The following is a 72,089-nucleotide window of genomic DNA, read 5'->3' on the forward strand; positions in this document are numbered from 1 at the left end:
CTGAGATCATGACGAAGCTTTGGGTTAAGACCTTTCCTGAACCTAGCTTGCTTCTTGGCATCCGTGGATACTTTTTCTGGTGCATAACGCGCAAGGCGTCTAAATTCACGACTATAAGCATTTATATCGAACTTGTCTTGAGTCAAACTGCAAAACTCTTCTTGCTTATGATCTATCAGGGCCTGCGGAATATGATGTTCACGAAAAGCTTCACCGAACTCCTTGCATGGAGTAACTTGGCCCGAAGGACGCATAGCCTCAAAGTTCTCCCACCATAGACTAGCAGAACCTTCGAGGTGATATGTGGTATAGGTAACCTTGTCTCCTTCAGCCACGTTTGCATAACGCAGCTTGTTATTGATACTTCAGAGCCAATCATCTGCATCTAGTGGCTCAATGGAATGATGGAAGGTGGGTGGATTCAATTTGATGAAGTCTCTGATGGATACTAGCTCATTGCACTGATAGGCTGTATTCCGCTCAATGTGCTCCAACAGACGGTTGGTGACATGCTTATTTCTCTCAATTCTAGCATAACCTCTGTCAACAAAGGCGGATTAAGAGAATCTTCTCCATCCCAACCATCTCCATGGTTTTGATCATGGCCAGCAGAACTCCGGGTTACTCGCGACATCCTGTTGAAACAATCTAGGGTTCAGAGACAAAGAACACTAAATACCACAATCCTAGAGAAAATCGGACAGCATAACGGCTGCATAGGCATGAAATATGAGGCATCCTTCAAGAGATCTAGGCAACATAACTACTCAACATTATGGATTCGAGGTGCAGCAAGAACAAAGTCATCTCTTCTCACAAATTTGTTGAAAGCAGGAATGACACACAGAATCCATTCTATAAGTCCATGGTTCAGTAACTCGTCCTCCTAGTAGACAGATAAGAAAACCTAGTCCTTAATCACCATAGAAAAGAAAAGGTGACTCAGAATAGAGTGACTCGAGGAAAAGAGTAAAAAGAGCTTTACGTTCCTTTCCACAATCAATTCCCTGATATAACTATAGATTTTCTAGACTCAATATCGACCATTTTGGCTTCGTAATCCTACAAACAGTCAAGCTCTGATACCAATGCTGTCGGGACCCCGATCCTAAGCCACACAACTCCAGCATGTACACATCATATCACTTTGTGGCCTCACGCACGGTAATCACCCCAGTTGCCACCTTACCTTGGCCGGGACCGTTTGCGTCTTTTGGCTCACGTATATGACTATGTTGCCAGCAATTATATGTCAAAGAACCTGGGTCGACATGGCTAGTTATGAACCAAAGTGGCACATCCATACAGGGACAGGCATACATAACCCAGCAAGGCAGGTGTCGGTCATCAGCGAGTGTAGACGAGTCATAGCAATCTACAGGGACTCCATTACACCGCGTGACATTTCCCCGTGGGGACAGACACAGCAACCAATAAGGATACATGCCGGTCAATCAATGTGTCCGGAGCAGTAGCAAGCTACCAAGGCTCGGTGGAAGCACAAAGAGGCATTTCCCGGTATGGAGTACTACTCAAGGCACACAACTAGGTGTCGAATCCCACAAATACTAATGCATTGCAAGCATACACACAATATGCACAATATGTGTAGATACAACATGGCATCAAAAAATAACTCTACAACACTTCATTTATTTAATGGACTCCGAAGAACCAACATAGTTTAATGTTACAAACAGAAGGGGTCACATGACCCAACATTCAGAGCATACAAGCATCAAGCGGAAGTTACATGTCTGGGTACAGACATCTACTAAAAGCGGCTGGAAGAGCCTAAAAGCTACAACGACCCTACCATAGGAGCCAGATCACTGTCTGGGTTCCCAAGCTAAACCATCGATGTTAACGTCAAGAGATAACGTAGAAAGAGAGGCGTCTATTCTGCAAAAATGTAAATAAGCAACAGTGAGTACGAAGGTACTCAGCAAGTCTTACATCAGTGCTAACTATATATGCATCAAGTATCAATGAAGGGATTTGTGGGGTTTATTGCAGAGACTCCAGCTTTGACCTTTGGCTAACCTATTCTACAACAAAGTTTTATTATCTCTCTTGTCTCCTTACGAGAGAGTGCACACGAGTCCACATAACAGCCACATCAATACACCACCATGAATCCTCTCTCGTCATCCTACGAGAAGGCCATCCATAGCACTCACACTTATCTCGACCATTTTAGAGTAACCATTAAAGTTATCTATGAACCATGTAAGTATCCAAGCAGTCCATATCCGAGGACCCGGCTATTCGAATAGATAGATACTCTGCAGGGGTGTACTTCGTCACACATGCTTCCGCCACTTATCGCAAAGTGCACATAAAACCAGCACCTCGGCAACCTTCAAGCGGAAGCCCAGCGAGGGAGTTGGCCACGGACGTTAACCTACTAAGACTCACGCCCAAGACAATCGCCTATCTGAGTTGGAACCCATATTGGAAGTCCGGCCGAGGATTCCAACATGGCCTCAAACGATGTGAGCAGGGCCCCAAGCCGGTCCCGACTGGGCCGTTCATCCACTTAGCAGGCGGTGCCACAACCTATGAACGTTTCGAACTACTGCGACTTCTGGACTGAGAACAGAGTAGTTAATAGACCGAGAGGGGTCGAGTTACCGGAACCCAATGTGCGGTAGTAGCTAGTCTTGGAACACCAACACAAGATTTCAGGTCCTAAATGCGGTGGCAATGAGACAACCCACCATGTACTCCTACATGGCCTCTCATCGCTACCTTTACCAAAACAGTTTCACATCTTTAACTCTCATCAATAGGACATGATCATTCCAATACATCATTCCGATGCTCGGACCAAACTCAACCTAAGCTTAGCAAGCATAACAAGGTAAAGCACATATGACTCAAGCATATACAAGGTATGCTAGGTTGCATTGGTTTATTTACTGTGATCAAAATCAGGTCTTGCAAAGGAATAGGTGCAGCTATCGTAATACAACTATCAATTGAATCATTTTGTCCTAATGCATAGAAATTAGAGCAGGAGCGAGAGAATAGGATTTTGTCGGAATGTTCAAAGGGGTTTTCCTTGCCTGTTGATCGGAAGAACTGAGCTATTCTTCGATGCCGGTGATAATTACATCTCGCAAGGTCTATCGACAAATCAAACAAAAGAAATTAATCACGGCAAATGCTTCACAATGATGCATGAGCAAGGCAAGTTATCATGATGCTGATTTCATCTAATGCAAGTGATCACAGGTTGAAAGAGGTTTATTTGATCTATATAATTCATTTTCAACATCCAATTATATCCTTTATAAGCCTATTGTGAATTTGTCATATTCAGCAAGGTTAAAATGTCCAAACATGTGTATAGATGCTACCAATGGATTCCTTGCATTATTCTGATGCTTTTTCATATATAAATTATTTTCATCAGACTTATATTTTAATTTCTATGATTTTTACAAGTTTTAGCAATTTTCTGGAATTAAATTAAATCAGAAAACTATTACTGCATCAGGCTGATGTCATCCCAGCGTCAGCAGGTTAACCAGCCGGGTCCAAGTCAACCTGACCAGTGGGGTCCACTAGTCAGTGACCCAGGGGCTAACCCCGCGCTGACCAGCCCCTAATTGGGGTTTGAACAGGCTGGGGCCCTCTGGGAGTGACTGGAGGGAGGGGTTAATTAGCGCTAAGTTTCGGCCACGCCGACAGCTACCGGAGAGTGGTCGCCGGCGACTAAGCCGCGGTGGAGGGCTCGCCGGAGTTGTGCTATTTTGCGCTACCGAGGTCCAAACCGAGCGTGGTTGACGGCTACAGAGATCCAAGTTCTATGACAAACTCTACTTCTCTGTCCTGTGGGACACCTAGTAGTTCCTGTGGAAAGACATCCGGAAAATCATGGACTACTGGGATGTTTTCAAGGTCTGGAAGAGGATTGTCATTGAGGGCATATATCTGGCGTTTCGAAATACAAGATGAGACATTTACTAACCGGCCAAAAGTATGGGTGAGCTGAACAGATCTAGAGAAACAATCAATTTTGGCATGATGAGCTGTCAACCAGTCCATCCCCAAAATGATATTGATGTCTGAAGTCTTGAGAGGTATCAAGGAAGCAAGGAATACTAGACCATCAATAAGGATTTGGTTCCCATGACTTACTGCATTAGTTTGCCATTTGGAACCTGGAGCCTGAATTACTAATGGGGTGGGCATTTCTACGAAAGCAATGTTATGCAAGGAGGCATAACGTTCGGAGATGAAGGAGTGAGATGCTCCAAAGTAAAAAAGAACTGAGGTTGGATGAGAATTAACAAGGAGCGTCTTAAGCACGACATCATCATCATCTTGAGCTTCTTCTGCAGATACATGGTGCACACATCCAGCAGTTAGAGCAACTGACTTTTCCTTGAACTTCTTGGTTGGTGGCGTGCAACGAACAACACATATTCCTGAAGGAGGTGGAATAAAACCACGCGAGGGGCAATCCCTTGAATAGTGTCCTCGCTTGCTACACTTGAAGCACGATCCAAAATTAGGACGGGGGTCTGGGTTGAACGCTTGATTGATGAGATTATCCTGGGGGACACTTGGCATCGGCAGACGAGGCGCCACATAGGTTGGCCTTGGTGCATATCTCAGAGTGATAACAGCATTCGGGATCCATATCCTACGCTTCTGGGATATAGAAGTTGAAGATGATCCAACATCACGGTTGTGCTTGCGAGATTCCTCGTAGGTCATTCTGCTTGTTTCTGCTTGGATGGCTTTGTTCACAAGGACCTGAAAACTGATGAACTCATGCAAACTGAGATCATGACGAAGCTTTGGGTTAAGACCTTTCCTGAACCTAGCTTGCTTCTTGGCATCCGTGGATACTTTTTCTGGTGTATAACGCGCAAGGCGTCCAAATTCACGACTATAAGCATTTAGATCCAACTTGTCTTGAGTCAAACTGCAAAACTCTTCTTGCTTACGATCTATCAGGGCCTGCGGAATATGATGTTCACTAAAAGCTTCACCGAACTCCTTCCATGCAGTAACTTGGCCCGAAGGACGCATAGCCTCAAAGTTCTCCCACCATAGACTAGCAGAACCTTCGAGGTGATATGTGGCATAGGTAACCTTGTCTCCTTCAGCCACGTTTGCATAATGCAGCTTGTTATTGATACTTCGGAGCCAATCATCTACATCTAGTGGCTCAATGGAATGATGGAAGGTGGGTGGATTCAATTTGATGAAGTCTCTGATGGATACTAGCTCATTGCACTGATAGGCTGTATTCCTCTCAATGTGCTCCAACAGATGGTTGGTGGCATGCTTATTTCTATCAATTTCTAGCATAACCTCTGTCAACAAAGGCGGGTTAAGAGAATCTTCTCCATCCCTACCATCTCCATGGTTCCGATCATGGCCAGCAGAACTCCGGGTTACTCGTGACATCCTGTTGAAACAATCTAGGGTTCAGAGACAAAGAACACTAAATACCACAAACCTAGAGAAAATCGGACAGCATAATGGCTGCATAGGCATGAAATATGAGGCATCCTTCAAGAGATCTAGGCAACATAACTACTCAACATTATGGATTCGAGGTGCAGCAAGAACAAAGGCATCTCTTCTCACAAATCTGTTGAAAGCAGGAATGACACACAAAATCCATTCTATAAGTCCATGGTTCAGTAACTCGTCCTCCTAGTAGACAGATAAGAAAACCTAGTCCTTAATCACCGTAGAAAAGAAAAGGTGACTCAGAATAGAGTGACTCGAGGAAAAGAGTAAAAAGAGCTTTACGTTCCCTTCCACAATCAATTCCCTGATATAACTATAGATTTTCTAGACTCAACATCGACCATTTTGGCTTCATAATCCTACAGACAGTCAAGCTCTGATACCAATGCTGTCGGGACCCCGATCCTAAGCCATACAACTCCAGCATGTACACATCATATCACTTTGTGGCCTCACGCACGGTAATCACCCCAGTTGCCACCTTACCTTGGCCGGGACCGTTTGCGTCTTTTGGCTCACGTAGATGACTACGTTGCCAGCAATTATATGTCAAAGAACCTGGGTCGACATGGCTAGTTATGAACCCAAGTGGCACATCCATACAGGGACAGGCATACATAACCCAACAAGGCAGGTGTCGGTCATCAGCGAGTGTAGACGAGTCATAGCAATCTATAGGGACTCCATTACACCGCGTGACATTTCCCCGTGGGGACAGACACAACAACCAATAAGGATACATGCGGGTCAATCAATGTGTCCGGAGCAGTAGCAAGCTACCAAGGCTCGGTGGAAGCACAAAGAGGCATTTCCCGGTATGGAGTACTACTCAAGGCACACAACTAGGTGTCGAATCCCACACATACCAATGCATTGCAAGCATACACACAATATGCACAATATGTGTAGATACAACATGGCATCACAAAATAACTCTACAACACTTCATTTATTTAATGGACTCCGAAGAGCCAACATAGTTTAATGTTACCAACAGAAGGGGTCACATGACCCAACATTCAGAGCATACAAGCATCAAGCGGAAGTTACATGTCTGGGTACATACATCTACTAAAAGCGGCTGGAAGAGCCTAAAAGCTACAACGACCCTACCATAGGAGCCAGATCACTGTCTGGGTTCCCAAGCTAAACCGTTGATGTTAACGTCAAGAGATAACGTAGAAAGAGAGGCGTCTATTCTGCAAAAATGTAAATAAGCAACAGTGAGTACGAAGGTACTCAGCAAGTCTTACATCACTGCTAACTACATATGCATCAAGTATCAATGAAGGGATTTGTGGGGTTTATTGCAGAGACTCCAGCTTTGACCTTTGGCTAACCTATTCTACAACAAAGTTTTATTATCTCTCTCGTCTCCTTACGAGAGAGCGCACACGAGTCCACATAACCACCACATCAATACACCACCATGAATCCTCTCTCGTCGTCCTACGAGAAGGCCATCCATAGCACTCACACTTATCTCGACCATTTTAGAGTAACCATGAAAGTTATCTAAGAACCATGTAAGTATCCAAGTAGTCCATATCCGAGGACCCGACTATTCGAATAGATAGATACCCTGCAGGGGTGTACTTCGTCACACATGCTTCCACCACTTATCGCCAAGTGCACATAAAACCAGCACCTCGGCAACCTTCAAGCGGAAGCCCAACGAGGGAGTTGGCCACGGACGTTAACCTACTAAGATTCACGCTCAAGACAGTCGCCTATCTGAGTTGGAACCCATATTGGAAGTCCGGCCGAGGTTTCCAACATGGCCTCAAATGATGTGAGCAGGGCCCCAAGCCGGTCCCGACTGGGCCGTTCATCCACTTAGCAGGCCGTGCCACAACCTATGAATGTTTCGAACTACTGCGACTTCTGGACTAAGAACAGAGTAGTTAATAGGCCGAGAGGGGTCGAGTTACCGGAACCCAATGTGCGGTAGTAGCTAGTCTTGGAACACCAACACAAGATCTCAGGTCCTAAATGCGGCGGCAATGAGACAACCCACCATGTACTCCTACATGGCCTCTCATCGCTACCTTTACCAAAACAGTTTCACATCTTTAACTCTCATCAATAGGACATGATCATTCCAATACATCATTCCGATGCTCGGACCAAACTCAACCTAAGCTTAGCAAGCATAACAAGGTAAAGCACATATGACTCAAGCATCTACAAGGTATGCTAGGTTGCATTGGTTTATTTACTGTGATCAAAATCAGGTCTTGCAAAGGAGTAGGTGCAGCTATCGTAATACAACTATCAATTGAAACATTTTGTCCTAATGCATAGAAATTAGAGCACGAGCGAGAGAATAGGATTTTGTCGGAATGTTCAAAGGGGTTTTGCTTGCCTGTTGATCGGAAGAACTCAGCTATTCTTCGATGCCGGTGATAACTACATCTCGCAAGGTCTATCGACAAATCAAACAAAAGAAATTAATCACGGCAAATGCTTCACAATGATGCATGAGCAAGGCAAGTTATCATGATGCTGATTTCATCTAATGCAAGGGATCACAGGTTGAAAGAGGTTTATTTGATCTATATAATTCATTTTCAACATCCAATTGTATCCTTTATAAGCCTATTGTGAATTTGTCATATTCAGCAAGGTTAAAATGTCCAAACATGTGTATAGATGCTACCAATGGATTCCTTGTATTTTTCTGATGCTTTTTCATATATAAATTATTTTCATCAGACTTATATTTTAATTTCTATGATTTTTACAAGTTTTAGCAATTTTCTGGAATTAAATTAAATCAGAAAACTATTTCTACATCAGGCTGATGTCATCCCTGCGTCAGCAGGTCAACCAGCCGGGTCCAAGTCAACATGACTAGTGGGGTCCACTAGCCAGTGACCCAGGGGCTAACCCCGCGCTGACCAACCCCTAATTGGGGTTTGACCAGGCGTGGGGCCCTCGGCAGCGACTGGAGGGAGGGGTTAATTAGCGCTAAGGGTCGGCTACGTCGACAGCTACCGGAGAGTGGTCGCCGGCGACTGAGCCGCGGTGGAGGGCTCGCCGGAGTTGTGCTATTTTGCGCTACCGAGGTCCAAATCGAGCGTGATTGACGGCTACAGAGAGCTGATGAAGCGCGCGATCTGGCAGGGGCACTAAGAGAGGCTAGGTTGGCTGGGAGAAGTGCCGGCGACGAGCGGAGCAATCGCCGGAGTTCGTCCACGATGGGGAACGGCCTACGGGGCACGGCAGAACATGGGAGGAGAGGGGAAAGAGTCAGCGGCTCACGAGGATTCCATTCCTGGCATCGGCGAGATTGGAGGGGCTCTCTGGCCAACGATTTGACGGCGGTGAGATCCGGTGGCAGGAGGAAGAAACGGCGACGATGGCGACGTTACAGGGGCTCAGGTGCTCGGAGGAGTTGATGGTGGGATGCAGCTCATCGAGGAGGAGGAGTAGAGCTCTTCAGGGAGGCGAGGGGTGGGCGGTGTCGAGCTTGCGACGAGCTCGGGCAGACCTGCAATGGCGGCGAGATGAGAAGGGGAGAGAGAAGAGAGGAGGGAATGGTCCAGGGGAGGAGAGGATAAGGGGGGGGGGACGGCCTCGTGCGCTGGCGCGGTGGAGGGAGGAGGGGGCTCAACGCGAGCAGGAGGTGGCGAGGGGTGCCGTGCCTTCCTGCTCCTATGCCTTCTGGCACGAGGAGGAAGACGACAGGGGAGACCCCCCTCTGGTGGGCTGGGCCAGGAGGTGCGACAGGTAAGGTTCTTTCTGTTTTTTTCATTTCTCTTTTATTTCTTTCTGGTATTTACTTTTAGGATTTAAAATAAATAGTTTGACCAAATATAAAACCCAAAAATGTTATTATGTGACAGAGACAATAATGTCCAATGCCACATAAAAGTTTGAACATTTTTGAAACATTAAAATAGAAGGAATCAAAATAATTCCATTCCAAATAGCTATTTAGTCAACTCAAAAATCCTTTTCAAAAAGTCCTCTGACCTAGAATTTTGGTTTGACAAATTTATCTTATGTCACTATTTTGCCAAGAATTTCGAACATTTTCCTGGTTCCTTTTAAGGTATTAAATTTTTATTGCCTTCTTGTCAATTGATCAAAACATTTGGGGTTTTGATCACTTCCTATTAAAACATCAAAGTTTTTATAATGCATGCATGAATGTTGGCAAACAAAGAAAGCTAGGGTTGTGATAGCCATTGTCCCGTTGAATGACCCCTCAAGCGGTATCGCCTCCGATGAAGAATCTCTCAACATCCATGTATTCCTCTCTCCTCGCTTTAACTCAACTAGGTTTATGGTTTGGAATTGGGTATTTTAAAACAACAAGACGTTTTGAACCATTTTTCCTCTTGTACCTCCCTATGACAATCGCTTCCAAGGAATGGAGCGGGGTAGCTGAAGACCTGCCTGTTCATGGTCAACATTAATCTCCATCCTCAAGTAAGGTTCTTATGAATCTGGATATAGTAGGAGGAAGTTTCTGGGATGTGCAAAGAAGGTTAGCCCAACTCTTGTTGTTAGAAATCTTTTGTTATATTAGGTGTGATTCGGACACTTCCGTGCGCTACTTAATTCTAGATGTGATTAAGGCATTGTGATAGTTCTGTGATTATGATTGCCATTTTAATTGATATCAGTAGTAATATGCTACAAAATTTGTGCATGTACATATTAATACTTGTGCTCTGCCTTGGGTTGTCCCCGAAGAGGATGGGATGATGGAGCACAATATAGATAAGTATTTCCCTTAGTGAGAACCAAGGTTATTGAACCAATAGAACAACCATGCAATTTCCCATCTTTTGCGTGTACACACCAAAGAGAAAACACTTGCACCCAACGCGGGCAAGAGGGTTGTCAATCCCCTTGAACTCGTTACTTGCAAGAAAATGAGTAGTGTATATGATAGTTGATAACTATAAATTGTAAAAGAAAAGGCAAACAAATAATAGGCACCAACGTATTAAAATCGATTGTAAATATATTTGTGAATAGACCCCGAGGCCATAGTTTTCGTTAGAGGCTTCTCTCTCGTAGAAAGCATACGGTGGGTAAACAAATTATTGTTGGGAAATTGATAGAAAAGCACAAAGTTATGCAATATTGATTGATGGAAATGATCATTACATATAGGCATCACATCCGTAAGCAAGTATGCTGACTCCTTACTGCATCTACTACTATTTCTCCTCCCATCGACCTCTATACGACACACATCTAGAGTATTAAGTAAAATAGAGTAATGCCTGGGGAACAATGACATGATGTAGGCAAATAAAATCAATGTAATATGAATCAACCCCATCATTTTATCCTTGGTGGCAGCAATACAATACGTTTCATGTCCCTTTTAGTCACTGGGATTGAGCACCACAATATTAAACACACTACAACGCACCTCTCTCACTGAAGATGGATCAACCTAGTTGGCCGCACCAAATCAATAGATCGGATAAATCTATCATAATCATGCATACATATGAAAATACCAACAAGGAAGTCAATATAATCTCATGAATAAGCTGAACATAAACCCATAATTCATCAGATCCTAACAAATGCACCACACAAAGTGATTACATAAGATATATCACCGCAAGAATCACGATGCTCTTGGGATCGAAGAACATACAGAGAGAGTCATCTAGGTACTAACTATGGACCCGTAGGTCTATGGTGAGCTACTCACACATCACCATGGGAGCAACAAGGTTGATATAGGGGCCTACCGTGATTGATTCCCCCTCCAACAAGGCAACGGAACAGGGCTCCAGATGGGAAAATGGCAGAAGAGAGACATGCGACGGTGCTAAAAGTGTTTCGGGAGTCTCTCTAGGTGTTTCAGGATTAATGAGAATTTATAGGATAGTGAGGTTTACCAGTGTCCAATGGAGGTGGCCCCAAGCTAGCAGATCACAGACATCCACCTATGTGCGCCCTATTGTCTTGGCACCAACCCATGGGTCCTCTGCAACATTGAGGTCATTTTGTCTATAAAAACCATCAAAAAGTTCTAGGGTATTTGGACTTCATTTGGCACAGTATTCCTGAAAGCCAAAAACATGCAGAAAAAACAACTAGCACTTGGCACATGGTTAATAGGTTAGTGCTCAGGAATTATATAAAACATCAAGCAAGTGCTCAAAAAGCATCTTAGAATGAGAATATAATAGCAGGGAACAATCAAATATTATAGATAGGTTGGAGACGTATCAGCATCCCCAAACTACATTCTTGCTCGTCCTCGAGTAGGTAAATGACAAAACATTTTTTTATGTGACGTGCTACCTGACATGTAACCTTCTGCACGTATGATCATTGAGAAATGATGAATTAACAAACATAAACATAGTAATATCCATGAACATAAGTAACATAATCATCAATCTTCAAAATATACGATAACTTGAAGAATGATTACCCCCATTCATTTTCTCATATTAGCATGCTATGGCTCTGTCTTCACCACATATATACAAATATCAAGCACCACGGTGTTATGCCAGGCAATTGGATAGTACTTTTTAACGCACTGCAACATTTTATTACTCACTAAATATATGAGCGTGAACCAAGGTGTCGGGGAAATGACACCTATGGGAACCTCCAAGGATCCCTTGATCCTTCGGCGGGGAGAGGGGTGGTGCCAAGAGCAGAGCTAGCGATCAGCACCGGGAGCGTTTTTGCCTAGGTTTGGGCCGCTTAGTGCGTAAAACCCTACTCCTGCCTTGTTTGTTGTATTAGGTGCTTACTGTAGGATTACTTCCTATAGTGATTGCATGTTGGCAATGCCCGGAGTTTCTAACCCGTTTGAACTGAGACTTGGACCTCCTTTTATAGGCAAAGGGGTCACCAACAGTGCTCAACACAGCGATCACGATCTGTATAGTGAACGGGGTTCACCGCAACTATCTACCATTGTGTCAAGGGCAGTAAATACCTTGCCAGTGTCCTGACCCGCATCAGGATGGTATCGACACGTAGCCAGGTGTTTTGACACCTGGGTGTTGTGCTGTCGCATGAGGTATGCGCTAGCGCTATGGTAGTCGGCGGCACTATGGCAGGAGGGAACACCTCGCGGCGAATGGGGCTTGTCGGTCTGGTGTCCTCGCTAGTGGCCTATTCTACCTTCCCGGCAAGGAAACCTTGCCGGGGCCTTGTCTATATTCCCGACGAGGAGGAGTTGCTAGGGACTTGAATGCTTTTCCTAGCAAGGAAGGCCTGCTGAGGCGTTGGACGTCTTCCCGGCAAGAAGGGCTTGCCGGGGCCTTTGATGTCTTCCCAGCAACGGGGGCTTGCCGGGGCCTTGGAGCTTGGGCTTATTTCATACACCCTTGGAGGGGTGTGGCTTTGGTGAATTTGGAGGTTAGTCTTCCTGCCAGCCTTCATCGTGCCTTGCCGTCAAAGGGGTTGCCGGCGCCCGTGCACAAGTCAGGGGCACAGGAGACCCCAGTCTTCAGTGCACCGACACATGGACATATCATATAGGTGGAATAGAATATGGTGGTAAGTTTCGAAGGGGTAAAAGTGGAGAAGAAGAAAGTATCCCATCAACTAGGCAAATCAAGAGGCTATGGAGATGCCTATCAATCGATATCAATGCGAGGAGTAGGGATTTCCATGCAACGGATACACTAGACCTATAAAAAGTTGTTAGGTTTTATTTTTAATGTGTAAAAATTTGCAAAATTTTTTTTAACAGAAGGTTAAAATGCTTAAAAGAAGGTCTTAAAATAAAAACAGCGTCTAAAACCTTTTTCAAAATTGCATCAGTGGCACTATTAAAGAGGTTGTAATATTACTAATTTGTAGAAATTCGACTCAGTAGATTTGGATAAATATTTTGGCCATAGGAATTATTCAAAATAATTGCCAAAAAAGAAAAAAGAAAAAGGCTTGAAACCTCCCACTGAGGCATCCCAGGCAAGCCGCACACCTCCCACCCACGCCAGGCTTGAAACCTCACGAGCGAGGCCCACTGGTCAGCAAGAGGAGGGGAAGAAGGGAGGTGGGGCAGAGGCTGACGACCAGGCCTCACTGGCAGGTCATCTTCAACATATGCCGAGAGGGCAGCGAGGCTCACTAGCAGCGGAGGAAGGCACGGCGAGGTCAACCGGAGGCGAGAATGGAACCAGCGTGAAACCACCATTCCACTGGTGGTCGAGGAAGCAGCTAGGGTGGTCGGAGCCGCTGGCGACGAGGAGTTCATGGAAAAGATAATCAGGAGGTGGTCGTCGTTGACCCCTGGAGCTGCAAGGAGCAAGGATAGGATGGGAAAGGATCAGAGAGCTATTGTGGCTCCAGATCAGGAGAGGACGATGGCCGGGAAGGGCCTCACCGAGCAAATCAATTGTGAGCCTGAACGACGGAGCTTGACAAAGATCTTGAGCTCGGGCGGCTTTGAGGATGGAAAGGTGGTGCAGGGTCACGATTGGGAGGGATAGAAGACCAGCAGAGGTGAGAAGGATCCTCGTGTGTCTTTAAAAAGGAGGGGCATGGGATCACCATGGACCCGTGTGCTGGAGTTGGCTGCAGCGACATTCGGGGTCACGCGAGAAGGAGTGGGTAGCTCGGGGGTCTTTCTTGGGGTCGTCCACGACCAGAAACAGATAGAGAGGAGATAGGGGCGCTCGCACTTCGAAGGAGGGGATTGGCCGAGAGGGGCGGCCACGGCGCATGCTACAAATGCCACCAGAGGGGCAGAGAAGAGGGGGTCGAGGACTTGGCGCTAGGCGGTCATCGAGATGCAACTGCTGGCATGTGGGAGGGGCTCGAGGAGGCCAGAAGATGGTCAGTGGGCAAGGTTAGCTATTCGGCCATCCTGTAGCACGCTCTAGAGCGCGCGTATGGAAGGCAAGATGATGTTGCTGACGTGCTGTAGCGCGGCCACTAGTGTTAACAGGTTGCAGGAGGGATGAATAAAGGGGGAGGTAGTGTTGGATGTCGTGGGTGTTGGCCATGAAAGGGAGAGAAGAGACACAGGGGAGGAAAAGTACTGTCTAGAGGGGAGCAAGTGGACTTTCACCCCCTCAATCATGCATCTAGACGTCGGGGTGGCTCTTGGGGGTGCTCTGGGTCTGAAAGAAGTTGTGGTAAAATTTTGGTGGCAAGGGGAATACATTTGGGGGGCCAAAGGAGTAGTTTTAGGTTTCTGCCTAAAAGTGTTTGACGGGGTTCTAGGCAAGATACCCTTACCCTTTTGTCGTGAAACTTAATAGGATGGAGTTGTGGGTAAAAACAAGAGGGATCACCAAACTTGAGCTTATTTCAACAAAGTTGGTAATGCAAACTTGAAAACCCCTAGAAATGGATATAATTATATTTCTGAAGGCTAGACTAAGCTAATATAGCCCCACAAATGCATAACTTTGTGTAGCATCCGTATTTGTGGTCTAGATCACTCCAACAAAGTTTGAGATCAATTGGATAAATTTGACAATGTAAATTTACTCAAATTTGGTTCTAGACACACAGGGTTTTAGGATATTTTGGTGAACTAATTCAACTTGGATTGAGAGGAAATTTTGCAGGATCACCACATATATCATGTGTGACTTGCTAGAATTTTACTCGAATTTATTGAGAATATTTCCGACGGAAATATGTGAAAAGCTTGAAATGGGCAGAAAGGATTTTGAGGGGTTTTGTCCAATATTTTAAACATGACCATGTGTTGAAACTCTTATATATGGAAAATATATGCCCATTGAGTTTCCCTAAAATTTCTCAAATATTTTTGAAGTAAAAAAATATTTTTTCCCTACAAAATACCATTTGTACTCTTAAAAACATGCATTTAAATAAAATAGGAAAATAACTATTAAAATAATTATTTTGTGGTTTTGGGGAGAATTTTGATAATATGGTCCAAATAAAATCTTTGGGGTAAAACATCTCTCCCAAATTGAAGACTTGTAGTACAAATCTCAACTCGGGGGTTCTTGAAAGCTTAAATTAAATAAATGACTTTTGGTTGAAATAATATTTTATAAAGATATTTTATGATCCTGTATGCATGGCATGATCATTGGGCAAAGGATTGGGGTCAAGGAGATGAGTTCTTGAGAGAACATTTTCTTGTGATTTAAACCATATTCAATCACACAAGCAAGTAGCAATCAGATCAAACATCGTAAGCATGCAAAAAGTTTTAATTAGTTCTAAATGTTGGAAAAACATAATGTGGCGAAGTGGTACAAACACGAGGTGTGACAGACATACCCCCTTACAAGAATCTCATCCCTGAGGTTCCTAGGCTAAGTGCTAAAGAGATAAGAGAGCTCTGATCTAAGGTAGTCTTCATGCTCCCATGTTGCTTCTGCTTCGGAATGGTTGCACCACTCGACCTTGAAGTACTTGATGGTGCGGCTTCAGGTGCAACGCTCGTCTTCATCCAAGATGTGGGTCAGTCTGTCTTGATACGTGAGGTCTGTCTAAAGGTCAATGGCTTGATGATCGATGTCCTTGTAGAGATCGGGGCGATTGGCAACTTGAAGGCACTTTCAGAATTGTGACACGTGGAAAATGTTGTGCACAGCCAAGAGCTTGGAAGGTAGCTCGAGTTGGTTGGCAACTATTCCTCGTCTTCCAGTGATCTTGATTGGACCTATCTAACATGGTAAGAGATCTCCTTTCACATGTAAGCCCTTGGTTCCCTTGAGAGGCGTGACTCGAAGGTAGACATGACCTTCTGTGTTGTGGTTCGCTTCTCGGCTATGGGAGTCGGCGTAGCTCTTTTGTCTTGACTTGGCAGTTTCTAGATGTTCGCTCATGAGTTGAACGGGCTCTTTAGCTTCAGGGAGAATATATGTTCCAAAGATTAGTCCTTCTCTGGTTTCGACCAGTTGAGGGGAGTGTGGCACTTGCATCCATACAACACCTCAAATGGTGTCATGTGAAGGCTGGACTTATAGTTTTTGTTGTAGGAGAACTCGACAAAGGGCAAACAATCTTCCCACTTGGCTCCATATGACAAAACACATGCACGGAGCATGTCCTTGAGTATTTGATTTACTCGTTCCGCCTGTCCGCCTGTATGGGGGTGAAATGCAGTGTTGAAGGATAGCTAGGTTCCCATGGCTTCTTCGAACTGCTTCCAAAACCTCTAGGTAAACTGAGTACCTCGGTCTGACATGATTTCATTGGAACTCCATGGGGGCTATCAATACATTTGATGTAGAGACTGGCTAACTTGACTCCATCGTAAGAAGTCTTGACGGGAATGAGATGGGCTACCTTGGTCAGGTGATCGACAATGACCCTAATGGAATCATGTCCTTTGCTTGATCTGGGTAGACCGATGATGAAGTCCATCCCAAATTTATCCCACTTCCATTGAGGAACCTTGAGAGGTTCTCATAGTCCAGCAGGTCGCTGATGCTCAGCTTTGACCCTCTGGCATATGTCACACTTAGCGACATAAGAAGCTATCTCTTCCTTCATTCCATGCCACCAGAATCTTGCCTTGAGGTCTTGGTACATCTTGGTCCCTCCATGGTGGATGGAATATAGAGTTTCATGAGCTTCCTACAAGATCAAGTTACTTAGCTCAACCTTGTTGGGTACGCACATATGATTCCCAAACGACACACCTCCTTGTTCATCCGCTGAAAATCATGCGGCCTTGCCTTTCTTTATATTCTTCTTGATGACTTCGATGCTCTTGTGACCCTTCTAAGCTTCCTTGATATCATCCATCAATGTAGGCTTCGCTTCGAGGTTGGCCAGAAATCCTGGTGCGACTAGCTCCAATCCGAAGTCTTCAAGTTCTTCGTACAAGGCGGGTAACCTTTTCTTAATCATCACATTCAAGGAACAAGCCTTTCTGCTCAAAGCATCAGCTACCACATTGGCATTCCCAGTGTGGTATTGTGCATTGAGGTTGTAGTCTTTGATTAACTCCAACCATCTTCGCTGCCTCATGTTCATTTCCTTTTGACTGAAAATATACTTCAAACTCTTGTGGTTTGTGTATATTTCACATCGCTTCCCCACAAGGTAATGTCACAATGTCTTCAAGGCATGGACCACTGCTGCGAACTCAAGGTCATGAATGAAGTACTTCTTTTCATGAGGGCGTAGCTATGTGGAAAGATATGCTATGACTTTGCCTTCTTACATCAGAACACCTCCAAGCCTGGTTCTCTATGCATCCCAATATATCACAAACTCCTTGTGAATATCGGGAGTGGCGAAAAGTGGGGCCATTGTCCATCTCTTCTTGAGCTCCCGGAAACTTTCCTCACACCTTGGCGTCCATTCGAAATTCTTGTCCTTGTTCAAGAGCTGAGTCATTGCACGGGCGATGCTTGAGAACCCTTCAACAAACTTGCGGTAGTATCCTGCGAGCCCGAGGAAGCTTCTGACTTGCTTCACATTGGTTGGAGATTTCCATTCAGTCACGGCTTCAATCTTGGCATGATCCACTGACAATCCATCTGCCAACAACACATGACCCAAGAATCCAACTTATTGCAACCAAAATTCACACTTGCTGAATTTGGCATAAAGTTGTTGCTCTCGAAGCTTGTCCAGGACCGTCCTCAAGTGTTGCTCATGTTATTCTTCAGACTTGGTACGTCATCAATGAAGACAACGACAAACTTGTCTAAATACTCCATGAAGACTTTGTTCATTAGATACGTGAAGTAGGGTGGGGCATTGGTTAACCAAAATGACATGTCCGTGTATTCATACATGCGATACCTAGCCACAAATGCGGTCTTTGGAAAACCCTGGAGTCTGATCTTTAACTACTAGTACCTAGACCTAAGGTCGATCTTGGAAAACACCTTGGCACCATTCAACTGATCAAACAGGTATTCAATTTTGGGGAGTGGGTGTTTTTTCTTTATCATGACTTCATTGAGAGAACGGTAATCGACCCAAAGTCAGATTGTTCCGTCCCTTTTTGACACATAGAGAACAGGTGATCCCCAAGGAGAATAAATCCTTTTATGAGCTGCTCTACTAGTTTCTTCTTTAGTTCAGCCAACGCTTAGGATCCCATTCCATAGGGCTTCTTATAGATAGGCCCTGTTCCATGCATTATCTCAATAATGAACTCAATGTCACAGTCAGGAGTCATTCCAGGCAGCTCATCAGGAAAGACATCCGAGTATTCACATACCAATGGGACTTGGTCCAACTCAATTCCCAAGAGGCAATTAATCTAAGGGGCTTGAGCAGAGGTAGTGTTGGGAACATACATGACTTTGACTCCTTAGCTATTGGTCATGGTAATAGTCCTCTTGGTACAGTCTAGCAAGCCTTTGTTCTTCGTCAACCAATCCATGCCAAGGATCACATCCAAGCCTTGCGACTTGAGGATGATAAGATCTACTAGGAAGTCTACCGTGTTGATGCTAAACCCAACTTGTTTACATCGTATCTTGGTCCTTAATACTGCACCTGGGGTTTGTACCATCATGTGACTACCCAAAGGTGTAGGCTTCATACCACTCTCTATTGCAGACTTTTAGGTAACAAAATAATGAGAAGCACCACAATCAAAGAAAACTGTTGGTGGGGTTGAGTTGACAAGGAATGTACCCAGTATGAAATCCAGGTCTTCCTGGGCTTCTTCAGTGGTGACGTAATTCAAATGACCTTTTTCTTTGTTGGGAAGGTTACATGGAGCTTGGTTCCTGGGTGGCGCTCCACGGCCTTGTCCTTGGTTTGGCGCATTAGGGCACGGTGCATCGGGACTTTTGTTGGGGCACTACCTCGAGAAGTGCCCTTGCTGTCCACAATCAAAATAAGTGACTTGGTGTGAGATTTTGTTGTTGCCACCTGAGTTCTTGGGGTTGTTGTATGATGGCCTGGGGTTTGCATACTGCAGAGGCTAGTAGCCCGGACGAGGTGCACGAGTCCTCGCCTGGTGAGGCTGATAGTTTGGATTCGCTGGAGCTGGTTGCTAGGGGCAAGCTTTTTGGTTGCTGGAAGTACCGTTGTTAATCATCTTGCATTTGCGTGTGTCTTCCATGGCACGACGCTTGTCTTAAAGCATAAGGGCCTTATTCGCCAGGTCGAAGAAGGTCCGGCAGTTGCACACAACGAGTTGATATTGGAGTGCTTGCTGGAGTCCTTCCATGAAGCATTCTATCTTGTCTGTCTCAGTGGTGACTTCTTCAGGTGCATATCTAGATAGGACATTGAACTTCAACACATACTCCTTGACACAGCTACTCCCTTGTGTCAGCGCTCGAAGTTCCCGCTTCTTGATAGCCATAAACCCTGAAATGATGTGGACAGTGCATAATCTTTGCTTGAAGTCAACCCAGGTGATCACACGGTCCCTTTGCATTACCTTGAATCCATTCATCAGCATCCAAAGGTTCAATTGTCTCGGTGAAGGTCGGGGGAGAATTCTTCATGAACTCCAACACAGTGGAACGTCCATTTCTGTTTGTGCCTTGTTGCTGCTTGTTCACAAGATACTGAGCCATCTACTGCATAGCAGCAGAGTTGGCTTGGCGTTCCTCCCAGAGAACTTGGAGAAACTGGGCTATGGTCATGTTCTCCGGTGGAGACGGTGGTGGGGGAATGTCGCCTTCTGGCCGCTCCTTGTGATCTACAGCTTGAGCAGACCCATTATAGTGAGCAACTCCTGGAACATAGAACATATTCACAAGTTCTACCCATGACGCGCGGTTGCCGGGCGTCCCCGGCAACCACCTTTTGTACTATTCTCGCCTTTGTACAAAGCCAGGAGGAGAACATGTGCGTAGTTTGCATAAACTTTAGCGTTTCACAGTTCTTGTCAATTTCCATGGCTGTTATTTTGCATGTTTGTCGAAGTATTGTGTTGCGCCTGTTTTAAATTTAAGATTAACGGATCAACAAGATTCATATCCTCTGTATCTCTTCTTTCTTAATAAAAAGACAGGAGGTTCCCTCCCATACAAGTTTGCCATGGGGATGAGGGTATGGACACCAACAAGTCGTCAACAAGCAACGATACAGATCCGCCTGTAACAGTTCGAATGAGAAAGGGGTGTCGCGGCAAAAATCTAAGTTGCAAATATTCTAAGTAAGTTTCAAACTGTTATAAGTTGCTTTCGTTAGATGTTTTCGACTTTAATATGGAAAAATTGCACGCGAGGAACCTTGCCGCCATCGGTTGTGCCCTCATTCTTGTTTCGAGTCTTCTCAACAACATTAGTGGCCGCGCCGACCGTGCCAAGACACGTTTCCGGAAACCACTCCCCAGGCGAGCTGCTGAGGCCCCGATCCTCGGAGCGCTTACGGCGGGGTTATGTGAGCCGGCAGGCCCCCAGCATAGCATAGTTTGTATGATATAGAAGTGAATTAGATAAAGGATGTGACAAATATTCATCTAAAACATAGCGAGTATATTACAGAATTACTTGCCGAAATCCTAACTAGAAATAACATAATTTCTTACATAAAAGGTACGTCAACAGAAGGAGGGAGTGGCTAGTCCCTCCGCTGGCCCTCCACCCTCTTGACCTGGTCGACAATGGGCATGACCAACGCGTTCAGCGCCGCAAGATCGACATGCTGCGGCAAGCGTTCGACCACATTGGAGAAGTTGGCACCGGGGTTCCTGTAAGCCACCTCGGTGAGCACTTTGAGGAGAACGACCCGACAGAGTTTATGAGACTCATCGGCCAAGCGAGCGGCTTCACGAGCTTGGAGCCGCTCTAGGGCCTCGACCAAATAATCAAAAAACAGCGTGATCCTGGCGCTTGGAGACGTCCTAGCGTCGGAAGAAAACTGGAAGCCAGACAGGCCCATGGTGGAAAGCTGCATCGTGAGCCTCCCGGCGAGATCGGCAAGACGCTCGGTCCAGATCCGCACGTCCATAGAGTAATCACCATGCGCAGTGGCGGCGTCCTCGAGCTTGGTCCTCTCATCAGCAAGCTCCTTGGTTAAGGCCCTCTCACGGCCCTCGCCATCCTCGAGATCCTTCTCCAGGGTGGCCGGTTTTAGCCTCAGATCGACAAGAGAAGCGTTGGCATCGGCAGGATGTGTGACCTTATTGGAGAGGGCATTCTGCATCTCCGCCAGGTTGAGAAGGGCCTTCTCCTTCTCCCATCTAAGCGAAGAGATCTCCTTGACGAAACCCGCAAGGTCCGACTCCAGTTGGGGCACCTTGCCGGTGAGTTCACTCTTGGTGGACTCCAGTTGCGCCGCCTTGGTAGCAATATCGCTTTTGTCGGACTCCGCAGCAGCAACAGAGTCGACGACAACTTGCAGCTTGCTGGTATGATCCGCAACCCGAGCTACGAGTACTTCTTGATGCTTGCGCTCCAACTCTTGAGTTCGATGAGCAACGAGCCCCTCGACTTCTTCATCCTTGTAGTGAAGCTTGTCAGTGAGTGCTTTCTCACGCGCAGCTAGGTCATCCTCTTCGGCGGAGACCTAGCATCGAGCGCGACGCAGAGATGTCGTAGACGACCTTCCTCTTTGGCGGCCTGCTTCGAGGCTTCCTCCCATGCCTGCTCCACATCAGATTGTTTCAGGAAAAGATTATTCTTCTCTTCGCGTAGGCACGACTGGTCGTCCTCTACTTCCCGCTGGGCCACGTAGAACCAGGCCTGCGTCTGCTCAAAACGATACTAGAAATTCGCCTCCGCCGCGTCGATGAGCGCTTCCTGAGCGTCTAGCTTGTGCCTTCGGGCCAGGTAAAGCTCCTGGAGCTGGCGGAAGTTGTCGCCCATGGTCTGGACGAGCTACTCTTCCTTGGACCCACTGGTGCCGGCTCCCGAGTCGCGGATGATCTTCAGCCCTGTGGCAGCAGAGACCTGGCCGTACATAGCCTCCTCGTCGACAAACTCTGTGGAGCATGCCAGGGACGACATGCTCACAAACTGGTCCGGGCCGGCATCGAGGTACCTGGGTGGAGAAAGAGGTTTGGACGCCGAAGGGTGATCCCCCGCTCTTCCCTCCCCGCCAGGTGAAGGTTCCGTGGCCGGCGTAGCGCCTGGCGCTCGTGCGACAGGAATGTCATCGGTACGACCACTGATTTCCTCATCAGCCTTCTCCCCAACACCCTCAGCGGTCTCCTCTTGGGTAGCTATGGCGGCTTCACTAGCGGCAACCTCACCCGCTTCAGCAGCTGCATCCTTGGCGATCTCCTCAATAACGAAGTCGACGTCTGTATCCTCTGTCAGAGGCAGATCTAAAAAATCCAGAAAAAGGATGACGGAGCGAGGATAAAGCGGAAGTTTAAGAAGACAAAAAAGAGGGAGAGACAGAAAAATCACATGCGTTCTCAGGCAAGCAACTTACCTGGGCTAGGTTGCGGGAGCTGGTCGCTTCCTCCCCCACAATGTCGATGGCAGGGGCGGGGCCACCAGCCTTTGTGCCTGCCGGGTCCTCCTTGGTGGAGGCGACCTCGTCAATGGTGACACTTGCCGGGGACCCATCCCTAGAAAACATAGGGGATGGCGGCGGCGCGTCAGGAGCGCCCTCCAGAGTTTGGACTTGCAGCTGGTCCTCTCCTACAGGACCTACGATGTCAGTGAAAAATACAACTGGCCCAACGCTCTCTAGTGGGAAATGGGTAGAAAACCCACGCTAGGGGTTGGGAGAGGGCTGCAGAGGGGCTGCTACGGCAACAACACACCTTTCCCGGCAACGGTGCTAGAAATCCTTCTAGCGCTGGCTATGCCTATAGGGATTTCCTTGGCAAATATGCAAAGGATTCCCCCGCGGCCTTGGAGCCATGCATTGGTGTTCCCTTGAAGAGGAACGGGTGATTTAGCATAGTGGCGGTAAGTATTTCCCTCAGTTTGAGAACCAAGGTATCAATCCAGTAGGAGGATCGCGTCAAGTCTCAAGTACCTGCACAAACCCAAACAGCTTGCACCCAACGCTATGAAGGGGTTGTCAATCCCTTATAGATTGTTTGCAAAGTTAGAACTGAAAGCAAAATTAAACAAAGCAAAGTAAAAGTGAAAGCTGAGATGATAATTGTGAGTAAACCCGGCGGCCGTAGTGTTCACTAGTGGCTTCTCCCATGAAAGCAAGTAGACGGAGGGTGAACAAATTACTGTGGAGCAATTGATAGAACCACGCAAAGTCATGACCTTATCTATGGCAATGATCATACATATAGGCATCACGTCCAAAACAAGTAGACCGATACTTTATGCATCTACTGCTACTACTCCACACGTCAACCGCTATCGAGCATGCATCTAGTGTATTGAGTTCAAAAGAACAGAGTAATGCCTTAAGCAAGATGACATGATGTAGATGGACAATCTCAAATCTATGATGAAAGCCCATCTTGTTACCCTTGATGGCAACAACATGATGCGTGCCTTGCTGCCCCATCTGTCACTGGGAAAGGTCACCGCACGGTATGAACCAAAAACCAAGCACTTCTCCCATTGCAAGAATCACGCATCTAGTTGGACAAACAAAACCCAACACTCGGAGAGACTTACAAGGATATCAAATCATGCATGTAGGAAATCAGCAAAGACTCAAATATAATTCATAGATAATCTGATCACAAATCCACAATTCATCGGATCTTGACAAACACACCGCCAAAGAGGATTACATCGGATAGATCTCCATGAAGATCATGGAGAACTTTGTATTGAAGATCCAAGAGAGAAAAGAAGCCATCTAGCTACTAACTACGGACCCGTAGGTCTGAAGTAGACTACTCACGAGTCATTGGAGAGGCAATCATGTTGATGTAGAAGCCCACTAGCTCCAAAGTCCCCTCTGGCAGGACACCGGGAAGGGTCTCCAGATGAGATCTCGCGGAAACGGAAGCTTGCGGCGGCGGAAAAGTGGTTTCATGGACGCCCTGATTTTTTCTAGGATTTTAGGGAATATATAGGCCAAAGAGCTAGGGCAGGGGAACTCCAGGGAGGCCACAAGCCTGGTGGCCGCGCCCTCCCCGCCCTGGCTGCGGCCTTAGGGCTTGTGGGCTCCCTATGGGCCTTCTGCCTTGGACCTCAAGTCCCCCGATCTTCTTCTGTTCTGGAAAAATTCATTTCGGGGATTTTACTCCTTTTGGACTCCGTTCCAAAATCAGATATGAAAAGAGTCAAAAACACAGAAAAAACAGGAACTGGCACTTGGCACTGAATTAATAAGTTAGTCCCAAAAAACATATAAAAGGTATATAAAACTTCCAAAGTTGACAAGATAAGAGCATGAAACCATGAAAAATTATAGATACGTTTGAGACGTATCAAGCATCCCTAAGCTTAACTCCTGCGCGTCCTCGAGTAGGGAAGTGATAAAGAATGAATTTTTGATGCTTTCATGCTACCTAGCATAGATGTACTTTGTAACTCCTCTTATGTGACGTGAATGTTCAGATCCATTAGATTCAAAACAATAGTTTGCTATTGACGTGGAGACAATAATACTTCAAGCAAACTAGCAAGGTAATCATGAACTTTCAAAATAACAAGGCCAAAATAAAGTTATCCCTACAAAATCATATAGTCTGGCTATGCTCTATCATCCTTGCACAACGAATTTATATCATGCACAACCTCGGTATTGGCCAAGTAAGTGTTTTCACAACTTTACTTTCTCAAACTTTTTCAACTCTCACGCAATACAGGAGCGTGAGCCATGGTTTTAGAACTAAAAGTGGAATGGAGTGTGGTGGAGGTCGCAAGGAATACAAGGAGAAGATGGTCACATCGACTAGGCATATCAATGAGCTATGGAGATTCTCATCAATAGATATCAATGTGAATGAGTAGGGATTGCCATACAAATGATGCACTAGAGCTAAGAGTATGTGAAAGCTCTTAAAGAAAACTAGTGGGTGTGCATCCAATTGCTTGCTCACGAAGACCTAAGGCAATTTTGAGGAAGCCTATCATTGGAATATACAAGCCAAGTTATATAATGAAAATTTCCCACTAGCTATATCGTGGTGACAAAACGAGGGACTCTCAATCATGAAGATCATGGTGCTTAATAAGCACAAGTGTGGAAAGATAGTAGCACTATCCCTTCTCTCTTTTTCTCTCATTTTTTTGGTGAGATATTTGACCTCTTTTTTATATATTTTTTATTTTTTATTTTTGTGGGCATCTTTGGATTCTTTTTGTAAATGGGCTTCGCTGGCCTCTTTTATTTCCTCACGTGGGACAATGCTCCATCAATGATGATCATCACACTTACAACTCAAAACTTAGAGCAATCATGACTCTATATGGAATGCCTTCGGTAGTGTACCGTGACAATGATCTAGCATGGCATAGACATTAATGGAAACATCATGCTGGCTATCTTATGATCATGCAATGGCAATGTGGAAGCTGTGGCACATGTCATGGTGGTGGTTGCATGGCAATATATCTCGGAATGGCTTTGAAAAGCCATAGTAGGTAGGTATGGTGGCTGTTTTGAGGGAGGCTAATGGTGGGTTTTATGCACCGGCAAAAGTTGCACGACACTAAAGAAGATAGTGATGGTGGAAGGTGAAAGTGCATCTAAACCATGGACTCAACATTACTAATGAAGAACTCATATACTTGTTGAAAAAGTTTTAGTAGTAATCGAAACAAAGCATTCAACGCATACTCCTAGGGGAAGGGTTGGTAGGTATAAACCATCGCACGATCCTGACCGCCACACAAAGGATGACAATTAATAAACTAATCATGCAAAGACTTCATCATATAGCGGTTCACCATACGTGCATGCTACGGGAATCACTAACTTCAACACAAGTATTTCTAGATCCACAACACCTTACTAGTATAACTTCAATATTACCACAACCATAACTCAAAACTAATTGAGATGAATTAAACTTCTCTAACTACTCAATGCACATGAAGGTGGAAGTTTTCATATCCCTTTGGATAACTACCCCTTTTGAGACTACTTTCATAGCATAGATCAACTACCATGCCATGCGTTTCGGTGCTCTAAAAGATATAAGTGAAACACAAAGAGCAAAATCAACTAGCTCAAAAGATATAAGTGAAACACATCTGAGCTGAATTGCCTAATCAAAGGATATAAGTGAAGCTGGACAAAATCACGGTGAGTGCATGTCTCTCTATCTATGTGTGCAGCAAGTAAGATTGTGACACAAAAATAAAAGACTCCTAAGATACAAGACGCTCCAAGCAAAACACATAACATGTGGTGAATAAAACTATAGCCCCAAGTAACGTTACCGATGGATTGAAGACGAAAGAGCGGATGCCTTCCCGTGGCATCCCCAAGCTTAGGATTTTTTGGCATCCTTGAATAAAATTGGGGTGCCTTGGGCATCCCCAAGATCGATCTCTTGCCACTCTTTATCTCTTTGTCTATAAGAACTTCACCCAAAACTTGAAAACGTCACAACACGAAACTTAAACAGAAACTCGTGATATCATTAGTATAAGAAAGCAAATAACCACTTCCTTAGGTACTGTAGAAAACTTAAATTCTACTTATGTTGATGTTGGGTTACTGTATTTTCAATCTTCCATGGCAAATGCCCCTCGATACTATCCATAGTTTCATCAAAATAAGCAACCAACTCAACAAAAACAGAATCTGTTAACAAGAGACCAGTCTGTAGCAATCTGTATACTTCGCATACTTCTGGTACTTCACAAATTCTGAAAACTTACGAAAGTCTGAAGAATTTGCGTAGAAATCAGCATCAGAAAGAATCAACTCAAAATCTCTCACAGAAAAAAAACGAAAAATTCTTTTCGTGAGCAGAAAGTTTCTGTCTTTTCCAGCACGATCAAACGATCATCCCCAAGACTAATCATAACGGTTTCACTTGGCACGAACGCAAAAGAAACACAAAAACCACAATCATAACAGAATTATGGAAGTGTGGAAAACACAAAACAGAAAGAAAAAGGATAGATTTGTTGGGTTGCCTCCCAACAAGTGCTATTGTTTAACGCCCTTAGCTAGGCATAAGGTGATGGAATCACGTATAGTCATCTTTGGTGCTCAAACCATAAGTAGCCCTCATCACAGATTCATAAGGCAATCTTATTTTCTTTCTAGGAAAATGCTCCATGGCCATCTTTAGAGGAAATTGAAATCTAATATTCCCTTCCTTCATATCGATGATAGCACCAATAGTCCTTAGGAAAGGTCTACCAAGAATAATGGGACATGAAGGATTGCAATCTATGTCAAGTACAATGAAATCCACGGGTACATGGTTCTTATTTGCAACAATAAGAACATCATTGATCCTTCCCATGGGTTTTTTGATAGTAGAATCTGCAAGATGCAAATTAAGAGAACACTCTTCAATCTCATGAAAACCAAGAATATCACATAAATACTTTGGAATCGCGGAAACACTAGCACACAAATCACACAAAGCATTGCATTCATAGTTTTTTATTTTGATTTTGATAGTAGGTTCCCACTCATCATGAATTTTTCTAGGTATAGAGACTTCTAATTTGAGTTTCTCTTTAAGAGATTTCATCATATAAGCATGTGATGAAATGGATTGCATCAAAGAAATGCATTCAAACAAGGAGCAACTATCATAATTGAATTCCTTGAAATCCAAAGTGGGAGTTTCATTACTACCCAATATTTTGATTTCTTCTACCCCACTTTCCACACCTTTATCATTAAGATAGGTTGACTCCGAATCATTGTGGCGTTTTTCAACCAAAGTGGATTCATATCCAGCCCCTTCATCAATAGGTTTGACACGCGAAAACAAAGATTCAAGAGGAGTCACACCAAGCACTTTAAGATCTTCGTGATTTGCATCACCAGAACGCACCCTTTTAAACCATTCATGCTTAGCGTGAATTTGGGCGGTTCTTTCTTTGCTCTCATTCATGGAGACAAGCATAGATTTTAGAGTTTGATCCAAGTTAACCTTGGGAGGAGCACATCTCACTTTCAAAGCAACAATATCACAAGACATCCTATCAACGCTCTTAGCCAAATCGTCTATTTCTAGTAGTTTTTCCTCTATGGACGCATTGAAAATCATTTGAGAGTTGATGAATTCTTTGATATTACTCTCTAAATCAGAGGGTAATTTGTTATGATTTCCATAAGTGTTGTTGTAGGAATTGCCATAATTGTTAGAGGAGTTACTAGGAAAAGGCCTAGGAACATAGTTTCCTCTAAAAGCATTGTTGTTGCCAAAATTGTTCCTACCAACAAAATTAAAGTCCAAACTAGTGTTGCTACTCTCAATCAAGGAAGATAGTGTCATGTCATTAGGGTCTAAAGGAGCATTTCTACTAGCAACTAAATTCATCAACTCGTCCATCTTAGCACTAAGCGAGTTAAGTTCTTCTATAGCGTGTACCTTTTTGCTAGCAGGTGACCTTTCAGTGTGCCAATGAGAGTAGTTGGTCATGATATTGTGTAGCAGTTTTGTAGCTTCTCCTAACGTGATTTCCATGAACGTTCAAACTGAGGCGGAGTCCAAGATATTGCGAGAAGCAAAATTCAAACCAGCGTAAAAGATTTGTATAATCATCCACAAACTCAAGCCATGAGCGGACAATTTCTAATCATTAACTTCATCCTCTCCCAAGATTGTGCAACGTGTTCATGATCAGGCTGCTTGAAATTCATGATATCGTTACGGAGAAAGATAATCTTAGCCGGCGGAAAATACTTGGATATGTAAGCATCTTTGCACTTATTCCAAGAATCGATACTATTTTTAGGCAAAGAAGAAAACCAAGTTTTTGCACGATCTCGCAAAGAGAACGGAAAAAGCTTCAAGTTCAATGAAAGTATTGAGATGGGATGTGGCATCTTCACTAGGAAGGCCAGAAAATTGCTCTTTCATAACAAGATTCCGCAAGACAGCGTTGATTTCATATGATTCAGCACTAGTGGCGGGAGCAATCGGAGTACTAATAAAATCATTATTATTAGTATTCGAGAATCTCAAAGTTTGGTGTTTTCAGCCATGATGACTTCAACAAACAAACAAGAACACAAGCAAGCAAAAAAACTGGCAAAGGAAAACGACAAAAGGCAAGTGAAAACGGCAAAGGAGAAAGGCAAATGAAAACGGCAAATGTGAAGTGCGGAGAGGAAAACGAGAGGCAACTGGCGAAAAAGGTAAATGCAAGAGATGAGTTTGTGACACTTACTTGGATAGATCTTGACTTGATCTCTCCCCGGCAACGGTGCCAGAAATCCTTATACTACGGCAACAACAGACCTTTCCCGGCAACGGCGCCAAAAATCCTTTTGCTGTTGGCTATGCCTATAGGGATTTCCATGGAAAATAAGCAAAGGATTCCCCCGCGGCCTTGGAGCCTTGTGTTGGTGTTCCCTTGAAGAGGAAAGGGTGATGTAGCATAGCGGCGGTAAGTAATTCCCTCAGTTCGAGAAGCAAGGTATTAATCCAGTAGGTGGATCACGCCAAGTCACAAGTATCTACACAAACACAAAGAGCTTGCACCCAACGCTATGAAGGCGTTGTATATCCCTTATAGATTGTTTGCAAAGTGAGAACTGAAAGCAAAAAGTAAACAAAGCAAAGTAAAAGTGAAAGCTGAGATGATAATTGTGAGTAGACCCGGGGGCCGTAGTGTTCACTAGTGGCTTCTCTCATGAAAGCAAGTAGGCGGAGGGTGAACAAATTACTGTCAAGCAATTGATAGAACCGCGCAAAGTCATGACGTTATCTATGGCAATGATCATACATATAGGTATCACGTCCAAAACAAGTAGACCGATACTTTCTGCATCTACTACTATTACTCCACATGTCAAACGCTATCCAGCATGCATCTAGTGTATTGAGTTCAAAAGAACAGAATAACGCCTTAAGCAAGATGACATGATGTAGATGGACAATCTGAACTCTATGATGAAAGCCCATCTTGTTACCCTTGATGGCAACAACACAATGCGTGCCTTGCTACCCCTTCTGTCACTGGGAAAGGTCATCGCACCGTATGAACCCAAAACCAAGCGCTTCTGCCATTGCAAGAATCACAGATCTAGTTGGCCAAACAAAACCCAAGACTCGGAGAGACTTACAAGGATATCAAATCATGCATATAAGAAATCAACAAAGACTCAAATATAATTCATAGATAATCTGATCACAAATCCACAATTCATCGGATCTCGACAAACACACCGCCAAAGAGGATTACATCGGATAGATCTCCATGAAGATCATGGAGAACTTTGTATTGAAGATCCAAGAGAGAAAAGAAGCCATCTAGCTACTAACTACAGACCCGTAGGTCGAAAGTAGACTACTCACGAGTCATTGGAGAGGAAATAATGTTGATGTAGAAGCCCTCCAGCTCCAAAGTACCCTCCAGCAGGACACCGGGAAGGGTCTCTAGATGAGATCTCGCGGAAACGGAAGCTTGCGGCGGTGGAAAAGTGGTTTCGTGGACGCCCTGATTTTTTCTAGGACTTTAGGGAATATATAGGCCAAAGAGCTAGGGCAGGGGAGTTCTAGGGAGGCCACAAGCCTGGTGGCCGCGGCCCCCCTGGCCGGGGCCACAGGGCTTCACTACTGGAAAACAGTTATTTCCATCTGCTGCTTCTTTGTCGTCTGCTGGCTGATGGCAAAGACCCTCTTTGCCATCAGCTACCAGAAACCATACGGCAAAGAGCAGACTGATGCCAAAGGTACTATTTGCCATCAGCCAGCTCTTTGCCGTCTGCCCGCTCACGACAAAGAGCATTCAGGCACACGGCAAAGAGCATGGGCGGCCCACCCCGCAGCCCCTCTCTCCCCCCTAATGGCCTCTCTCTTTGTCGTCCTCTTTTCTCCTCTGTGTCGTCGGGAGGCGGATGGCAAAGAGGGTGCCCCCTAACGGCCGTTAGCCCCACCCCCACGCGCCACCCTCTCCCCCTAACGGCCACCCCGACACCCCTCTCTCTCACCCCCGACACCACCACCGCCGCCACGCCCTCCTCTGGCCTCCCTACGCTGCCGCCCCTCCTCCTCCGACCTCCCTGCGCCCCCTCCTCCTCCGGCCTCCCTGTGCCCCCTCCTACTCCGGCCTCCCTATGCCCCCTCCGGCTTCCGGCCTCCAGCCTCCCTACGCCGCCGCCCCCTCCTCCTCCGGCCTCCCTACGCCCCCTCCTCCTCCCTCCTCCTGCCTCCGGCCTCCCTGCGCTGCCGCCCCCTCCTCCTCCGACCTCCCTGTGCCCTCCTCCGGCTGCCCTGCGCCCCCTCCTCCCTGCGCCCCCTCCTCCACCACGCCCCTCCTCCTCCCCGGGACCTCCTCCTCCACCACCGTCGTCGATGCTCGCCCCTTCTCCACCACCACCCCCTCCGCCACCACCGTCGTCTCCTCCACCGGCGCACCCTCCTCCTCCCCGGCCGCCCCCCTCCGGTGAGTCATTTTTTTTTCATTTTTTGCTAATTTATAGATTTAGTTTTGTTTTGCTAATTAGTGGTAGCTTGATTATTGTTAGTAGTTTTAGTGGTAGATTTAGTTAGCTTAGTAGTTTTAGTTAGGTTAGTTAGTTAGCTTGGTTAGTTAGGTGGAGGAGGAGAAGAGGAGAAGAGGAGGAGGAGGACGACGAGAAGAGGAGAAGAAGAAGAGGAGTAGTAGGAGGAGGAGGAGGAGAAGAAGAAGAAGAAGAAGAAGAGGAGGAGAAGAAAAAAATAAGAAGGAGAAGAAGAAGAAGAAGAAGAAGAAGAGAAGAAAAAATAAGAAAGAGAAGAAGTAAAGAAGAAGAGAAGAAGAGAATAAGAAAAAAATAAGAAGGAGAAGAAGAGAAAAAAGAAGAAGAAGTTGATTTTTTATTGTTTGGTATTTAGTGGTAGCTAGATTCCTTTTTAGTTACTTAGTGGTAGATTCTTTTTTTTGCTGTTTAGTGCTATCTAGGTTTAGCAATAGGTTTAGGTAGCTTGGTTAGTTAGGTTAGTTAGTTAGTTAGCTTAATAGAAAGAATATGAAGAAGAAGAAGAGGAGGAGGAGGAGAAGAGGAGAGGAGGAGGAGGAGGAGAATAAGAAGGAGAAGAAGAAGAGGAGGAGGAGGAGGAGGAGAAGACAAAAATAAGAAGGAGAAGAAGAAAAGAAGAAGAAAAGAAGAAGAAAAGAGGAAGAGAAGAAGAAGAGAAGAAGAGAAGAAGAATACCTTCTCCTCCTCCTTCTTCTCCTCCTTCTTCTCCTCCTTCTTCTCCTCCTCCTCCTTCTCCTTCTTCTTGATTTCTTATTCTTCTTCTCCTCATCCTCTTTCTTCTCCTCTATCTTATTCTCCTGACCTTATTTTCCCCAACAATGAGATAAGTAGCCCATTTAGCTACAAAATGGCATAAAAACCTTGGTTAGCTCATGAATATTATATTCTTAACTTGTTTTCCTCTAAAATGACATAATTAGATTATTTGTTTTGATCGGGTGGATTTACATGTGATAGTTGTCTCGTCGCTGTGAGGTCTACTGTGTGAAGACCTGCCTGTGCGTTGTACGAGCTCCGCCCCTGCATTCGTGGGTCAGTACAAATTTCATCTCCTCCCCGCCCGTTCATTTACTATGGCTCGGTTTTCGGATGAAACTTTCTAGATTTAGGTAATTAAATTAATTTATCAGTATGTGTGACCAGTATGAGTCTCCCGTTCGAAAGGGCGAGATCTATAAATATGCATGTCTTTGCAAATTTATAACCGCCATCCTTTCGAATTGTCCAACATTATCCATGGACAGCCCGAGTATGTGTAGATTGGGTTCGTTTTCCCGTATGTTGTGCTCTGGATCCGATGCGGAATTTCGTCAGTGCCTCCCGGTTGTTCTCCGGATGCACATCCTCTCTGTTTATTGCGGAGATGTGTATCATGAGAACAGCGGGGAGGTGCTGCCGAAATTTTGCGTTGGATCTGGAGCAGAGCATGGGAAAACGAACCCCATCTACACATACTCTAGTGGGATTAGGACCTATCTTTACCTATTAGCGTGTAGGTTGCCTGGACGTAATAAAAATGGCGAACCTGATTAACCGATGAATATAAATGCTAAATTATATATAAAAATATTTATTTTGTCTTTAGTAGCTACGCAAGATGAGTGATCGTGCATGGATGTATACCAGTCACCCTAGTCAGAAAGAGATGACGCAAGAATGGTTTGTAAAAACAAAGGAATTTGTGAAAGCCGCATTCGCAAATGGCCAGGAAAGAAACTATTGCCCCTGTCCTGGATGCGACAACTATAAAAAGATGAAAGAGGCTGTAATGATTAAACACTTGCAGAGGAGGGGTATTAAGCCTAATTATACGGTGTGGACATTTCATGGTGAGTCTATACAACGCACAAGAGCTGAGGTGGTCCATCGTCGGACGGACGAGCATGGTACCGGGATCGAAGACATGGTGCAAGACTTTGATGATGCTGGGGATTTGGAAGATGAGATGGAGGAATCTGCAAAGGCGTTTTATGAAATGTTGGAGTCTTCAAAATGTCCTCTCCATGAGCACACTGAGCTCCGTCAGCTGGATGCAATTGCACAAGTAATGGATCTGAAGGCTCAGTTCAACTTGGGAAGAGAATGCTACGACGCGATGATGACACTATTTGGACGCTTCCTACCCAAAGGCCATGTCATGCCTGCAAACCTGTACAAGTCAGACAAAATACTTCGTGTACTTAAGATGCCCTATGAGAAGATAATTGCATGTAAGAAAGGATGTGTCTTATTTAGGAAGGAGTATGCACACTTGGACTATTGTCCCAATTGCGAGTCTTGCAGGTATCTTGTGGTAGACAATGGTATGGGTGAGAATAGGCAGACCAAAATTGCAGTTAGTGTTCTTCGGTATATGCCAATCGTACCAAGACTTCAATGTCTTTTCATGATCGAAGAGTAAGCCAGACAGATGACATGGCACAAATTGGGAAAAAGAACCGAACTAGATGCGGATGGGAATAAGATGATGGTACACACATCGGATGGGGAAGCGTGGAAACATTTCGATGGATTGCATCGGGATAAAGCGGCAGATCCAAGGAATCCTCGAGTCTGCGCCGCCACGGATGGTTTTAATCCCTTCGGCATGACGGCAACCCAATACAGTTGTTGGCCTGTATTTGTCATTCCACTTAATCTCCCCCCCCCGGGCAGATTATGCAAAGAAAGAACATATTTCTGACGTTGATAATTCCAAGGCCCAATTATCCGGGGAAGAATATGAATGTGTACCTGCAACCGCTTAAGGATGAATCGGAAGAAGCTTGGGATAATGGGGCCAAGACATACGATGCCACTAGAAAAGAAAACTTCAAAATGCATGTGTGGTACATATACTCTATGCATGACTTGCCAGCGTATGCGCTATTCTCTGGATGGTGTGTGCATGGAAGGTTCCCATGCCCCCAATGCAAGGCAACTCTTCAGTTTCATTGGTTGGAGGAGGGTCGGAAGTATTCTTGCTTTGACTTGCATAGGCAGTTCTTGGATCCTGACAATCAGTTCAGAAAAGACAAGAAGAACTTTACCAAAGGTAAAGTTGTCAAAAACTTGGCACCACCTGCGTTCACAGGACAAAAGATCCTGGATCAGTTAAAGGCCCTCAAGCCTGATCCGGAGCGTCCAGGGTATTTCAAGGGGTATAATTCAAAACACGCCTGGACTCACAAGCCGTGCTTCTCTGATCTTCCTTACTTCAAAGACGTCCTTCTTCCACACAATATCGACATGATGCACACTTAAAAGAATATCGGAGAGGCTATTTTTGGTACATTGTTCGACATAGATGGGAAGACAAAGGATAATATTAAAGCTAGATTCGATCAAGAGACACTATGTCATAGACTGTTACAAAACATGCGAGAAGGCAAAGGAAAGCAGAAGTGGTCGAAGCCAAAGGCCTGGTTCAATCTTGGAAGGCCAGCTATGAGGGAAATTATCTTGTGGGTCAAAATGCATTTGATGTTCCCCGATGGGTATGCAGAGAATCTAAAGAGGAGAGTGAGTCTTGAAAAATTAAAAATCTTTGGTCTCAAGAGTCATGATTGGCAAATATGGCTAGAGCGGGTAATGCCGGTGATGTTACGTGGCTTTATTGCTGAGGATGAATGGCTAGTACTGGCGGAGCTGAGCTATTTCTTCCGTGTTATTTGTGCGAAAGAATTGTCGCCTCGCATTGTAGAAGGCATGGAGGAGTTTGCACCGGAGTTGTTGTGCAAGTTAGAGAAGATCTTTCCACCGGGCTTCTTTAATCCAATGCAGCATTTGATTTTACATCTACCGACCGAGGCAAGATTGGGTGGGCCCGTGCAAGATCGTTGGTGCTATGCAACTAAGAGGATGCAGAAGTCCCGTCGAGCTAAATGTAAAAAATGAGCGTAGAATTGAAGCATCGATGGCTAAGGCATTCATTACTGAGGAGGTGGCAAACTTTGTGACAGCACACTACGAAGCGAGAAATCATCATTTGCATAATCCGAAGCCTCGGCACAATGATGTGGACCCTAAAAAAGGTGGGTCCAACCTCAGCCTAGTAAAAGCGAAGCTCGCACCAGCCGGTGCTTCGAAACCAATAATGTTGGATGTCGAAGAATGGCGGAACATTTTGTTGTATATCTTCAACAACCTAACAGAAGTGCGGCCGAACATCGAGTGAGTTCTCGGCACATTTTCCCGTAACTTCTAATTCATTTGAACTGTTCTTATTCCCGAATATTTCAAACAGCCATTACGTCGCCAAATTCTCGGATGGAGCGGTGATCGAAAATGATTCCGTCGAAGAGTATGAGCTTCTGTCAAAGACAGGAGGTAGCTATCCCGGTTTCATCTCTTGGTTCAAACAAACGGGAATTATCAATAATGGACCATTTCATTTCTTGGTCTAACTTGCGGCTAATGCAACAATCGTTTCGTATTAAACTTGTAGGCTCATTCAGAGTCTATGGACGCCGAATTGAGACAAGTCGCTAATGGTTTGACTATAAGGTCCGTTCATTTGAGAAATACAACATCAACGGGTATCTCTTTCGTACCTTTGGCAAAGAGCTATCTATGCCCGACCAGAAATCTACAAATTGTGGTGTCTCTGTTATCGGCGAAGGTGTTATCGAGTATTATGGCAGAGTTGAAGCAATTTATGAACTTCAATTCTGTGGTGAAAACCCACCGAACGTCGTAGTCTTCAGATGTTATTGGTTCCAGTCGAAGAAGACTAGAAGGACTCATGAACATATAGGACTAGTCGAAATCAATCCAAACACCCATTTAGATGTTCCCGATGTCTATATTACGGTTCAACAGGCGACCCAAGTTTTCTATCTACCGTGGGCATGCCAAACGGATAAGAATCTGGAAGGTTGGTATGTTGTTTATGAAGTGTCGCCACATGTCAGACCACCTCTCCCAAATGAACAGGATTATGAACCTCACATTAACCCAGACACATATGATGGAGAATTCTTCTAAGAAACACGTCTTTCCAAGAAATGTTTCAAGAACACCCAATAACATGGAAGTAGATAGCGACAATGAATCCGACTCCACCCCTGAGCCAGAACCAGAAGACCTGGAACTCGTAGAGGTTACTGATGCGTATGACCTATTCACGCTTCAACAATTAAAGGAAGGCCTTTCACAACTTCACGCCGTTGAACCCGACGAGCACGTCATTCATGAAGACATGCATGATAGTGATGATGATGATGCATTTATTGATGATGATTATTAGTTTGTAAGATTCACAACTTAAATTATATATTTTTTAATCTTTATTATTCATGTACATATTATTAGTCATGTCAGTTATTCAATTTTTCTATGTTGTACTAATTTCTTTTAATCTTTATCATGGCAGGTCACCAGGTGTGGAAAGATGGTGGGCGCTGGTCCAGATCGCTCGACGGGTTCTTCCCAGGCGCCCCGCACGAGGGGTGGTACTTCCCTTCCACCCCTATCTCTCCGTAGAGCCTTGGCAGACAGTCTGTCGACACCACCCGTGGGTTCTTCTTGGTCGGCGGCATTGCCCACTAGGAGAGGTGCTGGTCGGGTAGGGAAGAAGGGGAAGGGTACAAGGAGAGGTTGTGGTCGCGGAACATCCAGGAGGACTGTTGAGCCGTCCTCGCCACCACCATCAGCTCATTCACCCGAGCATAGGACTACTATGGTCGACCCGTTTGCGGAGGAGGCTACGGGGACTCCATTCCAGGAGCCTGGTGTTGACGGGCATTCGTCCCATGAGACTCCAGTCCAGGAGCAGCCTCGGGTCGAGGTGCATTCGGCCCACGAGACTACGGTTCCGGGGGCTTCACCCGACGTGGAGAGGCCCGGATGGGAGACCTGGCCGGATCGTACCGAGTTGCCAGATTGGACCGAGTGTCCGGGTGCCTCGGGGGGGGGGGGGGGATGGCGGGGATGAGCTTACGGGTAGTGAGGGCGATGTGCAGGTGGACGGGGCCACCGTGTACAAGCGTGGTAGTACACGTCTCCCGGTCGCGTCGGCTACCCGCGAGCAGAGGCCGGTGATTAAACCTGAAGGAGATAGATAAGTACATTTACTCTTTTTTTAGCTTTTGCCTTCAAGTTTGTTCAAATAACTAATGCATTGACCTTATCATACTGTAGGGGATGGGTACACCCTCTTGGAGTTCACAGGCCGAACTCCGTCCTTGGTGTGCTTTGCCGGACAAATTTCCCGGGGTTTTTCACGTTGCCTGGTGAGGGTCAGGTTCCTACACTAGGATTTTCCTGGGAGCACTACCAGGCTGCGCAGGCCCCGCCGGAGGAGATTATAGATGGTGTCTTGTGCCACACGAGGGCCGAGATGGTGATCAAGAGCTTTTGGGTAAATTATCCTTTTACAGAATCTAAAATTAACAATATATCTAATTATTGTACTAATCGGTGTTTTCACGTTTGATTGCAGACCTTCTATAGGTGTGAGGATGGATATGAGGAGGAGGCGGCCAGGGTTCTCGAGGCCGAGTGTAAGCGGTTACTACAGAACTTGCGCCACGAGGCTCGGCCGCAGGCAATTCGAGATTACTACGCCACGCGTGGTATTAAGAAGTAGAAGAAAGATTGTCGCGGAAAGTTTCTGAAGAAGGAGCAATACATGAAGGTAATTACCTATTCTTAAGTCCTTCTACGTAGTTTTTTTTATTTCATTCATAGGCGTAGCGCTGAAAATTCTTTCTAATAACTTACAGGTGCCCCCGAGATGGTGTGCGGATAAGATGGATTGTTGGGAGGCGTTGGTTGATGAGTGGTGCACAGGCAGCTGGCGAGCTGTCCACGAGAATGCGAAGGATCGGCGTAGCCAAATGGTTGGTGTGCCACACCATCAAGGCAGCACCAACTTACTTCAGTTCGGACGAAACTGGGTATGTGATTTGCTTCATGATTCATGCAATTCATTCTTGATGCTAATATTTTGTTCCTCTTTTTTAGGCGCATCACAATAAGACGGAGATGCCACACTTGTACGACCTTTATGGCATTGCCCATACTGCCTCATACAAGAAGGCGAAGGCATTCTCTGAGTCTGACCTGGATGATCCGAATAAATTCACCAACATATCATCCCACCAGAAGCTCGTGGCATACAGGGACGCGGGGAAAGCTATGAAAGGGGATGACTTTAACCCTAGCCAGGAACCTTTGGATCCAGAGCTGGTGATGATATCTGGTGACGGGAGGCCCCATGGATCGATAGCCATTGGAGATGGGATAATACGTTGTCCACTCACTCTCCCGGAGATCAAGGCGCGCCAGTCGAGCAGCTGTCCTGAGATAATGCGTCGTCCACGACCAGTCGAACTTGCCAGCGAGGTTAGTTGTATGGACTAAGAACACTTTCATCCATTTCATTATGTGTGTCACCATATATCATTACTGTGGTAACGAGGAATGGTGTTTCAGGCTGCTCTTCACAAAGAGAGATTGGCAAACCAGGCTGCTCTTGAGAAAGAGAGATTGGCAAGCCAGGTTGCTCTTGAGGCTGCTCTTGAGAAAGAGAGATTGGAAAGTCAGGCTGCTCTTGATGAGAGGGACCAGACCACGACACTATTGATTGAGGAGGAGAGGTCCCGTAATGAGGTGGGTCAATGGGCCCTGTACGAGCTTTTTGTGGTAAGTTTTTTTCACATTAGCCAAATCATGTGTGTAATGTCTGTTTCATTACTAACTAATACGACCCACTCTTCAGGTTCTGTGCGAGAAGAGCGGTCAAGTCCCTCCGCCGATGCCTGTCTTCTCTTCGATTGGCACGATGAGTTTCATTATAAACTAGTATTAATAATTGAGTATCATCATGCTAACTGAGACATTGCAAAATATCTATTCTGCAGAATAACTCCCGAGCGGCATCGCACGACCCTTCTCCAGGTGTTTCTCCTCCTTGATGACCACTACGGGAAGTTTCTCTTCTCCTCTTTCATATGCTCCTTGCCTTAATTTCCCCAACAATGACATAGTTAGCCCATTTAGCTCCAAAAAGACATAATTAGCCCATTTAGCTCCGAAATGCCATAATAAGCTCAAAATGGCAATAGAACCTTGGTTAGCTCATTAATATTATATAGTTAGCTTGTTTTCCTCTAAAATGAGATAATTAGCCCATTTAGCTCCAAAAAGACATAGTTAGCTAATTTAGCTCCAAGAAGAGGAGAAGAGGAGAAGAAATATGAAAAGAAAGAAGAAGAAGAAGAAGAGAAGAAGGAGAAGGAGGAGGAGGAGGAGGAGGAGGAGAAGGCCAAGGACCTTCTAGTCCTTCTCCTCCTCCTCCTTCTCCTCCTTCTCCTCCTTCTTCTTGATTTCTTCTTCTTCTCCTCCTCCTCCTCTTTCTTCTCCTCTTTCAAATTATCCTTGCTTTAATTTCCCCAACAATGACATAATTAGTCCATTTAGCTCCAAAATGCCATAATAACCTCAAAATGGCATAAGAACCTTGGTTAGCTCAGGAATATTATATACTTAGCTTGTTTTCCTCTAAAATGGGATAATTAGCCCATTTAGCTCCAAAAAGACATAATTAGGTAATTTAGCTACAACAAGAGGAGAAGAGGAGAAGAAATAGGAAAAATGAAAAGAAAGAAGAAGAAGAAGAAGAACAACAAAAAGAGAAGAAGGAGAAGGAGGAGGAGGAGGAGAAGGCCAAGGACCTTCTAGTCCTTCTCCTCATCCTCCTTCTCCTCCTGCTTCTTGATTTCTTCTTATTCTCCTCCTCCTCCTCTTTCTTATACTCTTTAATATTATCCTTGATTTAATTTCCCCAACAATGACATAATTATCCCATTTAGCTCCAAAATTCCATAATAACCTCAAAACGGCATAAGAACCTTGTATAGCTCATGAATATAATATACTTAGCTTGTTTTCCTCTAAAATGGGATAATTAGCCCATTTAGCTCCAAAAAGAAATAATTAGTTAATTTAGCTCCAACAAGAGGAGAAGAGGAGAAGAAATAGGAAAAATTAAAAGAAATAAGAAGAAGAAGAAGAAGAAGAAGAAGAAGAGAAGGAGAAGGAGGAGGAGGAGGAGGAGAAGGCCAAGGACCTTCTAGTCCTTCTCCTCCTCCTCCTTCTCCTCCTTCTTCTTGATTTCTTCTTCTTCTCCTCCTCCTCGTCTTTCTTCTCCTCGTTCATATTATCCTTGATTTAATTTCCCCAACAATGACATAATTAGCCCATTTAGCTCCAAAATGCCATAATAAGCTCAAAATTGCATAAGAACCTTGGTTAGCTCATGAATATTATATACTTAGCTTGTTTTCCTCTAAAATGGGATAATTAGCCCATTTAGCTCCAAAAAGACATAATTAGGTAATTTAGCTCCAACAAGAGGAGAAGAGGAGAATAAATAGGAAAAATGAAAAGAAAGAAGAAGAAGAAGAAGAAGAAGAGAAGGAGAAGGAGGAGGAGGAGGAGTAGCAGGAGGAGAAGGCCAAGGACCTTCTAGTCCTTCTCCTTGTCCTCCTTGTCCTCCTTCTCCTCCTTCTTCTTGATTTCTTATTCTTCACATCCTCCTCCTCTTTCTTCTCCTCTTTCATATTATCCTTGCTTTAATTTGCCCAATAATGACATAATTAGCCCATTTAGCTCCAAAATCCCATAATAAGCTCGAAATGGCATAAGAACCTTGGTTAGCTCATGAATATTATATTCCTAGCTTGTTTTCCTCTAAAATGGTATAATTAGCCCATATAGATCCAAAAAGACATAATTAGGTAATTTAGCTCCAACAAGAGGAGAAGAGGAGAAGAAATAGGAAAAATTAAAAGAAAGAAGAAGAGGAAGAAGAAGAGAAGAAGGAGAAGGAGGAGGAGGAGAAGGCCAAGGACCTTCTAGTCCTTCTCCTCCTCCTCCTTCTCCTCCTTCTTCTTGATTCATCTTCTTCTCCTCCTCCTCCTCTTTCTTCTCCTCTTTAATATTATCCTTGATTTAATTTCCCCAACAATGACATAATTAGACCATTTAGCTCCAAAATGCCATAATAAGCTAAAAATGGCGTAAGAACCTTGGTTAGCTCATGAATATTATATTCTTAGCTTGTTTTCCTCTAAAATGGTATAATTAGCCCATATAGCTCCAAAAAGACAAAATTAGGTAATTTAGCTCCAACAAGAGGAGAAGAGGAGAAGCAATAGGAAAAATGAAAAGAAAGAAGAAGAAGAAGAAGAGAAGAAGGAGAAGGAGGAGGAGGAGGAGGAGAAGGCCAAGGACCTTCTCCTCCTTCTCCTCCTTCTCCTCCTTCTTCTTGATTTCTTCTTGATTTCTTCTTCTTCTTCTACTCCTCCTCTTTCTTCTCCTCTTTAATATTATCCTTTCTTTAATTTCCCCAACAATGACATAATTAGCCCATTTAGCTCCAAAATGCCATAATAAGCTAAAAATGGCATAAGAACCTTGTTTAGCTCATGAATATTATATTCTTAGCTTGTTTTCCGCTAAAATGACATAAATAGCTCGTAAAGCTCCAAAAAGACATAATTAGGTAATTTAGCTCCAACAAGAGGAGAAGAGGAGAAGAAATAGGAAAAATGAAAAGAAAGAAGAAGAAGAAGAAGAAGAGAAGAAGGTGAAGGAGGAGGAGGAGGAGGAGGAGAAGGCCAACGACCTTCTAGTCCTTCTCCTCCTCCTCCTTCCCCTCCTTCTCCTCCTTCTTCTTGATTTCTTCTTCTTCTCCTCCTCCTCTTTCTTCTCCTCTTTCATATTATCCTTGCTTTAATTTCCCCAAAAATGACATAATTAACCCATTTAGCTCCAAAATGCCATAATAAGCTAAAAATGGCATAAGAACCTTGGTTAGCTCATGAATATTATATTCTCAGCTTGTTTTCCGTTAAAATGACATATTATCCCATATAGCTCCAAAAAGACATAATTAGGTAATTTAGCTCCTACAAGAGGAGAAGAGGAGAAGAAATAGGAAAAATGAAAAGAAAGAAGAAGAAGAAGAAGAAGAGAAGAAGGAGAAGGAGGAGGAGGAGGAGGAGAAGGCCAAGGACCTTCTAGTCCTTCTCCTCCTTCTTCTTGATTTCTTCTTCTTCTCCTCATCCTCCTCTCTATTCTCCTCTTTCATATTGTCCTTGTTTTAATTTCCCCCACAATGACATAATTAACCCATTTAGCTCTGAAATGTCATAATAAGCTAAAAATGGCATAAGGACCTTGGTTAGCTCATGAATATTATATTCTTATCTTGTTTTCCGCTAGAATGACATAATTAGCTCAAAAACATCATATTTTGTTCTTCTTCTGACTTTCTTATCCACATTTTTGCAGATTGGATATACATGCATGGAAGCTGGCATTCATGGAGTTGAACAATGTTGATGGATGAACTTTATATGTATGTCATCTAGTTTTCATTTGAGTTGATGAACAGTGTCGAACTATATGTACATGTATATATGGATAAACAGTGCAATACTTTTTATGTTGGTGCTTTCGATATATGGGGATGTACATTGATTTATATGTATATCATATATGTGTGGTGAATTATATATATGTGTTGGCAAGCATATGTGTGGTGAACAATATATCATATATGTGTGGTGAATTATATAAATGTGCTGTCAAATATATATATATGTGCTGTGAAATAATATAAAACAAAAAAACAGGTACTATATGGGCTCTTTGTCGTCTGCCAGCTGATGGCAAAGACATGTGCCATCAGCTGGCAAACGGCAAAGGTGCCACATGGCACCCAGCTATGCATCCTGGGGTGTCTGTATAGGCTCTTTGCCCTCTGCTTCCACGGTGGGCAGACGGAAAAGAAGAGGGCACAGAGGAGGGGGGGAGGAGGAGGCAGACAGCAAAGAGTGCAGGGGGGAGGAGGAGGAGGCAGACGACACAGAAGAGGGGGGGGGGCAGACGACAAAGAAGAGGGGGGAGGCAGACGGCAAAGAAGAGGGGGAGGCAGACTGCAAAGCCTCCATTAACCCCTAATGGGGGCAACGCTTGTCGGTTGCCGTCTCGATCACTTTGCCGACTGCTCCTATGAAAAGCTGACGGCAAAGCTCTTTGCCATCCGCTTTGGGGAGACAGATGGCAAAAAAGGTACGATGCCGTCGTAGGCTGACACGGAAATTTTGCCGGCCGTGAGATTCTTTGCCGTCTGTGGTATTCTCTTTGCCGTCCGGGATTTACTCTTTGCCGTCTATGAAGGCTGGCGGCAAAGAAACTGATTCATGTAGTGCTTGTGGGCTCCCAGTGGGCCTCGTGCCTTGGCCCTCAAGTCCCCCGATCTTCTTCTGTTATGGAAAAATTCATTTCGGGGATTTTATTCCGTTTGGACTCCGTTCCAAAATCAGATATGAAAAGAGTCAAAAACACAGAAAAAACGAGAACTGGCACTTGGCACTGAATTAATAAGTTAGTCCCAAAAAAGATATAAAAGGTATATAAAACATCCAAAGTTGACAAGATAACAACATGAAACCATAAAAAATTATAGATACGTTTGAGACGTATCCGGGGCTTCGTTGGCAGCTGGGCTCCGGGTTGGCGGTGATATCCCCCAGCACTTGTGAAGTACGAGCCGGGGGCTCATCGCCCATCAAAGCCTTCGTATTCTTCGAAGAACTCCGCACCAAAGGTTCCGGGTCCATGCAACAACAAAAGCGGGACCCAATAAACAAACCAAATCAATGAGGCGGGAGCCAAACAATGTGGGCGTACGCCTTATTCTTCCTCTTCCTCTGAGTCGAAGATGGAGAGATCAAATTGGACCCTAACCACGACTTTTGTAGGAGCCAGCGGAGTGGCGCTCCGGCGGCGCTTGGCCACGGCGGTAGCGAAGGATCGCTAAACAGGGACGCCGGATGATGCTTGGCGAAGGACCCTTTTCTTCTTAGGAGCTGGGGGCTTCCCCGGAGCCTCCTCATCAACGGATTCCTTGCCAGGAACGTCCCGCATGGCGGTGCAGTTGTGTTCTCCGGCAACTTCATCCAGTCCGGCAAGTATTTCCTCCAGCAATGTCGAGTCTTTGCTGGACTCGCCCATGAAGCCCGCGCTGCCGTCCGCCTCGGCGAGAGCTGCCTCTTGGACCTTGGAAGCGATATACGCCACCTCCTCATCAAAAGTGGGGTGGAAGACGTTGTCTTCCTCACAGATGGCCACCTACGTCAGGTCTTCGAAGAATTGTAGGACCTGCTCCGCACTTGGCTCGTCCCACGATGGGTCGAGGCCGAGGGCATTCCACTCGGGCATCATGGCGGTGATGGAGCTGACGGCGGAGTTGTTGCACAAGGGGACGACGTTCGCCGTCATCTTGAACTTCCCCTCGGGCTTGAACAACTTCTGGCAGGTGGCCACGTGTTGCATGACCGTCAAGTTGCCGTTTATTCCAGGGTGCGATCTCATGATATTCGCCGCGTTTTTATATTCCCAGGTCGATCTCCCTTTCTTTTGCAAAGGATCAATGATCCGGCGCATTAAATCCGCGACTACCATCTCAACAGTGAGCCCAGTAGGTCGGAGGCGCAAGATCTTGGTGACCGCAACCGAGAGCTTCTCGTCCGCCTGGTTGAAGTCGCTCCAGCCCCTGCCACGCGATATAGTGGTGGTCCTGGGCTTGCAGAAAGCGTGGGGTTTATCTTGCATAACCCAGTACCACTTCCTGCGCCACTCTTCCCATTTCTCATGGTAGACCTCGTCTATTACGCCCCTTTGGTCCTGGGGATCTAGGCGAGGAAACCAGAGAGGGCTCCCCCTTTTGGATACGGGGGTTGAAGTAATGGCAGAGGAGGGCGACATTGGGGACTACCCCGACGAAGTTTTCGCACAGATGCGCGAACATGGACATACAAGTTACCACATTTCATGTAAAATCCAAGAGCCGAAGGCCGTAAGAGCGCATGCCCTTCATGAAGAAATCAGACTAAGGGGGACAAAGGCCGCAGGAAAATAATTCACGGTGGGATGCGCCTTCGTCTCGCTTTCCCACATGAGAAAGTATCGGGCCTTCAATGCCTCCACTTCCAGTCCTGGGGGGAAGATGACCATCTTCTGCCGCATCTTCACCATCTCGCCCTCCGTGCTGGCCTCCATCCGATTGTTGGCCTTTGGCGCCATGGCAAAAGGGGTGGAAGGGGATGCTAGGACCAGGGGAGACATGGAATGGGAGGAAGCGGGAGGCTGAGAGGAGCTATGATTCATGCTCGAAATGGGGAGAGCAATGGCAATGCTGAGATTTGGGCAAAAACGGGGGATAAATGGGTGGCGGCCTAGGTTGTTTCCCCTTTATGAGGGCAGAACGCTAGGCCGCCCCTTCGCCACCCCGAGGCTCCCCCTGCACACACCCCAGCTGTTCAACCACTCCGCCCCCGACCCCCATGTTGCGCATTAGACGCGTGTCAGGGGGGGACACGGGCGCGGTAACGGTAAAATCGCAGCCACACGATCTTAAACTCAACTACCCGAGCACCGGTTTTGGGCCTGGCCCAACGACGTCGCACATCCGGTATGGCCCATGCCCGGGGGCTCCTACCGGTGAACCAAAGATTGGGCCTTTGATGCCCTGTACTAGTGCACGGGAAGTTAAGAGCGCCATCCATGATAGGACAATAATGGTGCCCGCGGGAAGATACCTTGAAGGCCCCCGAAACCTCAAGACCAAAGACTAGAAGGCATCAAGTCCCCGACAAGCCCCTTTGCCGGGAAGAAGGCAGCAAGACCCCGACAAGCTCCTTGCCGGGGAGCTTCCAATACCTCAATGCACGTCAAGCCCGGCAGGGTCCCGAAGAACATCGTGCCAGCGCAACAACTAGTTGCACCCTAGTCAGTTGATATGTGTCGCTCTAGTCGACGCGTGTCAAGCATAATCTGGGGAGCACAGTGCCGATGGGACGCACGGTTGTCCCATCTTTGAGGCACCTGGCGAAGCCATTAATGCATCTGCTAAGATGGCACAACCACTGTAGCTTACTATACAACTTGTGGGTGCACTGTGCACCTCGTGAAAACCCGATGCTGCCCCTGTGGGAGTCCCCTTCCACCTATAAAAGGAGGCCTTGTGCATGCATTTGGGAAGGATAGCCAGTTGGACTATTCACGCTAAGCAGCCGATAACCTTTATACCATTAACACGAAGCAGGAATAGGGTTTTACGCCCCCGAGCAGCCCGAACCTGGGTAAAACCGATTGTGCCCCAATCCTTAGCTGTGCCCTTGGTGCATCCTTCTCCCCCGAACAACCGTAAGGAGCCCTTAGGTTCCATAGGTGCTCATGTTGTTCGACGACAACATAAATAGCTTAGTTAGGTCAAAAATAGCACAAGAACATTGGTTAGCTCATAACTCAACCTATCTTCCTCCAAAATGACATAATAAGCTCAAAATAACATAAGTAATCATCTTCACCTTCTTCTTCTCCTCCTTTTTCTCCTCCTTCTTCTAGTCTTCTCCTCCTCCTTCTCCTTCTTCTGCTAGTTTTATTCTCCAAAATGACATACTTAGCTAATTATCATCTAAAATTACATAATTAGCTTATTTAGTTCATTTATGACATAATTATCTTAGTTAGGTCGAAAATAGCACAAGAACCTTGGTTACCTCTTTACTTAGTGTATCTTCCTCCAAAATAATATAACACTGCAGGAATCAGACACTTTTCCGTCTGCCATAACATACGGCAAAGAGGTGTCCAACCGACGACAAAGGTCTTTGTCATTTGCCTCCTGTCGACAAAGTTCCTATGACTACTTTCGACGGCATAGCACCTTCTTTGCCGTTTGTCAGTCATAAGCAGACGACAAAGGCCTTTGCCGTCAGCCTATGATACAGAGCAAACGACAAACATCTTTAGACAACAGCCGACAGGCAACGCCTCCGTTAGGGGCTAACGGAGGATTTGCCGTCTGGCTCACTCATCATCTTTGTCGTCTGCCTCGCTCATCATCTTTGACGTCTGCCTATATGGGCCAACCCTTAGTTTGCCCAGCTGGCTGCTCATACTCTTTGCCGTTTGCCTCCCTCATATTCTTTGCCGTCTGCCTCCCTCGGGCTCTATGTCGTCTGCCAGTGCAGGGTAGTGGACGACAAGGAGCCTATATGGGCCAGCTGCTGCTGCCCCAGGTTGCATAGCTGGGTGCCACGTGGCACCTTTGTGGTCCGCTGCCTGATGGCAAAGTCCTTTGCCATCAGCTAGCAGACGACAAAGAGCCCATATTGGCACAATTTTGTTTTTTATGTTATTTCACAACATATATATATATATATATATATATATATATAATTCATAGCACATATATGATATATAGGTCACAACACATATATGATATACGTATAAAGTTCATCAATGCCATTTGTTCATCAATGTACATCCCATATATCGAAAGAACCAACATATACAATGTTTCATCCATATATATACATATACATATAGTTCCACATATATGGTTCATCCATATAGACATATACATGTAGTTCCACATTGTTCATCAACACAAATGAAAAGTAGAACTGAAGCAGTCCATAAATGCCAGCTTCCATGCATGTAGTACATCGAATCTGCAAAATGGGAATAAGAAAGTCAGAAGAAGAACAACAACAACATATGACATTTTTGAGCTTATTATGTCATTGTGGAGGAAAATAAGCTAAGTATGTGACCTTTTTGAGCTAACAAGGTTATTATGCCATTTTTGACCTAACTAAGCTAATTATGACAATTTGGATGGAAATAAGCTAACTATATGACATTTATGAGGTAACAAAGGATCTTATGTCATTTTTTACCTAACTAAACTAATTATGTCATTTTAGAGGAAAACAAGCTAAGTATATAATATTCATGAGCTAACCAAGGCTCTTATGCCATTTTGAGCTTATTATGTCTTTTTGGAGCTAAATGGGCTAATTATGTCATTGTTGGGGAAAATAATGTAAGGAGAACATGAAAGAGGAGAAGAAAGAGGAGGATAAGAAGAAGAAGAAAAGAAGAAGAAGAAGGAGATGAAGAAGGAGAAGAAGGAGAAGGAGGAGAAGAAGTAGGACTCCTCCTTCTCCTCCTCCTTCTCCTTCTTTTTCTCCTTCTTCTTCTCTTATTCTTCTTCTTCCTTATTTTCATTTCACCTCTTCTCCTCTTCTTGGAGCTAAATTAGCTAATTATGTCATTTTAGAGGAAAACAAGCTAAGTATATGATATTCATGAGCTAACCAAAGTTCTCATGCCATTTTAAGCTTATTATGTCATTTTGGAGCTAAATTAGCTAAGTTATGAGCTAACCAAGGTTCTTATGATGTTTTTACCTAACTAAGCTAATTATGTCATTTTGGAGGTTAGTTAGCTAAGTATCTCTTTGTTTGGTTAAATAAGCTACGTAGAAGAAGAAAGAGAAGAAGAACGAAGAGAAGATGACAGAGAAGAAAAAGAAGAAGGAGGAGGAGGAGGAGTAGGAAGAGAAGGAGGAGGAGGAGAAGAAGAAGAAAAGAAAAAGAGAAGAAGAAGGAGAAGGAGGAGGAGATAAGAAGAAGGATAAGAAGAAGGAGAAGAAGGAGGGCTCCTTCTCCATCTTCTCCTCCTTCTCCTCCTTCTCCTTCTTCTTCTCTTCTTCTTATTCTTCCTTCTTTTCATTTTTCCTCTTTCTTCTCCTCTTGTCCTATTATTGGAGCTAAATTAGCTAAGTATGTATTTTTGGAGCTAAATGGGATAATTATTTCATTATTGGAGAAAATAAGTAAGGAGATTATGAAAGAGGAGAACAAATAGGAGAAGAAGAAGAAGATGGAGAAGAAGAAGGAGAAAAAGAAGGATAAGAAGGAGGAGAAGTAGGTCTCCTTCTCCTTCTTCTCCTCCTTCTCCTTCTTATTCTCCTTCTTCTTCTCTTCTTCTTCTTCTTCCTTCTTTTCCTTTTTCCTATTTCTTCTCCTCTTCTCCTCTTCTTGGAGCTAAATTAGATAAGTATGTCTTTTTGCAGCTAAATGGGCTAATTATGTCATTTTATAGCTAAACAAGCTAATTATACAATATTCATGAGCTAGCCAAGGTTCTTATGACATTCTGAGCTTATTATTTCATTGTGGAGCTAAATTAGCTAAGTTATGAGCTAACCAAGGTCCTTCTTATATTTTCAGCTAACTAAGCTAATTATGTCATTTTGGAGGATAATTAGCTAAGTATGTCCTTGTTGGGGAAAATAAGCTACGTAGAAGAAGAAAGAAGATCAGAAAAAGGAGAAGAAAAATAATAAGAAGAAGAAGAAGGGGAGGAGGAGGAGGAGGAGAAGGAGAAGGAGAAGGTGGAGTAGGAGAAGAAGAATAATAAATGAAGAAGAGAAGAAGAAGGAGAAGAAGAAGGAGAAGATGGAGGAGAGAAGAAGAAGGAGTAGAAGAAGGAGAAGAAGAACGAGAAGAAGAAGGAGAAGAACGAGAAGAAGGAGAGCCCTACTTCTTCTCCTCCTTCTCCTTCTTCTTCTCCTCTTCTTCTTCTTCTTCTTCCTTCTTCTCCTCCGTGTTCTTCTTCTTCTCCTTCTTCTTATCTTCTTCTTGTTTTCTTTTTCTTCTTCCTTCTTTTCATTTTTCCTATTTCTTCTCCTCTTCTCCTCTTCTTGGAGCTAAGTTATCTAAGTATGTATTTTTGTTGCTAAATGGGCTAATTATGTCATTTTAGAGGAAAACAAGCAAAGTATATAATATTCATGAGCTAACCAAGGTTCCTATGCCATTTTGAGCTTATTATGCCATTTTGGAGATAAATTAGCTAAGTTATGAGCTAACCAAGGTTCTTATGATGTTTTTCCCTAACTAAGCTAATTATGTCATTTTGTAGGATAATTAGCTAAGTATGTCTTTGTTTGGGAAAATAATCTACGTAGAAGTAGAAAGAGAAGAAGCAAGAAGAGAAGAAGAAGGAGAAGAAAAACAAGAAGAAGAAGAAGAAGAAGAAGAAGGAGGAGGACGAGGAGGAAGAGGATAAGGAGAAGGAGAAGGAGCAATAGGAGGAGAAGAAGAAGGAGAAGAAGGAGGGCTCCTTCTCCTTCTTCTCCTCCTTATTCTCTTCTTCTTCTCTTATTAATCTCTTCCTCTTCTTCTTCCTTCTTTTCATTTTTCCTCTTTCTTCTCCTCTTGTCCTCTTCTTGGAGCTAAATTAGCTAAGTATGTCTTTTTTGTAGCTAAATGGGCTAATTATGTCATTTTTTGGGAAAATAAGGTAAGTAGAATATTAAAGAGGAGAAGAGAGAGGAGGAGAAGAATAAGAAGAAAAGAAGAAGAAGGAGAAGGAGAAACAGTAGGACTCCTTCTCCTTCTTCTCATCCTTCTCCTTCTTATTCTTCTTCTTCTTCTTCTCTTCTTCTTCTTCTTCCTTCTTTTCATTTTTCCTATTTCTTCTCCTCTTCTCCTCTTCTTGGAGCTAAATTAGCTAAGTATGTCTTTTTGGAGCTAAATGGGCTAATTATGTCATTTTGGAGCTAAATTAGCTAAGTATGCCTTTTCAGAGCTAAACTAGCTAAGTATGTCATTTTGGAGCTAAATTAGCTCAGTATGTCTTTTTCAATCTAAACTAGCTAAGTATGTCATTTTGGAGCTAAATTAGCTCAGTATGTCATAAATGAACTAGAGTAAACTTACCATCATGGTCATCAAGGAGGAGAAGCACCAGGGTTGCTCGTGGTGGCTTCGTTGGGAGACGGTTGCCCTAGAGAAGGGTCGTTCGATGCCGCTCGGGAGTTATTTTGTAGAAAAGATATTTTGCAATGTCTCAGTTAGCATGATGACACTCAATTGTTAATACTAGTTTATAATGACCATTGAAATGAAACTCATAGTGCCAATCGCAGATAAAATGGGTATCGGCGGAGGGGCTTGACCGGACTTCTAGCACATAGATTGCACAGTTGGTTTTGAAGAGTCGGTCATATTAGTTAGTAATGAAACATACATTAAACACATGATTTGGCTAATGTGAAAAAGAAACTTACCACAATAAGCTCGTACATGGCCAGGTGACCCGCCTCATTCCAGGCCCTCTCCTCCTCAATCAACCGAGCCATGGTCCGGTCCCTCTCCTCACGAACAGCCTTAAGAGCAGCCTGGCTAGCCAATCTCTCTTTCTCAAGAGCAGCCTAGTTTCCCGCTCTCTCTTTCTGAAGAGCAACCTGCAACACCATTCCTCGTTACCACAGTAATGATCGATGTCCACACACACAATGAAATGGATGAAAGTTTTCTTAGTCCGTACAACTAACCTCGATGGCAAGATCGACTGGCCGTGGACGAGGCGTTAACTCAGGACAGGAGCTTGACTGTCGCGCCTTGATCTCCGGGAGAGTGAGTGGACAACGTATTATCCCATATCCAATGGTTATCGAGCCATGGGGCCTCCCGCCACCAGATATCATCATTATCTCTGGATCCAAAGGTTCCTGGCTCGGGTTAAAGTCCTCCCGGTTCCAAGCCATCCCCATGTCCCTGTATTTCACGAGCTTGTGGTGGGATGAGATGTTGGTGAAGTTCTTTGGATTATCCAGGTCAGACTCAGAGAATGCATTCGTGTTCTTGTGGGAGGCAGCATGGGCCATGCCATAAAGGTCGTACAACTCTGGCATCTCCGTCTTATTGTGATGCGCCTAAAAGAGAGGAACAAAGTATTAGTAAGGGGCTCAAGCTAGCATGAGGAATGAATTACATGAATCATGAAGCAAACCACATACCCAGTTTCGTCCGAACCGAAGTAAGTTGGCATTGCCTTGATGGTGTGGCATACCAACCATTTGGCTACGCCGATCCATCGCATTGTAGTGGGCGGCTCGCCAGTTGCCTGTGCACCAGTCATCCACCAACGCCTGCCAACAATCCATCTTATCCGCACACCATCTCGAGGGCACCTATAAGTTATTAGAAAGAATTTTGAGCGCTACGCCTATGAATCAAATCAAGAAAACTACGTACAATGCCTTAAGAATAGGTAATTACCTTCATGTACTGCTCCTTCTTCAGATACTTTTCGCAACACTCCTTCTTCTGCTTCTTAATACCACGCGTGCCCTAGTAGTCTCGAATAGCCTGCGGCCTAGCCTCGTGGCATAAGTTCTATAATAAACACCTACACTCGGCCTCGAGAACCTTGGCGGACTCCTCCTCATATCCCTCCTTACACCTATAGAAGGTCTGCAATCAAACGAGACAACACCGATTAGTACAATAACTAGCTATATTGTTAATTTTAGATTGTGTAAAAGGATAATTTACCCAAAAGCTATTGATCACCATCTCGGCCCTTGTGTGGCACAAGACACCATCTGTAATCTCCTCTGGCGGGGCCTGCGCAGCGTGGTAGTGCTCCGAGGTAAATCCTAGTGTAGGAACCTGACCCTCACCAGGCAACGTGACAAACCCCAGGAAATTTGTCCGGCAAAGCACACCAAGGACGGTCTTTGGCTTGCAGACTCCAACAAGGTGTTTGCATCCCCTGCAGTATGATAAGGTCAACACAATAGATATTTGAAAAAACTTGAAGGCAAAAGCTAAAAAAAGAGTAAATGTACTTACCTGTCCCCTTCAGGCTTAATCACCGGCCTCTGCTCGCGGGTAGCCGACACGACCGGAAGACATGTACTACCATGCTTGTACATGGTGGCCCCATACATCTGCACGTCGCCCTCACTATCCGTAGACTCATCCCCGCCATCAACAGAATATCCACCCGGACCCTTGGTCTAATCCGGCACCTCGGTCTAATCCGGCCAGGCGCACCATCCGGACGTCTCCATGTCGGGTGAAGCCTGTGTGGCGGGAGTCTGCTTGGACCTAGCCTCAGGAACCGAAGTCTCGTGGGACAAACGTACCTTGATCCGAGGCTGATCCTGGACCGCAGTCTCATGGGCTGAATGCCCGTCCACCCGACGCTCCTGGACCGGAGTGCGTGTAGCCTCCTCCGCAAACGGGTCTACCATAGTAGTCCTATGCTCAGGTTAATGAGCTGGTGGTGGTGGAGAGGATGGTGCAACAGTCCGCCTACATCTTCCGCGACCACCACCTCTCCCTGTACCCTTCCCCTTCTTACCTACCCGACCAGCACCTCTCCTAGTGGGAATGTGGCCGACGAAGAAACACCCGGGGTGGTGTCGTCAGACTGTCTACCAAGGATCCATGGATAGATAGGGGTGGAATGGAAGTACCACCTGTCGTGCGGGCTACCGAAGAAGAACCCGTCGAGCGATATCGACCCGCGCCCACCATCTTTCAACACCCGCTGACCTGCAATGATAAAGGTTAAAAGAAATTAGTACAACATAAAAAAATTGAATAACTGACATAAATAATAATATGTACATATATAATTTAAGTTGGGAATCTTACAAACTAATAATCATCATCAATAAATGCATCATCATCATCACTATCATGCATGTCTTCATGAATGACGTGCTCATCGGGTTCAACGACATGAAGTTGTGGAAGGCCTTTCTGTAATCGATCAAGCATTGACAGGTCATCCGCAGCAGTAACGTCTTCTAGTTCCAGCTCTGCTAGTTCTGGCTCAGGGGTGAAGTCGGATTCATTGTCGCTGTCTACTTCCATGTTCTCGATTGAAGCACGGCGGTTCTTGAAATGTTTCTTGAAAGACGTGTTTCTTGGAAGAATTCTCCATCATATGTGTCTGGTTAATGTGAGGTTCATAATCCTGTTCATTTGTGGGAGCTGGTCTAACACGTGGCAGCACTTCAGAAACAACATACCAACCTTCCAGATTCTTATCAGTTTGGCATGCCCACGGTAGATAGAAAACTCGGGTCGCGTGTTCAGCCATAATATAGACATCGGGAACATCTAAATGGGTGTTTTGATTCATTTCGACTAGTCCTATATGTTCATGAGTCCTTCTAGTCTTGTTCGGCTGGAACCAATAACATTTGAAGACTACGACGTTCAGTGAGTTTTCACCATAAAATTAAAGTTCATAAATTGCTTCAACTCTTCCATAATACTCGATACCACCTTCGCATATAGCAGAGACACAACAATTTGTAGATTTCCGGCCGGGCATAGATAGCTCCTTGCCAAAGGTATGAAAGAGATACCCGTTGATGTTGTATTTCTCAAATGAATGGACCTTATATTCAAAACCATTAGCGGCTTGTCTCAGTTCGGCGTCAATAGACTCTGAATTATACTACATGTTTAATATGAAACGATTGTTGCATTAGCCGCAAGTTACACCAAGAAATGAAATGATCCATTATTGATAATTACCATTTGTTTGAACCAAGAGATGAAACCGGGATAGCCTCCTCCATGCTTTGCCAGAAGCTCATACTCTTGGACGGAATCATTTTGGATCACCGCTCCATCCGACAATTTGGCGAAGTATCAGATGTATGAAATATCCGGGAATAAGAGCAGTTCCAAGAAATTAGAAGTTACGGAAAAATTTGTCGAGAACTTACTCGATGTACGGCCACACTTCTATTAGGTTGTTGAAAATATATAACGAAATGTTCCACCATTCTTTGACATCCAACGTTATTTGTTTCGAAGCACCAGATAGTGCGAGCTTACCTTTGAATAGGTTGAGGTTGAATCCACCTTTTTTAGGGTCTCCATCATTGTACCGATGCTTCGGATTATGCAAATGATGATTTTTGGCTTCGTAGTGTGCTGTCACAAAGTTTGCCACCTCCTCAGTAATGAATGCCTCAGCCATCAAAGCTTAAATTCTATGCTCATTTTTATGTTTAGCTCGAAGTGTTTTTGGCATCCTCTCACTTGCATAGCACCAACGACTTTGCACGGGCCCACCCAATCTTCCCTCGGTCGATAGATGTAAAATCAAATGTTGCATTGGATTAAAGAAGCCCGACAGAAAGATCTTCTCTAAATTGCACAACAACTCCGGTGCAAACTCCTCCATGTCATCTACCACGCCATTCGAAAATTCTTTCGCACAAAGAACATGGAAGAAATAGCTCTGCTCCGCCAGTACTAGGCATTCATCCTCGGGAATAAAGCCATGTAACATCACCAGCATTACTTGCTAAAGCCATATGTGCCAATCATGACCCTTGAGAACAAATATTTTTTATTTTTCAAGACTCCCTCCCGTTTTTAGGTTCGCTGCATACCCATCGGGGAATATCAAGTGCATTTTGACCCACAAGATAATTTCCCTCATAGCTGGCCTTCCAAGATTGAACCAGGCCTTTGGCTTCGACCACTTCTGCTTTCCTTTGCCTTCTCGCATGTTTTGTAACGGTCTATGACATAGTATCTCTTGATTGACTCTAGCCTTAGTATTATCCTTTGTCTTCCCATCTATGTCGAACAATGTACCAAAATTAGCATCTCCGATATTGTTTTCAGTGTGCATCATGTCAATATTGTGTGGAAGAAGGAGGTCTTTGAAGTAAGGCAAATCCGACAAGCATGGCTTGTGAGTCCAAGAGTGTTTTGAATTATACCCCTTGAAATACCCTGGACGCTCTGGATCAGGCTCGAGGGCGTTTAACTGATCCAGGATCTATTGGCCTATAAACGCAGGTGGTGCCGAGTTTTTGACAACTTTACCTTTGGTAAAGTTCTTCTTGTCTTTTCTGAACTGATGGTCAGGATCCATGAATTGTCTATGCAAGTTAAAGCAATAATACTTCCGACCCTCCTGCAACCAATGTAATTGAAGAGATGCCTTGCATGTGGGGCACGGGAACCTTCCATGCACACACCATCCACAGATTAGCGCATACACCAGCAAGTCATGCATAGAGTACATGTACCACACATGCATTCTGAAGTTTTCTTTTCTAGCGGCATCGTATGTCTTGACCCCATTATCCCAAGCTTCTTCCAATTCATCCTTAAGCGGCTGCATGTACACATTCATATTCTTCCCTGGATAATTGGGTGCTAGAAGTATCAGTGTGAGAAATATGTTCTTCCTTTGCATTATCTACCCGGGAGGGGGAGATTGAGTGGAATGACAAATACAATCCAACAACTGTATTGGGTTGCCATCATGCCGAAGGGATTAAAACCATCTGTGGCGACGCAAACTCGAGGATTCCTTGGATGTGCCGCTTTATCCTGATGCAACCTATCGAACTCTTTCCACGCTTCCCCATATGATGTATGTACCGCCATCTTATTCCCATCCGCATCTAGTTCGGTTCTTTTTCCCAATTTGTGCCATGTCATTTGTCTCGCTGTCTCTTCGACCATGAAAATATGTTGAAGCCTTGGTATGATTGGCATATACTGAAGAACCCTAACTGCAATTTGGGTCTGCCTATTCTCACCCATACTGCTGTCTACCGCAAGATACCTGCAAGACTCGCAATTGGGACAATAGTCCAAGTGTGCATACTCCTTCCTAAATAAGACACATGTTTTCTCATAGGCATCTATCTTCTCATAGGGCATCTTAAGTACACAAAGTATTTTGTCCGACTAGTACAGGTTTGCAGGCATGACATGGCCTTTGGGTAGAAAGCATCCAAATAGTGTCATCATCGCGTCGTAGAATTCTCTTCCCAAGTTGAACTGAGCCTTCAGAGCCATTACTTGTGCAATGGCATCCAGCTGACAATGCTCAGTGTGCTCATGGAGAGGACGTTTTGAAGACTCCAACATTTCATAGAAGGCTTTCCAGATTCCTCCATCTCATCTTCCGAATCCCGAGCATCCTCAAAGTGTTGCACCAGATCTTCGATCCCCGTACCATGCTCGTCGGTGCGACAACAAACCAGCTCAGCTCTGGTGCATTGTAGACTCACCATGAAATGTCCACACAGTATAATTAGGCTTAAAACCCCTTCTCTACAGGTGTTTAATCATTACAACGTTTGTCCTCTTTTTATAGTTGTCGCATGCAGGACAAGGGCAACAGTTTGTTTCCTGGCCTTTTGCAAATGCGGCTTTCACAAACTCCTTGGTTTTTAGAAACCATTCTTTCGTCATCTATTTCTGACTAGGGTGACTGGTGTATATCCATGCATGATCACTCATATTGCCTATGTACTAAACACACAAGAAATATATTTATACATATTTCAGCATATATATTCATATGTTAATCAAGTTTGCTAGTTTTATTACGTCCATGCAACCTACACGCTAATAGGTAAAGATAGGTCCTAATCCCACCCGAGTATGTGTAGATTGGGTTTGTTTTCCCATGCTCTGCTCCGGATCCAACGCAAAATTTCGGCAGCACCTCCCAGCTGTTCTCCTGAGACACGTCTCTGCAATAAACAGAGAGGATGTGTATCCGGAGAACAAGAGGGAGCCACTAACGAAATTATGCATCGGATTCGGCACAAAGCATATGGGAAAATGAACCCAACCTACACATACTCGGGCTGTCCATGGATAACGTTGGACAATTCGGAAGAATCACGATTATCAATATATGCAAATGCATGCATATTTATAACTGTAACCCTTTCGGACGGGAGACGCATACTGGTCAACTGATAAACTACCTTAATTACCTATATCTAGCAAGTTTCATCCGAAGATCGACCCATATCAAATGAAGGGGCGAGGATGAGATGACATTTGTACTTACCCACGAATTGAGGGGCGGAGCTCGTAGAACGCACGGGGAGGTCTTCGCACAGCAGACCTCACCGCGACGAGACAACTCTCACATGTAAATCCACCCGATCAACACAAATATTTCGTGGTCATTAATAAAATCGAAAAATATATGACCTAACACAAATATATGACCTATATAGATGTCATCAAGGGTTCTATAAAAAAATATTCCGTGCCAGGGTGTCGTTGAGATGTCGTATCGGGGCACCATGTCGGGGTTTCGGGGCATCGTGTTGGGTGTCGTGGTGTCAGGGTTTCAGTTTCTTCTTCTTCATCTTCTTTTTTTCCTCTTATTCCCTTTCTTCTTCTTCTTCTTCTTCCTTCCTTCCTTTTCTTCTTCTTCTACTTATTCTTCTTCTTCTTCTTCTTCTCTTCTTCTTCTTCATCATCTTCTTCTTCCTTCTTTTCCTTTTTCCTCTTCTTCTTCTTATTATTCTTCTTCCTTCTTTTCCTTTTTCCTCTTCCTTATTATTCTCCTCTCTCCTTTTTCTTCTTCTTCTTCTTCTTCTTCTTCTTCTTTTTCTCCTCCTCCTCCCCCTCCTCCTCTTCCTCTTATTCTTCTGATTCTTCTTCCCTTATCTACTTAACCTAGCACTAAACCTATCGCTAAACCTATATAGCACTAAACGGAAAAAATAACAAAAAAAGAATCTACCACTAAGTAACCAAAAAAGAATCTAGCTACCACTAATTAACAAAACAGAATCTACCACTAAACTACCTACTAAATCTACTAATTAACCGAATCTACCACTAGTCAACACTCGGTCAGATTCTGGCAACTGTTGAAAGAGGAGCTGGGCGTGATGGTGGCTAGTTCACCAGTTCATTTGACCTCCCAGAAGGCTCTCTCATCTTGCTTGCTTGAATGGCTCGCTACCGCTACTGACGATGAGAAGGAGCTCATGCTACAGGCTACTTACGAGCTATGGCTCGCTAGAAACAACACAAGGGAGTGGCGAAAGCTGCAACAGTCACATGAAATAATAGATTATCTGAAGGTGCAACTGTCAGGTTGGAAAACAGCGAACGAGACAAGGGTGTCACAGCCAGAGCCAAAAACCATCCAGAAATGGTAGCCTCCTGTCAATGGATGGGTAAAAATAAACTCCGATGGTGCGGTCTCAAAGCAAGGAACAAACGGTGGTGGTGGGGCAGTATTTAGGGATCACAATGCAGGGTTCTTGGCCGGAGTTAGACATTTCTTCCCAGGCATTGCTGATCCCGAAGCGGTAGAAGCATTGGCATGCAGAAGGGCACTATAGGTGGTTGTTGGTCCTAACATCCAACGAGCACATTTGGAACTCGATAGCACTTGTGGCAAATATTAATCATCCTGATAGGAACTTTTCTGCTGTCGGGCCTTGGGTACAAGATATCAAGACAATGCTTAGTTCTTTCGACGAAATCAAGGTCACTTTGATTCGTTGTTCGGGTAATATGGACACTCATAAGCTAGCTAGGGTAGGTGTAGGGGAGCTTCGTAGTGAAACTTGTGTGATGTCGGTCCTTGGGTACAAAAAATCTACTAATTAACTAACTAAATTTACCAACTTACTAAACTACCAACTAACTAAACTACCACTAAATTTACTAATTAACTAACCTACCAACTAACAACTAACACGAACAACATCCAAAATTTAAATGGGCATTACCACTAACAACTAACATAACTAACCTAATTAATAGTAGGTAATTAACAACTAACCTAACAAACCTAATTAACAAATTAAATGAAAAAGGGAAAAAAATAGGAACTCACTAGAGGGCTGCGGCCGGGCGATGAGGACGGTGCTGGGAGAACGGCCGTAGAGGAGGAGGAGGCGCAGGGAGGAGGTGGTGCGTTGGGACGAAGGGGTAGTGGTGGAGTAGGGGCGGCGCAGTGGTGAAGGAGGGGGTCGCGGGGAGGAGGAGGGTGCGGTGGTGCAGGAGGGGCGGTGGTGGAGAAGGGGCGAGGTCCGACAGCGGTGGTGGAGGAGGAGGTCCCGGTGAGGAGGAGGGCGCGGTGGTGAAGGAGGGGCGCAGGGAGGCAGAGGATGTGGTGGTGGAGAAGGGGCGAGCTCCGACAGCAGTTCGCGCGTGGGGAGGAGGGGAGGGCAGTGAGCTCCGGCGGTGGTGGGCATTTCGGGTGTGAGAGAGATCTGGTAGGGGAGAGAGGTGGGGGTGGGGGCGACGGCCGTTAGGGGATAGAGGGGTGTGGGGGTGGGGGCGACGACCGTTAGGGGATAGAGGGGTGTGGGGGTGGGGGCGACGGCCGTTAGGGCGCCATCCTCTTTGTCGTCTGCCCCCGGATGACAAAGAGGGATAAGGCAGACAGCAAAGAGAGAGGCCGTTATGGGGAGAGAGGGGGTGCGGGGTGGGCCGCCTCGTGCTCTTTGCCGTCTTCCTGAATGCTCTTTGCTGTCAGCTGGCACACGGCAAAGAGCATACTGATGGCAAAGAGTATCTTTGCCATCAGTCTGCTCTTTGTCATCTGGTTTTTTGTAGCTGATGGCTAAGAGGGTCTTTGCCATCATCCACCAGACGACAAAGAAGCAGCAGATGAAAAATTCTCTTATTCGAGTAGTGTAATAAGCTCAAAACAAGATAAGCATGCATCTTCACTATCTTCTTCTGCTTCTTCTTATTTTTCTCCTCCTTCATCTAGTTTTCTCCTCCTCGTCGTCCTTCTTCTTCTAGCACTACAAGAAATATGTCAACTAACAACCTTCTATCAGTGACACTCGCACAATTGGTCGTTAATCTATGACCATTTGAGACCAATTGGTCGTAAGCTGTTTGTAGGGGTCCTAACCCCACAAACTAACGACCTTTCTCATGAGAAAGGTTGTAACTTCCTTACTGGAAAAGGTTGTAAAGCAGATAGCCCTCTTTCGCTGCCTAATTTATTGCTAATTACGACCAATATAGATGGTCATAGTTATGACTAGGTGCCACATTATCAGTTTTGCCTACGTGTCACATCCATGTGTTATTTTTTCCCTAGTTTGTGAAGCAACCTACTATTCTGCCATTCCAAAAATTCTCGAAAAATTCTCTGAAATACTTTGGATCATATATTCCTCAAATATGTGAAAACCCTTCCTTCCATAGTTTGAAAATATTTCAGCAGTATTCATTTTACTATTCTGTTCAGAATAGAACTTTTTGAAGGAAGTGTCACTTTGGCATATCCAAATGGTATAAATTTTTTACTGTGCCTTCCTATGCCCTAATTAACATCATACACCAAATTTCAGTTCAATCCATTGATTCATTTGATCCCAGCTTCAACATCCATATTTCTGCACAGTGTGGTACTTTGCAAAGCATGTGTCACCTAGGTTCATCCATTTGAGCTAAAATTTTGGCAAGAGAGTCTCCTTAGTAGATGATCATCCTCAGCCAAAATTTAGGCCCATTGTCTATGTGTATTACCCACACCGCTAATCAAACACTTGGCTGCTAATTCATGTTTGAGCTTAGTTTGGTCTCCTCATGAGATTCTTCTATTATATTCTTCTTCGTGACACCTACCGAGGGAGTGTCTTACCCACCAGACATGCCTATTCCATCCAGAATGCGTGGCAACGCAACGGTAACGTGGTGACCACGCGGCTCACATGCAAGTTCACACGCTCTGGATTTGGGCCCTCGACCACCATCCAAACCTCGGCATCAAGTCACCACACCATCTAATTCTTATTAAATATATACTTATGTACCTATAAATTATTTTCGGGAAAAATAAATAGCAAATAATAATGCAACTGCAGTTCAAATTTGACCCGCTTCCTACTGAATCGACAACAATTTGTCTTTTTCACTAGAGGTGGATAAAAGCTTTTAACACCCAACCATTTTGTCAATTGTACATTAAATATGGCCTAGTATTTTAGACAAATGATTTGGTACAATTTTGAAACAAATATATGGTAGGTCCTTCACAAAAAAACTCATTTCGGGCACTTGAAAATTGGAAAATGAAATTTTCATACAAGGAAAATGAAAACTTCCTTAATCAACATTATTTGCCATTACAATATGCACCCTTGTGCATAATATTAGATCGTTTCAACAAACTATGCCATGAATGTGGCCATAAGATTGATCATTTGGCTTGAAAACCATGAATCTTCACACACGATAGCCCATTTCTGAGAACACTTTTATAAAAGACTCACTGTATTACAAGTTTATTATTTTTCCTGGTAATTTGGTCACATATTATGACACAACGCGAAGGTTTTCAATTTTTTTTTTAATTTGTTATGCTCGTTTCAAAATGCGGTCGAAACGGCGGGCATGACCGTTCATAGCTAGGGGTTGAATCTTGGCAAAATTTTGTTGGATCTCTGATTAAATAGATACTTGTTTACCTAAAAATGAATTTAGGACAAAATCATGAGAAAACTATGAGGCACCTCTAGTTCAAATTTGACCCGCTTCGTGCTGAATCACGGACAATTTGTCTTTTTCACTAGATGTGGATAAAAGTTTTGAACACCCAAACATTTTGTCAATTGTATATTAAATATTGCCTAGTATTTTAAAAAAATGATTTGGTACAATTTTGAAACAAATATATGGTTGGTCCTTCACAAAAAAACTCATTTCGGGCACTTGAAAAATGGAAAATGAATTTTTCATACAAGAAAAATGAAAACTTCCTTAATCAACATTGTTGACCATTCCAATATGCATCCTTGTGCATAATATTAGATCGTTTCAAGAAACTATGCCATGAATATGTCCATAATATTGATCATTTGGCTTGAAAGCCATGAATCTTCACACACGATAGCCCATTTCTGAGAACACTTTTTTAAAATAATCACTGTATTAGAAGTTTATTATTTTTCCTGGTAACTTGGTCACATATTATAACACAACGCGAAGGTTTTCCATTTTTTGATTTTTTTTAGTTTGTTATTCCCGTTTCAAAATGCGGTCGAAATGGCGGGCATGACCGTTCATATCTAGGTATTGAATCTTGCCAAACTTTTGTTGGATCTCTGATTAAATAGATATTTCTTTACACAAAAATGATTTTAGGAATTATGAGAAAACTATGAGGCACCTCTAGTTCAAATTTGACCCGCTTCCTACTAAATCGGCGGCAATTTGTCTTTTTCACTAGAGGTGGATAAAAGCTTTTAACACCCAACCATTTTGTCAATTGTACATTAACTATGGCCTAATATTTTAGAAAAATGATTTGCTACAATTTTGAAAAAATATATGGTAGGTCCTTCACACAAAAACTCATTTCGGGTACTTGAAAAATGGAAAATGAATTTTTCATACAAAAAATGAAAACTTTATTAATCAACATTGTTTGCCATTCCAATATGCAACCTTGTGCATGATATTAGATCGTTTCAACAAACTATGCCATGAGTGTGGCCATAAGATTGATCATTTGACTTGAAAGCCATGAATATTCACACATGCTAGCCCATTTCTGAGAACACATTTTTAAAATAATCACCGTATTACAAGTTTATTATTTTTCCTAGTAACTTGGTCACATATTATGACACAACACGAAGGTTTTCCAGTTTTTGATTTTTTTTAATTTCTTATGCCCGTTTCAAAATGCGGTCAAAACGGCGGGCACGACCGTTCATATCTAGGGATTGAATCTTGCGAAAATTTTGTTGGATCTCTGATTAAATAGATACTTCTTTACCTAAAAATGATTTTAGAAAGAGATCATGAGAAAACTATGAGGCACCTCTAGTTCAAATTTGACCCGCTTCCTACTGAATCGGCGACAATTTGTATTTTTCACTAGAGGTGGATAAAAGCATTTAACACCCAACCATTTGGTCAATTGTACATTAAATATGGCCTAGTATTTTTTTTAAATGGTTTGGTACAACTTTGAAACAAATATATGGTAGGTCCTTCATAAAAAACTCACTTTGGGCAACATTGTTTGTAATTCCAAGTTGCAAGATTGTCTACTCCAAAAGATCATATTTGGATTTTATCTTGTGAGAAAGTCAAAGCAAAACAATAGGGAAAATACAATGGCAGATGCTTTTTTCTGATTGATGGAATTGGTGGTGATAGGAAAAAAACAACATTTCTTGTCATTGCAATATGCATACTTCTAAAAAAATGAAATCATTTGAAGAAAATATAAAAGGATAAGAGGGTAAAATATAAGAGGAACAAAAGGAAAACAATAAAATTACATAAATTTTATTCTCATTGGTGGAAACATGCATGACAAGGATCGATGACATGTCAACCATGTGTCCATCCATGCACCCATCCATTTGTGTATCCATCCGTCCATCCAACCCACCGCAACAAACCCACCAAACCCACCCCGTCGTGCCCATCTCTCTCCCCACTCTCTCTGGAACCCTAACTCTCTCCTCGATCCCCATCTCCCTCCCAGATCTCGATCCGCCGCAGCCCCCACCCCACCATCTGCAGCTGTGAGGGGTAATGCAGGTGGGGGCGGACCTGGCGAGGGCGTAGATGAGGTGGGAGAGGTCGGCGGGAGGGAGCGAGCAGGAGCCGCCGCGGAAGTGGCCCCTGATGCGCTCGCGGATGTCCTAGAGGCGGGCTACGTTCATGGAGACCGCCTTCTGCAGCTGCTCACTGTCCTGCTGCTGTGGTTGTTGCGACTGTGGCTGCGCCGCGGAGGGCTGGTGCTGAGAGGCTAGGGCGGCGGCGCTGGACATGAACCGGCCTGGCTGGCTGTCTGTCCTCGGGAGGGGAGGCAAGGCGAGGCGGCTGGGGGGGGTGGGGGATGGCGAGTACTCATAGCGGAACCGCTGCGGGTGGGTGGCGCTGTTTATTTTGGTGGGGTGGGGGGCCTGGCGGTGCTCCCCGATGAGCTGTTGTGCGCTATCGTTGACCTCCTCCAGCCACCGACATCAGCCGCCTCGCATGCGTGAGCAGGTCGCCCGTCTTTGTCTCTCTGTCTCCCTCCCTCTCTTTCGTACTCCATTTCTCCTCTTTTTTGTAGTTAGCTCCATGTATTAGATAAGAATGTGGATTCGGAGGTTCGATTTTTATTTTTGTTTTAATGCTGATCACTCAACTAGAGTGGAAACTGAAGTTACCACCAGATTTAACATATCAAGTTGTTTTGTTCATCACATGCTTTCTTTTCTTATGCAACAATCCACCACATGCTTATGCAGAATGCTTATTGGTAGTACCGTATTAGTAGTCTTATTGTTATGCTAGTAGTATGAGTAAGAACATAACTCTATAGCTAAATACACAAAAATCATGAAGCACTAATTAATTCATGTTCTGTCTGCATGTCACTAAAAAACCACCTATTTTTTACTGGGCGAGTAGAGAAGCATACTCCCCCGGTCCTGTAATAGTTGACCTTTGAGAGAAAGGTAGAACCAATTTTTTGAAGATCGTGTTGAAACAACAGATTTTAGAGGACCAGTGGGAGTAGTTCCTGGTGTTTGACATTGCCTTTATCTAGAGATCATGAGCCAAGAACATCCAGCATGTTTGTGTTTCTACCTTAAGATAGTTTCAGGATGAAGCAGTATCTTAAATCATTTTTCATTTTGCACTTTGATGTGTCATGTACATACTTTGCAACGAGGAACCTCTCTGGATGAGTAAATATCTTTCTGTTGGTGGTCATCTTGAGTACGACCTACACCTTGCATGTTGCCAACTTGCAACACCAAGCCGCACCAGGTGCTTCCCGTCGACGTTGGCTCGATTGTGCAGGAGGCAGCGTGTCAAGGAACAGCGCCTACCTGTAGTCCTCATAGCCCCTCTTCTCTTCCTGGATCCAGGAACCATGGCTTCATCTTGAGCACATTTTCTTGTACGGCCATGTCGAACAGGTAACTGTGATTTCCCCGCTTCCCTTGCTCCTTGCTACGGGTCATCGCTAATCTCGTATGCTTGTGGTCGTGGTGGTGGTATACTATGAATCACCATGTGTTGATTGTGTTTGGGAATAAATTCAGCCTGTGTTAAGATGACAGAACTCAAACCTATAACACGATAAGATCCAATTTTGTGTTGCTTGTTGTTGTACTAGCATTTATGGGCACAACTACTACTGGTCATATGCCATTTTCATGTTTGGAGTTCTTGATTGGTGGGTTTTGTAGCTTGGTCTTTACTTTGGGCTTCAAGATACTGGTTTAAGATTCCGATGCTCAGCAACAAACATGCAGTACTTAATATGGATATTTTATCACTAAAATATGGTTGCTTTATCACTACAAACTCTTATTTCATCAGATAACACTAGAGGCATTGTTGTATTATAGAATCCGTTGACTTTTTTTTTCTAAATGTGGCAATTTATAACTTACTCTGTTAGACCTCCAGTTGTTAAACCTGTAGCCATACTACTTGCTTTGGTTGGCTTCTGCCACTTTATGTGTTGTGGTTGAGGTTTGAGCTTGCTGTGTTAAAAATGTGCTAATTCGAGTCGTGATTCGACTCTATAACTTAGATTCTAGATTATTTGGGTTATTAGTATACGGTAATCTAGATTCTTTAGACGGGCAGCACATTGTCGTGACACACTTACCACGTACTCCATACATGATATCTTGACTCAACGACGCCTTCGTATTCCAGATTTCATGGTTACCAGAGTTAACATTCGCATAAGTTGTCCAAGTATATTCGTGGAATATATGCTCTATCCACTATTGGTAGTCGAATATTACAGTACATCTGGAGGTAAATACAATACGTAACATCTTCATCTTTAACATAATAATACTTGTATTTGTACTGAATGTCCACTCTAGTAGCTGGATGTTCCTCCTTTGGGTACTGTTCTTGAGCCCTTGGTTGTCCATTGGGTTTTCGACTATTGTATGTGTATGCGTGCAGATTTCCAGCAGCTTATCCTTGTTCTGTTCCCACGTGTGTATCTTTTTGATAAAATTATATGCATCTAAATTCATGTATCTTGTTGGAACCCGTACTGCAGAAAACACATATTATCCTAAATCTTTCAAAATCTTAGGATTTAATTAATTGCAAGTTGTTGGAACCCATACTATAGAAAAATATAGTATCCTAAATCTTTCAAAATATTAGGATTTAATTAATTGCCAGATCATTTGTCTAAACTTAGTGAATTTAACGGTCGTATAATCTGGCCAAACATAGTGAATTAAATGGCTAGATAATCTCACCAAACTTAGTGAATTAATTTGTGAGGCAATCTCTCCTTGGTATAATTTTTCTGGAGATTGTTGTGAAATTATTTAGCCCTGGCCCCATCCTCCAAGATCTAATATGCATGTTTCCATGCTGTATATTTTCTTTGCTAAACTGTTTGTTGTGGTTAATAGTGAGGCCATGATATTTGGTATTATAAACATTCGTTTGATATGTATGCCACACTTTTCAACTCATGTCATGTTTCATTTTTGATGATATATATTTGCAGATATTTTGCCTAACTTCAAGATGAGTGTTCTCCCTCTTATACAAGTGAAACGAGGCTGAAGATATTCAAAGAAGGGATAACATATTTTTGTATAAAAAGTTATGTATTGATAGCTTGGTTATGTGCATGATGTAAACTCTGAAATTTCATATACCTTCTTTGTGTTTCTGAATGAAATATTGTATATTTCTGAATTACAATTGTTCTGTTTTGTTTATAATAGTGATTACGTATGTGATTTGAAAATAAAATAGGCTGGAATTGTTTGAAAAAATATGAAATTTATGGTGTGGATTCGAATTTTGAGATCAGGATGACATGTGGGACCAATCTGACTAGTGGGACCAGTACAAAAATAAAATGGCCAAAAAAAAATTCAATAGAAAGTAAAAGGCCACAACCCAAAATAAAAAAGGCTAAAATATTGCGGATTATTGGGCCAGGCCCATGCAGCTAAGCAAAATAAAGAGAAAAAAGACATTAAATGGGATGGATTAATGGGCTCGGCCCATTTAAAACACCGAATTGGACCGGGTTGATTCTATGCCACGTCAGCTTGCCATGTCAGATCCGACATGGCGTGGGGCTGATTGCTAGTGACCAAACTAATTTCAATTATTCCGTTTGGCCGTACAATCCTACGACCAATCCAGCAAAAAGATCGTTATAGTTCATTAGAGACCCTCAGCTTTTCACCGTTTGTTTTTGGTCGTAAAAAGGTCGCAAATGAAAATAAATGACCATTTGGTGACCAATATTGAAGGTCGTTAGTTGACATATTTCTTGTAGTGTAGTTTTATTCTCCAAAACGAGATACTTAGCTACTTATCCTCCAAAATGACGTAATTACCTTATTTAGTTCAATTATGACATCATTAGCTTAGTTAGGTCGAAAATAGCACAAGAACCTTCGTTACCTTATAACTCAGCGTATCTTCTTCCAAAATGACATAATAAGCTCAAAATAACATATGAAATTACATAATTAGCTTATTTAGTTCATTTATGACATAATTACCTTAGTTAGGCCAAAAATAGCACAAGAACCTTGGTTAGCTCATTACTTAGGGTATCTTCCTCCAAAGTGACATAATAAGATCGAAACGACATAAGTCATCATCTTCACCTTCTTCTTCTCCATCTTGTTCTTTTTCTCGTTCTTCTTCTAGTCTTCTCCTCCTCCTCCTCCTCCTTCTTCTAGTTTTATTCTCCAAAATGACATACTTAGCTAATTATCCTTCAAAATGACATAATTAGTTTATTTAGCTCATTTATGACATAATTTCCTTAGTTAGGTCAAAAATAGCCCAAGAACCTTGACTAGCTAATAACTTAGCCTATCTTCCTCCAATATGACATAATAAGCTCAAAATAACATAAGTAATCATCTTCACGTTCTTCTTCTCCTTCTTCTTCTTTTTGTCCTCCTTCTTCTAGTCTTCTCCTCCTCCTCTTATTCTTCTAGTTTTATTCTACAAAATGACATAATTTGCTAATTATCCGCTAAAATTACATAATTAGCTTAGTTAGGTCGAAAATAGCACAAGAACCTTGGTAGTTCATAACTTAGCGTATCTTCCTCTGAAATGACACAATAAGCTCAAAATAACATAAGTAATGATCTTCACCTTCTTCTTCTCCTTCTTCTTATTTTTCTGCTCCTTCTAGTCTCCTCCTCCTCCTCCCTCTTCTTCTAGTTTTATTCTCCAAAATGACATACTTAGCTAATTATCCTCCAAAATGACATAATTATCTTATTCAGTTCATTTATGACATAATTAGCTTAGTTTGGTCAAAAATAGCACAAGAACCTTGCTTAGCTCATAACTTAGCATATCTTCCTCCAAAATGACATAAAAAGCTCAAAATAACATAAATATTCATCTTCACCTTCTTCTTTTCCTTCTTCTTCCATTTCTTCTCCTTCTAGTCTTGTCCTCCTCCTCCTCCTTCTTCTAGTCTTATTCTCCAAAATGACATACTTAGCTAATTATCTTCTAAAATGACATAATTAGCTTATTGAGTTCATTGATGACATAATTATCTTAGTTAGGTCAAAAATAGGACAAGAACCTTGCTTAGCTCATAACTTAGTGTATCTTCCTCCAAAATGACATAATAAGCTCAAAATAACATAAGTAATCATCTTCACCTTCTTCGTCTCCTTCTTGTTTTTTTCTCCTCCTTCTAGTTTTATTCTAAAAAATGACATACTTAGCTAATTATCCTCCATAATGACATAATTAGCTTATTTAGTTCATTTATTACATAATTAGCTTAGTTAGGTCAAAAATGGCGCAAGAAACTTGGTTTGCTCATAACTTAGTGTATCTTCCTCCAAAATGACGTAATGAGCTCAAAATAACATATGTAATCATCTTCACCTTCTTCTTCTCCTTCTCCTTCTTTTTCTCCTCCTTCTTCTAGTCTTCTTCTCCTCCTCCTCCTTCTTCCCCTAGTTTTATTCTCTAAAATGACATACTTAGCTAATTATCCTCTAAAATGACATAATTAGCTTAATTAGGTCGAATATAGTACCAGAACCTTGGTTGGCTCATAACTTAGTGTATCTTCCTCCAAAATAACATAATAATCTCAAGAAAACATAAGTAATCATCTTCACATTCTTCTTCTCTGTCTTCTTCTTTTTGTCCTCCTTCTAGTCTTCTACTCCGCCTCCTCCTCCTTCTTCTAGTTTTATTCTCCCAAATGACATACTTAGCTAATTATCCTCCAAAATGACATAATTATCTTATTTATTTCATTTGTGACATAATTAGCTTTGTTATGTCCAAAATAGCACAAGAACCTTGGTTAGCTCATAACTTAGTGTGTCCTCCTCCAAAATGACATAATAACTCAAAATAACATAAGTAATCATCTTCACCTTCTTGTTCCCATTCTTCTTCCTTTTCTCCTCCTCCTAGTCTTCTCCTCCTCCTCCTTCTTCTTCTTCTAGTTTTATTTTCCAAAATGACATACTTAGCTAATTATCCTCCAAAATGACATAATTAGTTTATTTAGGTCATTTATGACATAATTTCCTTAGTTAGGTCAAAAATAGCCCAAGAACCTTGACTAGCTAATAACTTAGCCTATCTTCCTCCAATATGACATAATAAGCTCAAAATAACATAAGTAATCATCTTCACGTTCTTCTTCTCCTTCTTCTTCTTTTTGTCCTGCTTCTTCTATTCTTCTCCTCCTCCTCTTCTTCTTCTAGTTTTATTCTCCAAAATGACATAATTTGCTAATTATCCGCTAAAATTACAAAATTAGCTTAGTTAGGTTGAAAATAGCACAAGAACCTTGGTTAGTTCATAACATAGCGTATCTTCCTCCGAAATGACATAATAAGCTCAAAATAACACAGGTAATCGTCTTCACCTTCTTCTTTTCCTTCTTCTTTTTCTCCTCCTACTAGTCTTCTCCTCCTTCTCCTCCTTCTTCTTCTAGTTTTATTCTCCAAAATGACATACTTAGCTAATTATTCTCTAAAATGACATAATTAGCTTACTTATTTCATTTATGACGTAATTAGCTTAGTTAGGTCGAAAATAGCACAAGAACCTTGGTTATCTATAAAATTAGTGTATCTTCCTCCAAAATGACATAAGAAGCTCAAAATAACATTAGTAATCACCTTCACCTTCTTCTTCTCCTTCTTATTCTTTTTCTCCTCGTTCTTCTTGTCTTCTCCTCCTCGTCCTCCTTCTTCTTCTAGTTTTCTTCTCCAAAATGACATACTTAGCTAATTATCCTCCAAAATGTCATAATTAGCTTATTTAGTTAATTTATGACATAATTAGTTTAGTTAGGTCAAAAATAGCAAAAGAACCTTGGTTAGCTCATAACTTAGCGTAGCTTCCTCCAAAATGACATAATCAGCTCAAGATAAGATAAGTAATAATCTTCACCTCCTTCTCCTCCTCCTCCTTCTTCTTCTTCTTCTCCTTCTTATTCTAGTCTTGTCCTCCTTCTTCTCCTTCTCCTCCTTACTCTCATTCTTCTCCTCCTTCTTCTCATTTTTCTTCTAGTTTTCTTCTTCTTCTTTTTTTTCTTCTTCTAGTTTTATTCTTCTTCTACGTTTATTATTCTTCTTCTTCTAACTTTCTTATTTTCATTTTGCAGATTTGATTCACTTTATTGACGGTGGCATCGATGGAAGCCATCACTGATGGACTTCTACTATTTACTGTCTGTTTCAATTTCTATTGATAAACAATGTGAAACTATGTGTATGTATGGAGGTAAGATAAGTATGTGTATGTATGATGATTGAAACTATGAGT

This window comes from Hordeum vulgare, chromosome 4H (assembly GCF_904849725.1).
Source record: "Hordeum vulgare subsp. vulgare chromosome 4H, MorexV3_pseudomolecules_assembly, whole genome shotgun sequence".
Classification (NCBI taxonomy): domain Eukaryota; kingdom Viridiplantae; phylum Streptophyta; class Magnoliopsida; order Poales; family Poaceae; genus Hordeum; species Hordeum vulgare.